The following is a 71,260-nucleotide window of genomic DNA, read 5'->3' on the forward strand; positions in this document are numbered from 1 at the left end:
AACATACAGGCCGGTTTGCTGTATCCTCGTTTCCAAAGGCCTTTGCTTTAATAACAGGCATAAATGCATTGCTTCTTTTTGGGTGCCTGTACGATGTCCAGTGTTTCACCTTCCATAACATCAAGTTTGACAGCTTCCATACTGTCAAGGAATGCACCAAAAGTGGTGCTGTGCAAGAAGGTGAGGGAGAGAATGAAGTGCAGTTTTGTATGTAACACGATCAACAGACTTTCATACTGCATGCAGTAGGAATAAAAGTAGTCGTTAGTGAGATGAAGTATAAATTTTACACTCCTGTAGTCAGTTACTTAACTGATCTTTCCAGAAACTTGGCAAAAGCAGCGTACTGTAGCTATGCATATATATTATACTTAATGATGGCCATTAAGCCTGCAGTCACAAGATTCAGTTTGCCTTTTGCTGCTAAATTTGTACTGCAGCCTCCCAGATTCTGCAATAGTTACTGACAAGGTACAAAATAATAGTCCCGTGAAATCATGACCCTGATTAGTAAAGGGGTAACTGCACCCCCTTCTTCAACTTCATTGGTCCCAGTGGGTTTATGCCAACAATAAATTTGGTTCATTCTTTGAAGATGAAAGGTGCTAGAACGTGCACTTTATTAAAACTACTATAAAGACTTGTTATTTTTGCTCATACACCTGCTGAGTGATGGTTTCCAGAAGCCTAATAGCAACCTCTGAACATGCACACTCACTTTACGTTCTGGCTTGGAGAATTCCTCTTAAAATTGTAGGCCACTTTTCCAGCTTTTGGTGTACAGCTTCTTGTATGCTTCAGGACTATAGTCAACCTTTCTATAACCCAGAGAGCTGTGTGGGAACATAGCTTTAATACAGCTTTATAGTAAGGCAGAAGTGATACAGCATCTTAATAGATGGAGATGATTCAGTGGACCAGGTTCAGAGTCAGATGCTGATCTTGACTCTTGAGCAGGCCGTGTACTAGTGGGTTTGGGTTCCAAAGTAGCAGTGCCAAATTCTGATCATCTTTGACCTTGATCAGAAATCTCCCACAACAATTCTAGCAACATTTTTTTTCCTCCCTGCATGATGACTTTCTTTACGTAGAAAAAATCCTGAAGAGCCTACAGGACCATTTTTTAACTTCTACCAAAAAATTTCCTTCTTCTCTTTCCCTTTGGTCCAGAATCTCTGAATCACTGTTTCCCAAAACACTGTCCGGAAACTCACATGAGCTTATTCTTTTGAGGCTGTTGACAGAAATGGTAGTGCTAGCAAAAGAGCAGCCCAGGTTCCTAGTACACACACAATGATATAAATCTACAGTCATAAGGCTTTTCTAAAAAAGATGCCATCTGCAGGTACGCACCTTTAAAAGTAGTACTCTTCCTACCAAAATCGTCTGCTTAGCGTTTTCGAGCTCTGTCTTACAGATACCAAGGGTATGATTTCTGAGAAGCACTCAAGAACCTTGAACAAAGGCTTTGTTCAAATTACTAACAGCAAGCCTGCCTCCCAAACTTTCCTCCCCATGTAACAGCTCTATTATTTGTTCCGATTTCTTTGAGAGTTAATCAGCCAACTGGCTTCTTAGGCTACATCTGCTAACCACATTCACAAGCCCATCTATGCCTAGAGAGCCTTTTCCTAAACAGGAAAATAAAATAAAATATTAAAAAAAAATAATTCAAGACTTAACACAAAGAGGAAATGAGTCAATGAAAAAATCTCTATTGTCTTGTGCCATATGTAGCAATTAACTAAGAGATGAGAAACAAACACTTTTACTTCAGTCACAAACACAAAGAAAACGAACTGGAATAATCAGTCACAAATCTCAGTTTGTGTTCTTGTACACCCAGAGCCTGGTGAATGGTATCAGTTTTCCTGGCATTTGACTGTCAGAAATCTCTGCCACAGTGACCTTTACAACCTGGATGATACTTTTGCAAGCATATATTTTAAAAGATTAATAAATGTTTATTAATGATCTGTCTTGCTTCCAATCAATCAGAGCAATAAAACCGTTCACGTCTATTGCTATTGCCTCTTGTTTGGCAGTCAGAAGTGACCACAGCCTGTACCTTCCACCACCTCTGCCCCTTCCTTAAGCTGTCAAGAGGTCAGAAGTTTTAGAGAAACCTATTGTTATGACAATCCTATTTCTTATAACTTATTTCCGAAATCTCCATTCCTGCCTAAGTTTCTGCTAAGAGCAGAAGAAAGCTCAGAAAAATCACACAGACAAGTCTTGCAAACTACCAGCATGAGGAGGCTTTGCTTGTAGCAAGTGTCCCTTGTAGCTGCATGCCTCACCTCCTTCAAAGGCTATGTTTGGAAAGGACACTCTTCTCTTTCCTACCAGAGGGGTTCCTTTGAAAACGCAGACTTGTATAGGGAATTCAGTAAATTAACACTTATCTCTCTTGTCTTGCCACTTCCTTCCACTCAGTTATTCTTTTTAACAGCTTGCCAACATGAAGATATTTTCATGAGACAGTAAACAAAAGGGTCTCGTGTACCTCAGCAGATTTCCTGAAGCAAGGTTTTTGGGTCTTGTGTTTTAAGACAGGAAAAGAGCTGATCCAGACCAAATCACGGCTCACAGTGACCATTACAAAGCAGAAGCAGGGCTGCTTCTGCTGGACAATTCAGCTGAACAGAAGTCAGTTCTATACTGCTAGAGAGATGAGGATAAGAAGTTTTATCTATTTCATTTTTTTAAAAAAAAGGCAAAAAAAAAGGAAGCATCTTCAGAAGCTGGTTTACCCCTTTCTTTAGTCCACCTGTTGAACTGAGCACATCGGACAATAATCCAGGTGGGAATGGACCCCAGGAGGACTCCAGTCCAACCCCCTGTGTGAGTCATGAGAGTAGACCAGGTTGTTTTTATTTTATATATTGTCACACACATACACACATGTAGTATACATACAGACTGAAGTTCTGTACACATACATACACATGTTCCCTTTCTGTCTTTCTCCTTAAATTCATTCCTGCTCTTCAATATGTAGGCCATGCTCACAGCTCCCACAGATATCAGTGGCAGTGTTTGTGTACATCTTTGGGCTAAACCTAGTTTATCTAGAACGTTTTAGGCATGCAGCTTAGCTTAATTTTTTAACAATATTTTACATTCAAGGTTTATTCACTCTACACAAACAACAATGATCCCAAACAAATGTAAGGAAAAGCACAGGGTTTTTTTTTGATTCTTGAACAAACATTTCTAAGATCTATATGACTATACAATGTCTCGTATTTTATAGAACATCCATTCTCTCATGAGCTGCACTTCAATGGCATAGTGGGGGGAAAGAAGGAATCCAGGTCTTCCTTCTTGAAAGTTAACTTTTACATACATACAGCTGAACTGCATCATAATCTCAGTGTTAATTCTTATGAGTGTAATGAATTTAAAAAGAAAAAAAAACTAATAAAGGCAACAGGCTTACAAAAATTAGTGTTTACCACATTCCTCTTACAAAATAGTTAAAGAATATAAGCCTTGTTTGGGAGATACAGAGATGTAATAGGTCCAACTCACATATCCATGATATTAACATAGCTTGCTTTGATTTTCTCTGTATTTTCCTCATATTAAAAATTAAAGCACAGAAAAATAATATCTACTGTAGTCTTACCTAAAACATTCATCCCACATTTAGTCCAGCTCTTCCCTTGTAACAGCACTCCAAAGTATGCCCTCTGTGCTCTCAGTTTATCTGCTCCCCAACTGCAGCTCATTAAGCTGCACACCTGCAGTGGCTTAACCTGGGCTTTACTCAGGTCTTAGCCCACCCCAGCATCAGTGAAATAATTTGCTCTCACACTGTCATTAAATGTTTTTTCATCAGGGTTTTCACAACTATGATACTGTCTGCCAACCTCCCTGATAAATCAAACCCCTAATATTCAGCAGGTGTCTGAAGAGCAGCTATTTACTATACCAAGCACACAGAGACATGTAACTATTTAGGAAAAAAAAAAGGTAATTTCCAGCTTAGGTGACGTGACTGACTGTTGCATTGAAACAGGTGCAACCAGTTATGGAACGGCACGTCACTCAGTACCAAGAGATGCAAGAACCATTTCAAGCTTTTTCTTTTCACTTAGCTTTAACACCATTTTAACTAAAAATGCTTATTATGGAGACAGCCTTTCCATATGAATATTGTGACTTTTAGATGCTGTCTGTATTTAAAGTTTCTGGGAAGCATACACTGTTGATGTACCTCCTGTATATGCAGAAATAGAGTAGATGTGAAGTTAGAGCTTCCCATCAGGGAAGGGGTACTTGGTAGGGAAAAAAGGCTTTGCTGTGGGTGTCTTTAGTATCATTAAGATTTCTAGAGATTCTCTGTTTTTCAATGGTTTCAGGGCCTGTTCTGTGGAAGTAAAGTAAACTTATGACCACAGATTAAACTCTACAGGCAGAGGTCCCCAGGGGGAACCCGTGGTGGAGATTTCCCACTTGTGATCCTCCATCCATTGGGCTGAATTTATCCCTGAAGTAACTCCACTGATGTTGTTAATATTACATGAGGGATCAATTTCCTTTATTTCATTTGTTTCATTTTTAAAGCTAAAGATGCCAGGCCAGCCACTCTAAAAGGGTAAATCACCTTATTTCCACTTTCCTCTGTGCAGCTACAGCAATTTAGAGCCGGCTAAGAACCTGTCCCTCTGTCTCTAATGGTGGGTTAGGTTTTACAGCCAACAGGGATGATTTTCTAGTGAAAGATGTTAACAATAGTCAACAAACATTCCCAACCAGTTTAGAGCATGATTCAGGTTACCTGTGTTGGGTTACTGGAAGTTGAAGGCATATAGAGCCCTCTCCAGCTTAAGGATATTAATATCGGTTGAGTAAAAGACGCAGGAGGCTGTGATGGCATGAGCATTGCCCATAGTGCTTGAGATACATCATCTCTGGGTTGGCTAATAATGATCAAAGGTGTCTCCCCTCCCAGATAGCTGGTAACTGTCTAAGGTTGTGTTAGAGGCTGTTTCAGGCAGGAAGTACACACTACTGCCCTTAAAGTCCTAAGAGCTATCATTTCTGAGTTAGCCAGATGCTGTGGCACAGTAAATTCAGAAGCTGTCACTCCTGTGATATGTTGCCCCTACTTCCCATCAAGTGCTACTGACCTTCATGCCCAGAGAACTGCTTTTGCAAAGCAGTACAGAGGTCCATGGCTTCCATGCTCTGTTTTACATTGGCCACATGATTTACGAGCAGAAATCTTGTAAAAATGGAATTTCAGCTGCATTTCCTCCACTGACAGGTTGGCAAGCATCTTCTAAATCACAATGCTAGTGCCAAAATCCCTGGCAGTGATCAACAGAATTTATCAAGCTTTGATAGCATCCAAAACCAAGTTCCATGTAATCTTGTTCTAATTTATTATTAATCGTCTATTAGAAAATGTCATTGAGCAAACAATATTTGGTGTAATGTCAAGTACACAAAGCAGCTGCAACACCTGCAAATAAATTAAATCTTGCGATAATCTAAACATACATATTTCTCACTGTATGTTGGGAAGAATGGGGAAAGTAACTTGATTATAAACCCACCACAAACCCCACGCACCACGTAATCAGTCTCATTTTATGCACTGACTTTCTTCACATCTGTGCAAATAAAGCCATTGTTAAAACGTACAAAGAGCTGTGGCATATAATACATGCAGCGATGAAACCATGAGTGCTGCTACGTGTTGAGTCTTTAAATAGAAGGTGGCACATCTGCTTTTGGCATAGGAGTGTAAATCAATCCAAGATGTTTATTAAAGAGTAACAACCTGTCCACGTGCTCTTTCCTCCATCCAGCCTTGGGTTTGTTCTTCCTTTGTTATTTTCCTGGCAGTTAAATACAGGCTCTGCACATTTTAAGTATGTGTTGTTTCTTCACGTACGGATAACATAACCTGTCACATAATATTTAACAAGTATGTGATGGGGAATGGTTTGGACAAAAACACAAGCCCAAATGAGGTGGGGAGGAAAGGGTAAGTACAAACAGCTACACCACAGTGACTGAAAGGTTTATTACTCTGGATAACACAACTATGTTTCCTAATGCTTTTCAAATGAATAAGACGACCTAGATTTGATTTCATGTTCTAGCTCTTGGCAATGAGTGAGCAAAATTTGCAACAGTGAAGGATGGTGAATATTTTCTTCCTCATCAATCAGAGGCACAAGCAAGCATTAAAGAACGGAGGAGTCAATACAGCTTGACTTTATATTTACAGAAGGTGTGTATACCTTCCACAACCAGGCCTGCCTAAGCAGGACTCGTTCGGAGCCTAAGTCTTTCAGCACTTACATGGGCTGACCAGCAGAAGAGACAACGGAATATTGGCACTGGTCAATTCTGGCACCGGAGGTCAGCCCTTTCTGGAGCTACTGCTGATGTGTTTGGTGCAGCCTGTAACGTGTTCCTCTCCCACTGACCGAGAAGCTCTGGGGCCTGCTGAATGAACAGCAGTCCAAGGACAACACCACCTTTTGTGGGCAGCCTCTTTCGTGGGCTAACTGCGTGAAGCAGCAGTTAGGAGACTGGAAGTGGGGAAGAAGGCAGTGCCTCTAGGCCTGAGGACATGCAGTGCTCCTTTCTCTTCCATCAAAGAATGCACAGGAATGCGTCCTACGTCCTACGATGCCGGGGGAGAGGGACTCCCCACAGCCAGGCAGGATGGAGCAGTGCATTCTGTGTCCCAGTGAAGGGTCTGCTTTTAACTGACTAGACTGACCTCCAAACATCTTCCTTAATTGCTCATTTCTTCTTTGTTAAAATGGTCAGGACATATTCAAAGGACAGATTCCATATGCGTGTGTTTCAGTGACAATGTTACCTATCAGCTCTGTCTAGAAAGTAGCAAAGATTGCTGTAAATTTGTTAATCGGGTCTCTTTCCATCTGTGGCTGAAACATAGCTGTATGAGAGACCCAGGATTCACTCCGCAACACAGAACATACCAGGACAAAATTTATACAGCAGTTGCCATTGCAGGCTAGACTTGTCTTGATCAGAGTTGTTACAGCATCCTGTTATAATATTTTAGCCAGGACAAAAATATTAATTAAATTTAATTAAATCAAAATACCTGGGTAGATCAGAAAAGTGAAAAAAGAAAAAAGGTCCATAATATTTTGTCCCATTTATTCCATATACTCTTAAGTTTATCCTTTTGTTTTGTTTTATTTTCTTTTCTTCCATATGCCTGATAATGGGACCCTGTGGAACTGAACCTTTAGCAAGTCGCTGGTGCCAGCTTTTTGCGGAGTGTCGGACAGGTCTCTTCATTTACATTTCATTTTGTTTCTCTATGGCTGACACATATTGTTATTTAAATGAATGCTTTTGAACTCAGATTTTTTTTAATGCAAATGTGTGCTGCTTCCCAATTGAATTGAAAACGTCAACACTTTTTTTCCCCTACGAAAAGTAGGATAAAGAGCAATATTCTCAGGGCTGAAGGTGGGCTGGGATGTTACTTTTCTGGGAATTTAAGCTAAAAAAGGAATACACACACAATGGCGAAGTATCAAAATATTGGCTAAATCTTCCTTCTACCCAAGATATGATTAAAGCAGTATTATACTTTGTAAGGAACAGCTGAGGGAGGGAAGGTGCCAATACACAGCAGGCTGGTCACACAGCCTCAAGGCATTCTGTGTAAGACAGTTAGAGGAGTACACACAGAAGTGCCAGACACTACATGCCTCCAGCAATTTTAAGGTGCTCTATCCCATCCTTCCTTTTGAAGGCCATGACTCGTTTTAGTTTGAAAGTAGGTGTCCTTTCATTCTTGTTTTAAATTTTTTGAAAGCCTTTTACCCGGAACCATAGACTGAACTTACAGAAGGTCTTATAGGGAAATAATGGGGAAGAAGGAGAAAAAGAACAAATCCCCAGTTCCCTTAAAAGTATATCGCATTCATGTCTTCAGGGTGGGGTTTGGTTTTTTTTTTAACCTATAATGTTTAGAAATGTACTTTTAAACAAAAGGTGAACGTGGAAGTTCTCCAGTAATCACATGCCTCCTGGAGCTTTCTGCTCATCAAATATTACAAGCGATGCAAAAATTACATCCCACACCCCCAGCATCAAAAGGGTCAGTAACACCTGAATTACTTCCATACTTGATCTCTGCCAGACCAAGAGGCGTGTGACAGGGAAGCATGTGGACTGTCTCACCCCCTTTCCCATTGGACAGGCATCAATCTCGCAGCAAAAAATGCCACAGTCTGTGCCCACTAGCACCCGTGCCAGCAATATTAGCAAACAGACCTCAGAGACTGAGCTGCCCTTTTAATCACAGAAGACGTTGTTTTCTTTCAGTGTCAGTAGTTGTTGTTGCAGCCCAGGCTTTCTACATGTTATTCCTGGACTATTGAAAACTTGAAGCGCTGCCTCCCCTGCAATACCAAATTTATGGATGAAGAGACAACTTCAGTCTGCCAGGTGATAATTTGGCATCCTATGTCAGTGTTAAATCCCTACAGCTGTAAATATTTATTGAAAATGAAATATACTCATATACTTCAGCTAGCACATTACCGTATGAATAAATCTAACCTTAAATAAATAATGTGCTCTCCATATTTTACTCAGTTTATAAAATTCTTGCTTCTTGCTCTGAGCATTCTTAGCTTAATACGGCTGTTCAGAAGTAGAGCAATTCGTGGTGTACCTTGACTTCTTTTATAGTGCAACGTTTTGCTTCTTGTATTTCACCTCTTACAGCTTTTGCAAAGTTTTGGTTTGATAGGACAAGAACAGTGAGGGCATTAGGACCAAGAGAAAGACGCACACATTGCTCTGTATTATGTCTGGCAAAGCGCTTCCTGACTGAGTGCCGTAGTTATGTGTGAAGCAAAGTCAGGGACCGACTAGTTCTCATCTGTTGATCACAGTTAACTTGAAGCCTCTGAACGGGGGAGAGCTGTCAGATCTGCTTTCAGAGATAAGGCGCTTCAATCCAGGCAGCAACTGGAAACTTTGAAGAAGCAGGATCTACTCTGGAAGGAAACTCTAAGAAATGGAATTTCTTTTTACTTAGAATTTAAAAAGGAAAAGATCAAAACTTTAGCTATTCTTTTCATTAGCTGAACAAGCGCTTTCCTAACTAAGCTGGGACTCTGTATGATAGAGGATCTACTTTATCTCACTGGATTCATGCTACCTTTTACTACAGTAAGTGCAATATTAATAGGAATGTTATATTTTGTCTGTAAATAGAGAGGAAAGCATGAAACGGCATCAGTGAAGTGTGAGGGGAGCAAAAAAATCCTCTTGGCAGACAGTGAAAACCAGGGCTTTGCTGCAACCCGAGGACCGGAGTCTGAGGAAGATCCAAGTGATATTTAACATGACCATCTGTATCATTTTGTCACCAACAGTATGTTCTTGAGGAAGAAGTGCAGATATGGATCACGTAAGCTGCAGTTTCTCTTGTTGTTGCTGATGCTGGGCTTTTTGCTACTGATGGTTACAATGCTGAATCCACCACCCAGCACCCAGAGCAAGGAAGGGACTTTCCAGCCTGTGGAGTTCAGCCCCCAGGAAGGGTATCAGATGGACTTTGTGGAGACCCAAGAGATGCTGGAGACCCAGGAGGAGAACCAGCAGTATTACCCTTTGGATGGGCTGTCACCTTTCATCTCCCTGCGGGAGGACGAGTTGATCGTGGCCGTTGTGTCGCCCACCGGCAAGAGGAACCACAGCAAGACCAGGAAGGGCTACCGTGTGGTGAAGCAGCAGAGCCGGCGGCCGGAGGCGAAGGTGGCGGGGGACCCGGAGTCCCAGCTCCTGCCCCTTCCCCCGCAGGCTGGGGAGGGGGCTGCTGCGGGGCCGCGGCCGCTCGGCCTGGAGACCCACGGCTTTAACGAGGCGCTCAGTGAGCGGCTGTCGCTGCGCAGGGAGCTGCCTGAGGTACGACACCCGTTGTAAGTAGAACAGCCTATTTCATCTCCGCGAGAAAACTGGTCTCCTTCCCCGTCGCCGTCCCCCCGTGAACCTCTCCCCCTCTAAACCCCGCGTCTTTCCTCTCAAACTCTCCGCTCCGGTTCAGCATAACGTTTTTCCCCCACGCGGCGCGAGGAACACCCCTCCGCCCCGCAGAGCCAGGTGTGCTGCCGGCCCCGGCCCCGGAGCCGGCGGGAGCGCGGCCCGCCCCAGCCGGGCCCTATGGGCGCCCCGCGGCTGCCCAGCCACGACCGCCCCCGCCCTAAGCCACAGCTCCCGCGGATCCCGAGACGGCGGCAGGTGCTGCCGGAGCCAGCAGAGCCTGCAGGAAACACCGACGGCGTTTTCAAGCCCTCGGGAGCCGACAGGCGGCAAACATGGAGGCTGCGGGAGGAGCGGGGCGTGGGGGGCAGCTGGGGCTTCCTGGGGGCGCCGGGTCGGAAAGGGGAGGACGAACGAGCGTACTGCGCCCCAGCTGACGGACGGCTGAGGTACGCTGGTCTCCGCGCACCCCGCACCCCGTCCCCGCGTCCTCCCCGCGGCTACGGGACGGCCGGGCCACGGCGGCCCGGCCCGTTACCACGACAACGCGGCGCGCGCGCGCGGGCGGGCGGGCGGCAGCGCCCCCTGCCGGTGGCCGCGGGCGGGTGCCGGGCGGCGGGGCCGCACCGAGCGCGTCTCGCGTTCCGAGCCCGGAGACTCGAGATCCGGCTACTCCAGCAGCCCGCGGGGAACGGTTTGTCTCACTGCTTAAAAAAGGGCCGCCCGGGGAAACGGAAGGGGATGTGGGGGGTATTTTTTTTTCTTGCCTCCTGTAATGAAAGCCATTGTAGCTTTCCCAGGACAGGCTGGAAAACGTTTTGAGTGAGACACAGAATATATAAAATAATTTTTCTAATGGTCATTTTCGCATGTTTGAAGTCAGCTGGTGGCTCTGATTTAAGGAAAGAGAAGTGAAACGGAGTGTTTTCTACACTTGCTGACTAGGTTCAGTGTTAATTTAGGTAATTCCATTGAATAATGACATGCTAATATTATTTCAGTTATTTTTCACCATGCTTCACTGGCAGCTTTTTGAACTATGTAAAGTTAAAAGGAGGAACGATGGCCTTGGTCTACTGCCTGTGGTGTCAGCCAAAAAACAGTTTTACTTTGGCAGCCGAAGGGCCATCCAGCAAGAGACAGGTTTCGTCTGTAAGATTTAAGCCACGGTCTCAGAGCTCTTGGATGGGTTTTCCCGTCGGACTAGTTAGAGCCTAAAGAGCTCTCAACACCACAGCTTACGGAGCATGGACTGAAACCGCAGATCTGAACATCTGAGGCTTCGCAGTTGTTCAGACCTAAATCCAGATCATAAACCTGCAGCAGAGATCTACCTCTAAGCCTGCCCTGTCCTTTACAGTGCAACACACAAACCACAACGATGTTTTTAGGCGTAATTTACTTTGGGGGCCTAGCTCACAACTATATCAGTCCAGTTTTATACCGGTGTAAAAGGAGAGAAAACCAGCAGTGAATGGGATTGTCTATTCCTCTATTGTGTTTGAACCATGTTGTTCCTAATAATGTCTATTAACTATTTAGTTAGAGACAAGCCAACCAGTTAGAGACATTTCGGTGAGTTAGCTCCATGGACTCAGTCTCTCTCATTTCACTGGAAATTGGATGGCAAATTCGTGGCACCAGAAGCTATGCCTACTAATTGTGAGGCACTCCCAGATACTGTAAAATAAGGCTGGCCAAACTTCACACTTACATTTATCAGTTTTACTCTTAAACCTGAGTACAAGATGTAAGGTAAGCGCTGTAGGATACACTTAGCTGCTGTTCCTTAGAAATTCACATAAAGAGGTCTGTTGTGCTTTGCATTGGAACGATGAGCAGCATAACTACAGTTTCTTTTTATGTGAGGCGTACAGAGCTCTGCTGGAAATAAGCTAGAGCCTGCAGGCTGAGCTGTGCCTTGACAGCCCAGAATCCAACTTCCTTACCTGGAAAGCGATACTTTAGGCCTCTCTCACCAGACCCCAGCTCCTAACATAACCCATATCTCTGCATACTTTTCCAGGTGAATGTTTTATGCTAATTTTCAGAAAGTTGGTGCATACAACTGCCTCTTCCAGCACTCCTGCTGATCCCCCAGTGAAACATACCCCAATGGATGAATCGGGTACCTCGTTTTGACCCATTAACTTTGAGTACCAGCTTTGAAACAGCCAGGGTTTCTGGGTGAAAAGGCGTAGTAACTTGTCCAGTTGTACTAGAAAGTTGTTCTTCCACATCAAGACTCATCATCTGAGATACTTTTGTCTCTCAGAGGGCTTATTGCTGCTATCAGTTGGTCCAGCTGCCGTTGACACCCTCTTGGAACAATGGACCCAAATCAAGCCTGCCATTGTGACTTTTATGATGAAGTTCTGCCTGAGAAAACGTCTATTTTCCTCTCTTGGGCTTGAGTGTCAAGCGTATCCAGGCAAACAGAAACTCACAAGCTGTCTAAAAAGGTTTTAAGTTTCATTGCAAAAGCATAGCTTCCACTTGAGTGCTGTTGGGAGCTGAATCTCAACAAGACATTTTCCTGAATGTGGGTGGGAGTCCCCGTCGGCAGTGCCTTTGCCATGTCAGAATTGCTCTCCTGTTCATTGCTGCTTGTGATGATTCCTCATTTTTCACAAATTGGGTTAAATCACTATGTCTCATATCAGTCACAGCTTTGACTTTTTGAAATGCCGATTTATGATGGACAGTCTATGAAACTGCTCCAAATTACAGGGGAGGTATTTCTGTATACCAATACCCTTTCACATTTTTCTGAAGATGAGAGTTCTATTGCAAGTCTTTGCCAATCTCCATGGCAACTAAACACTCGCCACCAAGGTTATGTATTCAAGTACAGTTATTTTCAATTCTTTTCCAATTAAGATTCCACAACAGCCTTATTTTCGTGCTATAACCACAGTACTAGCAACAAGACATTGTTGTATTATGATGCAAAATATAGATGCTTATAGCTGTACTGAAAGTTCCTGGTTGGAAGCTGCGTGGTAGCAAAAGGACTGCATCAGATCTTCACTTTTCTTAATCACCTCTAGATTCTTCTGCATGAAAATACAAACACTGCCTAGTCATGAGAGTACTCGTTTCTCCATCCTGCTAAGAATTGAAACAATTGTCCCATATGAAATTGTGAAATAACAGAATTGTTGATTGCAGAAAATTAGTAAACCATGGACAACATAGATTCATTACAATGTAAAACTCATCAAGAAAATTTGCCTTTGCATACAAAAAGATACTAATATGAAATATTATAAACTATGATACATTATTATAATAGTGCTCACTTTGAATTTATATTCCCAGAAATGTATCTATAGTGTTCATTTATTTGTATTTGTTATTAAATCATTCAGAGTACATATTTTTTTAAATGATAAGCAACTTTGTGTCTGGATAGTGTCTAGCATCATAGGGCCTCAGTCCATGAAGACACACATGAAGTAAAATGGTAATAAACATGGCAATATTAAAATGATATCACTTACATGAGCTTCTGCTGAGTAGCTAATTGTTTAACAACCACTATAAAATCTGTATGATGATTTGCTTGGCAATACAAAAATGCTGAAATAACAATGAGCCACATTCTGTCAATTCTATAATTCCTTGAAGAAGTTCTTGCTGCCAGAGATGAAATGGGTTAGGAAACTGAATGATTGCTCCTCAGGAAATGAAAAGATTTTAAAATGTCTTTTTTAATGTAAGTGAAGCAGATACATAGGTACGGTCTTTGCATCTCTACAACAGGCATTTGAAGGCCTTTTCTGGAAAATAACTCTTTCTGTCCTGAAGATTTAAGTGTAGCTTACAACTTCGCTCTAGGAAAAAAGTAACCAGCTGTACCAGTGTTTCCAGTGTCTCCTTCATTTGATCCTGTGCAGGTGCCTACAGCAAGAATATGACTCCAGTCTGCCTACTGCTAGTGTCATCATCTGCTTCCATGATGAAGCCTGGTCTACTCTGCTGAGAACCGTGCACAGCATTATGGACACAGCCCCAAAGGCCTCCCTCAAGGATATCATCCTAGTCGACGATCTCAGTCAGCAAGGTAGCCCCTATTTCTCTGTATGTGACCTCTTTTTTCCAAAGCTTCAGGAAAGAAATTATCCTCCTCCAAGAAGTGCATGAGGAGAGTAGAAGTCAAAGAGGACCCTCAGGAAGAGAGCTAAGCAGAGGCCTGAGCTGGCTGCCAGGTTTTGCTCTTCCATCCCTAGAATTCAGCTTAGCCTTTCAACTTTGAAATATGTTTCTTCTTTCCCCATTGTTTCCAGTCACTCTGAACTTTCTTACTTTAAAATAAGGTCACAGTATGCAAATCTTAGCCTTCCCAGTGGACCAGCTCTGCTGTAATAATTCCCAGACTTGGACTTCGGCTGAAGCGTAGAGCAGAAAACTCCACATTGCTAAATTAATCCAAAGTGCTTGGGAAAGCCAAACACCTGTAGTATCTCAGTCTCATCTGTGCCTTTTGTGAGATGATGAGAGCATCCACCTTTTGCTGAAAACAGGAGAGGAGGTTGTCAAATTTCCCACAGGAATAGCTTCACACCTAGTGAATCTCAGTTTCCATTAGTCTCTGCTTTTCTTTGACATTACGCTGCTGTGGAAATATTTGGAACATGGCCTACTTGGCCATGTAAAACAAATGCCCAAAAAACATTTTACCAGCAAGAAGTAGCATCTCCTGCTACCTGTTACTTTTCTGCATCAGTATGAATCAAAGCTAAAACATTTCACTGACCGTTCTGTTTCTGACAGGGCCCCTGAAGTCAGCTCTGAGTGAATATATCTCTAAACTGGATGGTGTAAAACTCATCCGGAGCAACAAAAGGCTTGGAGTCATCCGAGGTCGGATGCTAGGAGCTGCACGGGCAACCGGAGACGTGCTCATCTTCATGGATTCCCATTGCGAGTGTCAGAAGGGCTGGCTGGAACCCCTCCTCGCCAGGCTGTCCAGCAACCGGTAAATATCCCCGTGACCTGAGCTCCCTGCCTATGATAATTTCTGCTGAAAAAGAGGTACCTGGAAAGATTTGGGTATTTTTTTTATCCTCTCTTGGTTACATTCTTCCTTCTGGTCACATTATTTTTATTTTCTACCTTATCACCACATGCATCACTCTGATATGTGGGAAGCAGGGTAGGTCACACAGCTGATAACCCTCACTTCACACCCAGTATCACTGAACTGTCAAGAGTTTGTATCCAGTTAGAGCTACAAGAAGGCTTCCTGGTGATCTGAATTAAAAAGGTTGCAGTCTCAAGCTGTTTGCAAAGTGACAAACATCTGCCAGAGAAACTACTGCAAGACTCAATTATTTTTACTTTTTTAGCTGTCTCAGTGATGAAACCAAGGATAAAATGCTTTATCCTTCTGAGCCAGTTTGGCTACATACCAATGTCTCCTGTACCGTCTCAGTTCCACAGGAAAAATAGACTTTCTGGGCAGCATAGACAGTTCTAGTTTGTCATAGGTACTTTTACTGACATCAAGCTGACAGAAGAAGATACAGATTTTTATTTTCTGAGTCTTTCATGTTTAGGTTTGTGCTTGGGCCTGCTTTTTAATGTACAGCTGAGCTCATCTATGCAGTCCCCAAGTTCTTCAAAGAGCTTACATCACTGCCAACATTTCAAGAATTACATGACAATAAATACTTTATTAAAGAGACTTTTCTGACAGAAAAAATTGTACATTAACTTGTCTGTCATTACCCATAAACCACTTGGGGAAAAAGTAATAATTGCTAGAGGGGGTAAAAGAAAAAAAAATTATTTAAAACTCTTACCAGACTCATTAAATAGTCATACTAAAGACCTTCAAAGGCTGTTCCCAGGCACTGGAACAAGCTGCTTTTATGGCTGATTATGTTTGCTTATAAGAGAATTAATGTGGGTTTAGAAATTATTTCATCATTTGGATGAAAACTTTAACAATACTGAAAGCAAGAGTAATGCTGCCCTAGGATATCAGGAATATTCTTTTCTAAAAGGTCTTCCTTGGAAAAGCAGATTATTTTTTGTGTGCTGACTTATCAGATTCTTTATTATGAATATACTATACTTCATGACTCTTCTGCCTCGAGGTATAGTCTATTGTTGATGTTCATGCAAAACTCCTTTGTCTATCAATTGGCCAGTCCTTATTCAAGGCTGTATTGCTGAATAAAAGTTACAAAAAGTCTCAGAGGAGAGCTATAGTGAAGGGAAAATTACAATGGCAAGAGAGAAGTTAGGACCCCACCACAAGCATAGTGATTCTCTGTCAAAAATCATCCCTGCTGAGGGAAAGCAGAGCCACCAAGCCTACTATCACTCCGAGATTTCTGTAGCGCTGGCACCAGAGGGTGAGAAAGGGATTCTCTTCTTCTATAGGGCTGATATGCTCATTTATTCCTCCAGGAGGGCAGAATTTAACACTGAGTTAGCTAATAGCTAGTTGGATTAATAGAGCACAGGTGGGAGAGCGTTGGGATAATAGCATGCGCTAAGCCATCCCTTTCTGTATGCTGCATCAGTCGCTGTGTCTGACCCTGGAAGCTTTGTCAATGCTAGTGTGGAGGACCTGTGCCATTCTCCAGTGCAGAGGGAAGGCATGCTCTAAGGCATCTGGCAATCACTTTCCCTCGCTGTTCCTCTTTCCCCAGCTGAATAATGGTGATAATAACACTGACCCAATAAGGAAGTTAATTCATTATTTTTTCTAAATTGCTTGTAATGCTTCCATGGAGGTCGCTATGGAAATGTAAACCATTAGCATAGTCAACTTGGCTTCATTTAGCAGTTGAGGAGCTGTTAAATTGAATGATGTGCACTCCCTGAGACTACCCAAATGAGGAAAGTGGACTGAAAAAAAGCTTACAGTGACTGGTGGAATATCCATCTTTCCTCTTCTTAATGTCCCAATTGAGCTGCAACTCATGCTGGAGAGACAGGATGGGAGAACACTTAATCACCTAGAGTGAGTGAGTTGTTTGCTGGCAAGGAGAAATACAGCCTTTCCAAAGCTCAAACCTTTGCAGGAGCTTAACCGAGCTGGAGGGAGATTTTAACTTCGAAAATTGTGATTAAGCCTAATTTTGTAGACTCCTGATCAGATCTACCACTATTATTGTGACCTGTCTTAGAGCAACACCAAGAGATCCTTGCCCAAACCGAGACCTCACTGTTAGTTAAACATACTCACATAAAGGGAGATACACACAGTTCTTAGTACCCTGTAGTAATGACAGACAGGACAAACATGAGAAAAATTGTCCCAGTTTTACAGGTATGGAAATATTTGACAGATATTTGACGTGCTCTGAGTGATGACATTTCATCTCCCTGCGTGATGGTTTTATTCACTAACCCAATCAAAATTATTTTCCCCAAAAGTATGAAGTCTTTCTAAAATCATTACACATGCATTTATGGGCACCTTGAATGGGGCTAGTTCTGTGAACCATACCTAACAAATTGACTGGGAAGCTGTGCATCAGCTTAGTATATTGCCTAGAGAATGATTCAATGGTTTGTAAAGCATCCCTTGACATTTTGATTATTCGAGAATGAATACCGTAGGTACCTGGGCAACATTAGAAAATTAGATGAGATGCCCCGCAGATCATTTCATTTGACAACTGTTTGTGTTCCAGGCTAATTCCAGGTGAGTAGCATTGCGCATAGTAATGCAGCTGTGCCATTATTACAGTCGTCTTTCAAGGGGCTTGCCTTTTCCAGGAGACTGCAGGAGACAGCTGCTATTTAGTATTCGGTCCAAAGGCAGTGAAAGGCAGAGGGAGTGTATAATGAACTGTGCCATGAAGCCTGGAAACGGTTGTTCCTTCAACCTAAAACCAGTGACCATCATGCTGAGGCAGAAGGATTTTTTAAAAAAAGATTTAAAGTATGGTTCCCGAGAATACTGCCTGAAAGCAAGATGAGCCTTGATTACTTTCTTGACAAGAAAATCCACCTCTAAAAAAGGCATGGGCACTATAACTGTGGCAGAGGGGTAGCCTGCAAAAGTAGATTGCCCTCAGGACCTTTCCCCTGATCCTCATTGCAAGGGCTCTTTCCCTCTGTGCTGGTGTGCTGCCTATGCCATAGCTCAAATACTCGATACTCAAATACTACATTAGGAAATGGAAGCCTGTGATATTATTAAAATATATATTAAAAAAAAAAAGCCTATCTAGTTTCTAAAATTCAAAGTACCTCTACTTAGCTCCTTGATTCTAGGTCACTAATCTGTAACGAAAATGCTGCTGAACAGAATAAGAAATGAACATAGCAGTTAAAAAAGCATCTCATTCATTTTGCTCCCATTCAGAAGTGAATGGAAGCCTCTCCATGTAGATATAGGAAAAAAAAGAGTTCTACTTTCCTGGAAATTTCTGTGTGGTTCTAGTTTTATGGTAATATACTGGAGAGAGGGAAAATATTTTGCACTAAAGTTGAACAGCTTCTTCAGCTCTTTTCATTTGATTCTCCAATTCTCAGTGGCCCATACCCCAGCTTTTCAAGGTAGCAAATACATAAGCCATCTGTTTTCGGCCTTCTCACAGGCTTGGGGAAGCATGATGTTGTGCATCCAGAGCCCACACAACCCCAGAATCTGAGCATGCATTTCCATGCTACTGTCCTTGTTTTGACAACCTTCTGTATGCTTCAGATGTAACAGCCTGATTCCTGGGACTTCTCTTTTTGCCTGATCCTTTTATATCCTCCATTTGTCAAAAACACTCATTTCAAATTCCGTAAATTAATGTTCTGTATTTACATGGTATGCTATGTGAAGATATCCTGTCTCTTTACAATCTTTCACAGTTGAGCAGAATCAGCAGGTGACCTGTTTTAAAGAAGTTGAGGTAAAGAAACTGAAGATGAGACTCTAAAGCCAAAAGCAAACATTACTGCTAAAAGTAGGAGCAATGGTTCGTGGCACAGTGCCCTGACTGTCCAATGTAAAAAGGTATTGGTCAACTCCTACAGATTTTGGTACCCCACATACAATTTTGAATATTTTAACAAAAAAGACAGGTTCCAAAGATTTTTTTTTTAATAAAGCTTTTTCTTAGCATTCGACCTATCAGAGATTTTAATTATATGTTTAGTGCTTAGCATGTGAGTAGTCCGTCAGTTCAAGGAGACTGCTCATATGCCCTATGTTAGTCTGGTGCTGGTCTATAAGGCAATATTTAAGCAATCCTTTATACCGTAGCGTTACTATTGCTGATCACTGCGTTTTATCTTTTTCTTAATCCTACCTAATTTCAAATATTTTGCATTGCTATTTCCCAAAGACGTCAGCCAGCCAGCAAGGTGACTTCAGTGAAAATGCAGCATGCTGTGGAACCAGCTTGGGTTCTCAGTTACTTACTGAAGTTTTGACTATGTGCAGAGCCAGGGAACTTGGGCTGCCTGGCTTTCCTAGCTATCTAATTTTTGCAGGGAATGATCCACTCTGAAACTGGTGGAGGAAAATATATCATTTTCATGTTTGGGGTTTATTTTCCTCTTTATTTAAAGGGGAATTTAAACAGATTAAAATCTGTTCCCTTCCCAGCAAAACAAAATATAAATCAATAAAAAGCACTTTCAAAAAACAGTGTAGCTAAAACTTTGAAACAGATGTGTTAATTAACTCTTCCTCTCCTCATGTTACTTATTCTAAAAATAGAAAAGAACATACTGTCCATGGAGACTGTAAAGGGTCATGGGAAGACATTTTATTTGCAATTGTATTTGGTTGAGAAATCCCAAATGAGGAAATTGTTCTTGTTTGGGTTGCTCTTTTTCATGGAATTGTGACCTTTTGTAGTTCATGTGTGTTCCAAGCATTTGAAGTATTCACAAATTAGACAAATGGTTCAAAGCCTTGCTACTAGTTCTATTTGAGTTTCCTGTTTTTTCCTTTCCTTGGATTCCACCAAGTAAAATCAGCAGTAGTTTGCCAGTGTGTTTCATTTCAAAGTGCCGAGAAGCTGATGACTGTTTGCCAGTTACCCAGTTAAAACCAGAAAGAATAGCTAAGAACATCTTCCAACTTTCAATTACCTTCTGCTGCAAATTTGCATTTAGTACCACACAAACATCAAACCATCACTGAATATGCAGAAAACAGATCTTTTTAAAAAAAGCTTTGCTACCAAAAGATATGTAACGCACTGCTTGCTTAAAATTAAAATTGGATGTTGACCAGTTTTCACGCAAGATAAAGTTACTGGATTCCTCTTTTTTAGATCAGAAAGACACTCCCAATATTTAAAGTTTTAAGAAAGGTTGGTTTGAGCAGAGCTACACCAGTTTAAACTAGGAGAAGATTTAGCATTACACTTACATGCATACTCTTGAAAACTGTTCATTTTGGCATTCCAAAAGAGCTACTAGAGTAATAGCTCTAAAACACAGTTATCAGTGTATACTGTATAATTTTGTGAGAAAGGAGATTAGATTTTATTTTGTTCTGGTTTATTATCGAATTTAGCCAGGGTAGAATGTGACCTATCTGGTGAGTTATTTTCAGCTGTCTTAAACACTGTAATTTTCCATGTCATAATTTGCAGATAGTTTCGATAATTGCTTGGTTTCCAAACCATTAGAATCCATTGCATCACTGCAGGTATTTTTCTTGAACGGCATTGAAGAATCAATGCCCAATAGCAAGCGAAGCAAAAGCATGCATTAAAAATAAAGGATTAATTCAACAAGAACTGCTACTGTGGTGCTTACTCTTATGAGCAGTTGCACTGATGCTAGAAGCATTGTTGGAGTTGGGGTTTTATAGTGGCAACAAATTTAAGGCGGATCCAAAAAGGAGGACAGGTTTTAAATGGCTGGATATGAAAATGTAGGATAGTCTGAAATGTTTGGATCATCTGATCCAGAATACATTGAGTGTAACTCTGAGCATCTGCATTGTCTCTGAGCTATCCTGGATATGCACGTGGTCTAGTCTTCATGGTCAAGGTTTTTTGAATGGTTTAGTCTAATTGCTTCCTCTGACTTCTACTCAAATACACCCTCCTAATATTTCCCTCTTGACTCTGAAATTGTAAAATAAACAACCCTCGGGTCATTAGTTTCCCAGTCCTGTCTGGATGAGAATGGATGGACAAGTAGCAACACAGAGCATGCATTTCAGAAAGTAGTGACAAACTGAGGTAGAACTCCATCTACACTCCTAACCAGACAGTTGTCAGACATGCTCATACACTGGACAATGCAGCAGGCTGTAGCAATTACAAGTACAGTGACTTTTCATTTTTTGAAGCTTAGTCATATAAAATCCATTTAACTTGTTAGCTGGATTTTTCTCAGCCTATCAAAGAAGAAACTGCTTATATGAGTCCGTCAGGACATTACCTTTTTGTAACTTCTAGAAGCAGGTAGTTTACTTTTCATGCTGCTAGTGAGTAAAGATTAAATACAGCTTTCAGTAAAAAGTCTCCTGCTGGCTTGAGTTTGAGGTGGTTGCTCCTGCCCTGGATACAAAACTGTATCACAGTGGTATCATCAAGAGAATCAGTGGATGATATCAGCTTCATTATTTTTAGTATCATTTCTTTCCATTTCTTCTTGAGTCTTGTGGGAGAATGACAGCAAATCACTGCCTTAATGTATATGCCTACAAATGTTGCAGGTAACCCTAAAATTTTCTCATCTATTTATAAACCAAATGCTTGTTTCTAAGAGTGCCTATTATTACATATTACAAAGGCTGTTTTTACACCTGAATGGAGAAATATAATCACTTCTTTATTTTAAATCTTTCTGCCTTTAGCTCATCATAGGACAGTCTGCTCTTCTTAGGAAACAAAGGAGTAATTGAGTCATTTTAATGCTATCCTCTGCAAAGTTCATCCTCTGCAAAGTTCATCTTCATACAATTCACTGACAATCAGCAGTCTCTGTTTCTCTGTGGGCTTCTGAAATTCTCTACAGGAAATGGCAACTGTGATAAAACAAAATTTGGAGTTTCCCCCCACCCTGATACTGGAAAAAACATTACTCTAGTGATTGTAAAGGCAGAGAAGATGTGTCAAGATTACATTAACATCACCCAGAGCTACCATCTTCTTCAGCTGGTTCTGGTGTCTGCCATGGAAAAGTACAAAGGGCTCACTGGAGACTTCTGAGATGACATTTCTTCATTGATAATATTATGTTTTAAGCTTACTTCTCTCAAAATTGATCTCTGACCAACATATAAATCTTTAAGAGAGGAGATAAAAACATCTACTTTTTGCCCCAAAATTGACCATTTCTTTTCTTTGTCTTGGTTTTAACAGGAAGTTATTTTCTAGGGAAAGAGCTACTCCAAAATAATTTCCTATATGATACACTTACTCTAGAACAAGAGTGATTTTTTCCAGTGTACTTTAATCCCCTGTAAACGTTACTGATTTTTCTCCAGAGGACCTTCTCTCTATTGGCAAGCCCTTACACTGAGACCAGAGGCTATCTGTTTTGCATGACAGAGAAGAAATGGATAATGTTCTTCTTCAACACTTTTTCCCTGCAGACCCTAACGCCATTGCATTTATACCCTGAAAATTTCCAAATGGGATACATCATATACCTGGAAACAAGGAACATTGATGGCTCTTCTGAACTACCAGTTAATTCTGTGAAATACTGTGATGTTTGCCATGGGGAAATGTCTAATACCTCTTCTCAAACTAATTCAGATTTAACTCAAGTTAGAAATGAATTGGAGGATTGCTGCTTACAGTGCAATGGCTGTGTTCTCACTCTTAAAAGTAGATTCCACACTGTGACAGTGCATTTGCAAGAGCATTTTGAGCTTGTGATAAAAGTACAAACAGAAACTGGCTTATGAACTCAGTGATGAATGTTTTTGCAAAGCAACCAGCAGAACAACATAAGGATAAGTGAGCTTTTCATTGGCCTGAAGTGACAAACTCATTAAGTGTGTGGAACATCTACAGGAAAATCAAGGGATGGTAAAACATGTGAGGCCAAAATAACCTTTTGCTATAAACTTTGCATCTATGCAGAGCTTATAAGATAAGAGGTTGAGGCCCCTGTGTGAAACAGCTTTATAAGAATTCTGATGGTTAACTCATAGGAAAATCCTGAATAGCTTTAAACGTCAATGCAAGGTGCAGTTTATCAATAAGTTATTGATCTTTGAATTCCTCACTTCAGGCTCAGTATTCCCATGCAGTGAGCACCTGAGCTTCGTCAGCAGGGAAAATAAAGGCACTCAACATCCAGAGGAGTGCTTGTGCTTGACGGTGTCAAAAAGGAGAACCACTGTTTACTAACAGTGTAGTGAACTTAGTGTGTGCTTTGGCTTTGAAAATAAATTATAATCTCTTTTTCAGAAACAGTGTCATCTCCCCTGTCATAGATGTCATAGACTGGAAGACTTTTCAGTACTATCACTCTGTGGGCCTGCATCGAGGTGTTTTTGATTGGAAACTAGATTTTCATTGGGAACGAGTGCCAGAGCATGAAGAGAAGGTACGACAGTCTCCCATCAGCCCTATCAGGTAACAGTTTATCAGCCAATATGCCTCCACTCAGCTCAGCAGCAAAACTGTACAATTTGGGCCATCCTCCAGCTACCAGAAGAGAGACTTGCATATGCTCGGTTAAGGTTTTTGAAGGGATAGGTTTTTTATTTACACTGAGTTTGTTTGGCCTTTAGAAATCATTCTGACTAGATTGCAGTCATACTTTCAACATGACAAATATTTTCCACGCATTGAGACAACTAGTATACAACCTGGTCAGACAAGGTGTGGAGTTTTGTAGGGAAAGCAAAAGATGGATCATGCAGAGTTAAAAGACATGTCTTAATCATTATCTGTTCATCTGTTGTTTTGGGTGTACAGGTATGTAACATTTCCCACTATTCTGAGCTTTATTTAATAATTCAGCTCTTTGCTCCCTTGCCCAAGCAAATCCTAGAATTCAGTTCCAGTTGTTCTTTTTTTGGTTAGATAAACAATTCATTCAAGCTTATATGGAATTGTATTCGATCATTTTGCAATATTGTCTCTATGGAAATGGCAGGATTTTCACCCTTCACATAATTACCTGTCCAAAACTGAAGTTGTTCATTTCCAAACTGTTTTCTGCACAGGAGTCCTGTGGTAGCTGGTGCAGTGGTGGCCATGGATCGACATTACTTCCAAAACACTGGAGCTTATGATTCTGACATGACCATGTGGGGAGCAGAAAATCTGGAGCTATCTATAAGGGTAAGAACCTTAATTAAAACATCAAGCTCTGGTAGCTATTGAGCTTTTAAAGAGCCTAAAAGAAAAGGCAAGAAGCAATTTATAAAAGCAGTTAAGTGCAGAATGTCTTGGGGTATGGAGAATATCACTTTCCTTGCAGAAATCTATCCCCACACTCCATCTGTCAGGACTATACAAGACCATGCAGCAGCTGTGAGTTAGGTGCATTATGTCAGGAGAAGGAAGTTTAACTGGTAATCACTATGTGCCTGAGGACAGAGTCACTGGTTTTGGCACCTTCTGAAAGCTGCCTCTTCTTTTTTTTTTGGCATGTAACATGCATCAAAGGGAGAGTGGCTTTATTTCTTTGCCAACCTGTAGTTTTAATACCAAATTGTTTGTATCAAATTGTTTGCATTGATTTTTCCTGAATACAAAGAGTAACTGATATTTGTCTGAAAATTGCAGACACAAAGAATATAGAGTCTTTAATGTCCCAGGCAAAAGAAGGTGTGTCCACAGGCCTCTTCACTACACTGCACTATTTGTGCACAGAAAAACATAAAAGCGTATAAATAGCCATACTGGGTCAAATCAAAGATCTGTCTTGTCCAATAACTACTCTGTTTCTCTGTATTTGTGGGGAACAGTGTATGAAGAAGCATATAATAATGCTCTTGCTGTTTCCAGCAATGTGCAAATTCGGATTTCCTGAGGCGGAGTCTACAGTAAAGGAGCTTCTCCTTTTTAGATAAAGGTAATCTAAATCAAGTAATCTCTTTTTGTGCCTTCACCTGTGTTTCAGACCTGGCTCTGTGGTGGCTCTGTAGAAATTATTCCATGCTCCCGAGTTGGGCATGTCTATCGAAATCACTTCCCCCATGCCTTCTCCTATGAAGAGGCTGTTGTGAGGAACAAAATCCGAATAGCAGAGACCTGGCTGGGCTCTTTTAAAGAGAACTTCTACAAACACAACCCAGTGGCTTTCTTAATCAGCAAGGTAAAGACATCTGTAGTGATTTGTTTCTGAGGGAAGGAGTGTGTGCTGAGGTAGGTCAAAGGAGTGGAATGGGGGTGGAGGTGTCTGTGTGCAGTCAAACATTCAACGTGCATGGTACTGGGGATAGTGTTTTTAGGAAACCTTCCAGTGGGAGATCTGTCAGGTCGGGAAGGAAAGAGAGAAACTTGTGCCTAGGTGTTGTTTGCTGAAGTTATCAAATCTCTTAGAGTATGACTCTTTTTCCAAATGATTCCTTCTTCAGCTTGCCCAACAAGCTGTGATTTATTTTTCCGCCTACAGTACATGGAGGGTTGCAGTGCATCTGAAGTGGAAGCTAGTAGCATTATGTGCTCAGAGAGCCCTCCTAGAGGATTCATTCCTTGTCACTGAAGGTCTTCCTTATGTGATTCATGACGATATTCAGTAATATTCATGGGCACGTGGCAAACCGTGGTGTCTCTCCTACTGGAAGGGAACATGCCTGACAAAAAAGGTCATTTTTTTCCTGAACTGATAGATGTCCAAGAGCAACTGTCTGTAACTGAGAAAGTCAGATCTCAACATAGCCACTATTTACAAGTCACTTTTTCATTAGAAGCATCGCACAGACAGCGGTCCGACCTCCAAGGATTTGGATTCCCAGCAGCCTGTACACTAAGGCAGGCATCCAGCCAGGTGTGGGATGTAGCTCTGGCATGCAGCCACACTTGAACTGTCTGCAGGCTACACACCATCCAACCACTACAGAACGGCCACACTTGTTTTTAAGCCACTGTATAATCCATTGCAGATCAGGATCAGTCAAGGGACTGTATATCCCAGGTATTATAAAGCAGTGGATGTTTGTTTATTGGGAGTCATGCAGCTGTGGTTAATGTTGTTAATGTTGTTAAAAATGTGAAGTTGTTAATGTTGCTGCAACTCTCAGGAGTTCTCTGGCTCCAATACCTTTTCTTGTAATGACATCCTGTCCTACAAAGCAGTGGACAAACTTGTGAACAGTTGTGAATGAAGATGTGTCATTCATCTTCTTGTTCATTTAACAATGCCATGCTTTTAAGATGAAAAAGATTCACCGAAAATAATGAGGCAGAGCATGGGTAGGTGCTGTGCAAAGTTTCCCATTCAGTTTTGCTCTTGCATTGCAGTCCTGCATGCCTCAGTCATTGCAGTGCTGGCCATCATCTAAGAAAGCCAGATCCAGCAGGAGCTGCATTGTACTGGGAAGAGGAAAAGGGTTGTATGTCGGTGTGGCTTCTCTCGTCACCTAGTCTGACTTCCTTACGGTCCACAAGTGAATCTGCCTCTCCAGGCAGCCAGCTGTGCTAATTCTAGAGTCTGAGACTATCACATTTCATTTTTTATTCTATTCTGACTTTTTTTGAAAAGCTTCTCCCTCCTTGTCTGTGTTGTAGATTTGAACTCCCCTGGCCAGAAGTTCGTCAATTCACTCACAAGGATTACAGCCGTGTAATTGAAAGGAGGACACTAGGCCAGGCCTTTTAAGATGGGAAACTGCCCATCCTTAAAGATTAAAAAAAAAAAAAAAAAAAAAAAAAAGTCCTTAAACCATTTCATAATTTCCTGAAGGCCTTTCTTGTCAACTCAGAAGCACCGTGACCTTTTGCCTGAGAGTTTATTCTAGCTAGAATACTTTTAGTACTTCTAAGTATGATGCTCCTTCAAATGATCAATTTTACAATCTCTGTGCTCAGCATACCATTACATAAAAGGCCCTTTTTTCCCTTCCTTTCTTTCACAGCCAATATTTTCAGCATGTCGGTGCAGCGGGATGTTATTCAAAAGACAGGAGCAAGCAATGACATTATTGCCGCTCGCTGCAGATGGGCCCTGCGGGGATTTATTGCTCTGAGAGGGGGAGCGGAGCCGCCTATTGGCCTCCACAAAAATCTCCATGAGCCTTGACCACCGACAGTGCCCTCTGCAGAAAATAACGAGCGACCCCCGCTTAGATTGCTGTGTAAGTCCTCGGTTTATGGCCCAAATCACATCCCGCACAGGATGCCCATGGCATAAGTGTTAATGCAGATGCGTAAGGCTCTTCCCAGCAGTCTACTCTTTCAGACACCTTCTCTTTTTCTCCTTTTCTTATGTGGTTTATTTAATTTACAAGCACAGTTTCCTTTCAGATTGGTTTACAGAGATAATTGCTTTCTTTATATTATTTACACCATTGATTTGGCATCAAGTGACTAGAATGACAAAATGAGATTTACTGCCATCGCCTTCTTCAGCCAAAGCAGAGAAACATCGTTTTTTAGGGAAAGCATTTTACTCCTTTATTTCCCTTTTCTAAGAAAACCTCTTGGGGCCAGGTTTGTGTGGTGCTGAATTGCTGAACTTTGTTGCTGTCTTTACTGAATCTAAGACTGATGCCAAGCTGTGAGCTTCTCTTTAATGTGTTGCAATTGTTGAGCTTTGCCTGTGCAGCTTACAGGGGCTGGCAAACGGTGCCACATGGCATCATTGATCCCTGCCTTTAGAAGCTCATACCTCTCCCTTGATTTCCAAGGCCTTTTGTAAGTCAGTGTTTTCCAGGCACGTGGCAAAGTCCTTTTTTCTTTCTTACCGATGCAGAGAAATGACTGGACTGAGGAGAAGTTATTTACAGGCAATACTTTGCTTATGTTACCAATTACAATTTCTGACGTAGGAATCCAGACCAGTTTCCTAGAATCCAAAACTGCATTTTTAAAAAGTAGAAACATGAAGGAGATCTACTGCTGGCAAGAAAAAGGAGAGTGGTGAAGTGTTTTTAGTATTTGGGCACTGAGAAATTTAGAAAAGTGTTTTATGGTTTTGAAACTGAAGGATTAGACACTTAGCTGCTTAGAGGTTTTCAGAACCCCGATAGCCATCTTCAGTGCCAAATACCCTCAAATATTCGGACTGTCAGTCCTTTGCAGTGCAGATGCTCGTAGCTGCACCAAGGGTTGAAGGCATTTCCCTTTTTTCAGAACAGAGTTGTTACAAGGAAGGGTGAAAGTTGAGATTGTGTGTATATAATTCAAGAAAACATATAAATCATAGGAAAGGTTTTATGCTGCAAAACATATTAGTTTACTATATTTAGTAACTGTCAGATAATAATGTGATAGATTTTATTTTGGGCTAAATTCTGTCATCACTTGCATCTTCTGATCATTGAGGACTGACTATAACTGTGTAATTTGGGCTCTTAAAGGCCAGGAAATTGAATTTTAATCAGCAGGGCAAATTCTTTACTGAATGACAATCTAATACAATCCCATTGATTTCAGTGCAACAAGTATCAAACTCGGCCCTGCCTTATTTAATCAAAAAGATCACAAAGACTGACTTATCTTGCAGTGTAATAACTATTTTTAGAAGAAATGCTTATTTTCACAGTGTATACTACTGCCGAAACATTTACTTCTGTCACAATACCAGACTAAATGCTATTATAGCACAAAGTTGGAGGAAGGCTATAGCTGGTCCTCCTCCTTTGCGTACTCATGAGATAAATACATCATTATCTATAACATGCAGGATAGAAGAGGTAGTGGAAGTAATTCCTGTGTAGTCATTTTCATTTCTAGCATCTCTAAACAAATACACTAGTAACCTTGTTGCTCCGATGCTTTCTCCACGAAGGCAGAGAAGCCAGACTGCAGTGAGCGCCTTCAGCTACAGAAGAGACTGGGCTGTAGAAATTTCCAATGGTTTATATCAAATGTGTACCCCGAACTCTCCCAACCCGACGACACACCAAGATTCTCTGGCAAGGTAAGAGAAAACACACTATGAAGAATGATTAGTGGTTTTGCATTGTCTAAAGACCCTAGTATCACTTCCATGTGCTAAGTACTCAGGGAGCACACAGTAAGAGACTTGCTGCTTTGAAACGTTTCTTGTCCAAACGACAATGCAACAAGGGTGAGAGGAGAAATAAAAGGACAGCGGAGACAAACAGCTGGTCCAAATTCTCACATGAACGTTGAAAGCCAGCCAGGAGCTGAACCCAGGTTGTCTGACTCAATTCAGAGTCAGAGCTCAGAGTATCTTAACCTTACATCATTTAGGCACCACTAGTAAAGGAAAAGAGTAGCGTTGCCTCATGCAGATGGCTACTGCAACAGCAGCTGAGATACCTCCGTGCTGACCCATGTGCTTGAAGAGAAAAAAGCACTTCAGGCTTGCACTTCCCCCAAGGGCAGAGGTGGCAGCAATAGCAGTTCCTCCGTAGACTGTGTACAGGAGGTAATATTCCCAAGTTTTTTTTTAAAAAACGTAAGTTGATAATTATCATTCATTAAAATATGCATTTATTCCAGGCAGCCTTACTAGAAGGGATTTTCCCCCAACAAGGCAACAAGGTCCACGAATTGAGTCACACCCTGATATCTGTAGCCAGATTTTACTGTGTCCTTTTATTATTTCGTCTGTTCTTTATTATCAAAGTTTGCTTGAGAAGAGTATAAGAACTGAGTGTGGATCACAGGAATTGTCACATGTCTTTTTGTTCTGGAATATCTTTTTTTTTTCTGACCACAGTGTCCAGCTGAAGTGCAATTTTCCATTAGCATAAAAATTTTGACACTTTAACTATCACAATAGTTAAAAACAGAAGTGGGTATCTCTAAACCAAAACTCACTGGGTAACACTGATCTTTGGTGAGACTGCCTTTTGTATCAGATCAGTTTGCAAGAACAATATGCAAGATCTAGTCTGAAAGAAAATAATATTGCCTGAATTATGAGCAAAACCATACATCATAAAGCGATACAATCACAAAAAAGTTAGCTGAAGGATATTTTGTTTGTATCTGATGGTGCTTTATTTCAGTATAAACCTTTACTTACAGCTTTACAATACTGGTGTTGGCTTCTGTGCAGATTACAGACCTGGAAGAGCCATTGCAGAAGGCTCTATCGAACTCTCCCCTTGCAGTGACAGCCTCACCCAGGTACTGTATACTTAAATATATAGGCACTGTATCAGATCTAGGGAACCATCCAGAAGACAGTCACTCCAACATGTAAACGGCTGGATTGACATTAGTGGAGATATTGATGTGTTCAAAATTAGGCATGTGCTAAGGCAATGATGCCCACTCTCCTGCAGCTGAGTGCATTTGAAAAATGGCAATGCTCCATGTGTCACTGAGGCCAGACACCCACAGTTTGCTCCAGCAGACATCATTAAGTGCCTGTTTGGTAGTATATTTGGTAGTGTCTGGAGAACAGAAAGCCTGGGAGTAAAAAATACGTAACAATTCTAGAATAATAGGGACAGGTTTCCCCATTAGTGCCTAAAACTGCAGTTAAGTGCCTAAACTAAAGGAGGGAGGGAAGACAGGAGGGAAATTCATGTAGACTCCCAAACTGGCATTAGACTAGCAAGTTCATGCATTAAAGGAAGACAAACCAATACAGACCAACTGCAGATATTTTCTCTAAGTCCCATGCAAGTTTTGCTGCTCGCACTGAGCTCAGGGTGAGCTGCAGGCACAGTCTAACTGCAATCTGTGCAGACACTATCAGAAAACATCCTTCTGTTCAAATATGTATTAAACTAGAAAATTTCATTATAGGATGGGTTTACTTTATATTTAATTACAGTCCACAAAGCCTTTTCTTAGGTAAATAGTTATGTCAGCATTAGCTAGCAGAGGGGATTGCTTTGCAGGGTCAAGGCTGTTGGGTCTCAGTCACTCATGTTTGGGTTGCATCTTAATAAACATATATAGGAAATTATTTTTGGAATTAGCATTTAAAAAGGAATTGGGATGTCTTTCCATCATTGTTCAAACAAACCGTCCTTTTTTCAGCACTTTGAGTATAACAGCATGAAGGAAATCCGGCTTGGATCTGCTCCGCTGTTTTGCTTTGATGTCAGACACGGGAAGGTTATCCCTCAAAATTGTACAAAGGAGACAGACAACAGCCAGCAGCACTGGGATGTCCAGGAGGTCAGTAGTGACCCTGCCAGGAGGGGAGGGCAGCAGACAGTGACTGTGAGTGACTGACAGGATTCATGTGTTGGGAAGGGATGAGGTGTTTGAAGGGCAAGCTTCACTTCTGTACCATTTTCACCCAGGAAATTTAGGATGCCTCTTGCCCATTTACAGTGTCTATGTGAAATAAATTTGGTTTAAAAATACAAATAACAGGAATCCTACCTAAATTCTTATGTCCTGGTTTTAACTGTCTTACTGGCCTTATAGGAATAGAATCAGAATCAGTGGTTACGAAAATAAGAGCAGGGCAAATCCTTGCCCACTTCTTTTGGATAAAGGAAGGTTCTGGGAATCCTGAACCCTCCTAAACAAGAACCCTTTCGAGTTGGGGAAACTGTAAAATTCCTCTTGCACTGTAAGAAAAGAGCAAAGAGGAATTTGGTGTTATTCAGTGGACTTCACCCAACAGAACAGGAACTCCTCTACAAGATTGAAAAATGTCATGCTCTAGGTTAGCCTGGAAAAAGCAGTTTCTGTAGATGCAGAGATGCTGCAATCCTCAGGTACCATTCCTACTGTGATTTGTTTTGATTCCTAAGGGAAGCAAGCACTGGTCCTTTTGAAATTTTGTGGCCTGTAGTACTGTAGTTGATGCTGATGACAACCTGTACCCACAGGAAACAAATAGTGATGGAAAAGAGGTTTAGTGAATTCTGTGTCTCCCTCTCTTCTCAGCTTGGAAAGGAATTATGCATATTCACCATGCCCTGGGCTCAAAGCTAAACCTAGTCACTTTGTTTAGAGCAATACTTAAAACATTTTGAACAACCAGTCATTATTGTGATCTATTCTATGTAAAAAGTTTTGGAAACATGGCCTAGCTTTTACTGGAAATCCCTTATTTTTAATTTGTTCTTTTTTTCCCTTCTTCTCTCATCTTCTAGAATGGAGTGATTGTCCATGTCCTTTCTGGCAAATGCATAGAGGCCACGAAGAGTGAAGATGAGAAGGACTTGGTTTTGTGTGCATGTAACAAGAATGCAAATCAGGTGTGGCAATTTGAACGTTCCCATGTGCTACATCAGAGATGACTGACAGGTCTCTGTGGAGGTCAAGCTCCAAAATTCAACATTACTTCTGTTTGGAATTTCAGATACATTTCCTGCATGGACAAGAAAGATGTTTGTGTTTGCTGTAGCATGCAAGGAAGTTAGGAAGGTCTCTCCTTTGAAAGCCTGGCTCAAACAGTTGCCGCCAGTGCCTGGTTTATTCAGCTCTAGCTAAAATTTCTATTTATTCTGTGAAGCAGGGAATGAAGATACTGTGAGCATCAATAGATTATCAACTCTGCTATTGCAGAAGACAGTTAAATTTGCCCTTTGAATTAAACATGGAAAATTGGCTGCCAGACAGTTTGTCTTTAGATATTCTATGACTTCTGAGGATACAGGAAAATGAATGTTTGTGAAACTTTTGAAACTGTAAGAGGAAGCCAGCCAAACCAGGATAAGAGTTTAGCCTTGTTTTACAACGCACTCAACTCATATAAAACAAAGTAGGTTTTGTATGCATAAAAGTAGTAGATGTTTTCACATATAATAGCTAAAATTTTGTTTTCCAACTAGCCTGAGCCAAATTTCTACCTTCTATGAGATTGCACAGGGCATAAATTAGCACTTAATTAGGCACTAACTGCTCTAATTGAGTTGGAATACAAACAGTCCTCAGTGTTTGGCACACTCTTCCTTAAATCCTTCCACAGTCTAGTTTGGATGAGAAAACGAGAATGAATTATTAACAACTTTTTTTTAGTTTTAATGAAATTTAAGAACGACTCTTCAGGAAACTTTTGTGGAATATGGAAGAAGACTGAACTAGATTAGAATAACAACTTCTTATTTTGAAATAGAAAATGTCAGTGGCATCCATCTGCTCTTATAAAGCTATGGGATGAGCTCGTTATTATTCCAGTGACAAAAGTGCTGGCTGAAAAGAGCAAATGAAGGGAAACAACAGATTTCAACAGTGGCTACCTTGAAAGAAAATACTGATGCCTGCTTCCACTTGCTTGCTTCCTACTGCACTGAGTAAGTCTTTCACACTGTCAGTTTTAGCCAAGAAGATCTTTGATACTTGCTGTCGTGGGTCTCCAAGCTGATCCTCAAAAAACAGTAACATACAAAATTTTCTAAACAAGCGTCTTCTGCAGAGCGTGCATGCCCGCTGGCCTCCTGTCTTTCACGGAAGTGAATGGGAGCCCATGCCAGGTAATGAGAATGGTCTCACACCGTGTGCACTAGCAACGCCAACTTCTGTCAGTGTTCTGTTAGAACACTTGCAAATTTGGAGTTAAAACCAGTAGTGATGACACTTTCCAAGATCCTGCTAACACAGAAGAACAAAGATTTGGGAGTCTTCCCATATCAGCACCAGACCTGATTTGTAGTATAAATCAGTCATAGCCATATGTATTTATTAAAGGGGAAGGTCACCGTTAATGAAACGTAATTTGTTTCTGAGATTTTTTTCAAGGGACATAAAATTGGGGTTTTTTTTAAATGTACAGCACATTGTTTGAACTTTAGACAAAGGAAGGAATAATAGAATATTATTCTATTATTCCTTCTATAGGCTCAGAGCCTTCCAGTCACCTGCTCTTGGTAAATCATAATAAATTAGTTTGAAGCATATAAAATTGGTCACAACAGAAGATGCAAACAGCATTCTGTGTTGTATTGTCCAAAACATTTCCTAATGGGGTTCCTGTTTGCTTTGAGTGCTACAGATTCCACACCACGTTCAGGCCTCACTCCAATCACCCTAATTACCACTTACTTTATCTTTGATAGCATCTGAATCTAATACCGTTTGCTGCTGTGTCATTTAAAATTTCCTATGACATTCTTGAAAATGCTTCAACTTTCAGCTGAAAGATGGTAGCAACTTCTTGCAGAACACTAAGTGATCCCTGATCGTTTTTCAAATCTAGGGTGAGAAAAGATAATTTCTAAAATTGCATAAAAGCTGAGTGAAATGCTGTTTTAATGACATGTGATTCCTTTATTTTAAATTATAAAAGTATGCCAGATTTTTTAATTATGTATTATTTATTATATTTTGGACTCTACACTGGGAATATAATTCCTTCAGCATTTAGCTTAATGTTAAAAAAACTGTATACAAATATGATAATTGATCACAAGTGGGATGTATCACAAAGAAGAATGAAAATATTTTTGGTTTAGAGAGGAAATGTTTGGAATTAAACTTAAGAGATGTGAATATCCTCATCTTATACTGCTTTTTAACATAATGTTAAAAACCTAGAAAATAAGTTTTGCTGTAGATGTACGTACAATAGAAACACGTTACATAATACCTCTTCCAAGAGTAAAATGAAAATATATGGTTCAGTACCATTTAAAAAATAATTGTTATTATACTTGTTGCTTTTATTAACAGTGTAAATGTGTGTTTGGTATCCAAGGGAACTAAACTCCAGCTCACTGGCCAGAAGGGAACTGTAGTGTGGTCCAGGAGGTCTCTGTATGGGGACAGCCAGGGGATGTGGATCGTGGACCATACTGTGGAGCACACTCCTATCTAATATAAACATGACCTGTTGTTACGCAAAAAAGCAAAGGGAAAATATCTATCCCCTGTTTTTCCTAGTTGCCTTCCTGTATGCCGTTTAAATGGATTGGTCGATTGTACCAATGCTGTTTCCCCATTGTAGTCATTTACACTTTCCCCCTGTGGTTAGATCCATGAACTAGACCCTTCTCCTCATGTAGGTTGTACAAGGGGGTCAATAAAGGGTCTCTGCTAAGGGTGCTAGTGTGTTTTCCTTGAGTTTGCCTGTCTTTCACACAAAACTAGCAGACAGTGATGCTCTGAGTGTCAAAAAACATGGAATTATTTTTAGCTCTGTATTTAGACAAGAACAACATTTCAGGTTCCTATAATTCCCATTGACAGGAGAGAAACGTAAGAACAAAATGTTTCAGGCAAGAACAGAGTAGCAGTTTTAACTCTGAAGGCCTCCAAAGTAGAGCCTCGGGCAAGAGCAAAGGAATTCCAGCATAACACAAGTAAACATCTTGTAGTCTAAATCCACCTGTTTCTTTGAATTTGGCAACTCAGGCATAATGAATGCTTTGAGCCAAACCCATCCATGACACTGAGCTAAAAGGTCAGATTCAAGAACAGGTCACCTTTCAGTTAACAGCGCTTACTCAAGAGCCCGGTTTATTCCTTTTCCGGCTGACTGGAAATGGGAGAACATAAAAGCTTGAAGTATTATTGAACTTACTTTTAAACCTAGACCCAGTTGATGCAGTCAGTATGGTTGTAGTTTGGGGTTTGTCCTGTTAGATGAGGTGTCACCACTAGCAGCAGCATTTTTCTCCGTGTGTTAACCTGAAGTTTGAACAGGGAGAAGGTCAGAGCAACCTTTACGCTAAATCCTGTAGCACAGAACTGTTGAGGGCATCTCAGTCCACATGCAAGTGCCTCCAGGTCCTCCTTTAGAGACGTCGATTGAGCTGTGCTACTGTCTGGGTACTGAAATGCAATAGCTGTGGTGACAGATTTCCCTAGGAAGGAATTCTGGGCTATGCTGAGGCAACCCAGACAAGAACAGTAACAGCCCAGAGTTTCACAACAGCTGTAAGGTGACATGTGAGTGAGAGCTTTCATATTCTACCTTTGTATCTCGTTTTATCTCCAGCAGTTTGATTCAAATTACGATTGGAAGAGAGGAAAAAAGGAGTGTTTTGCAAATATTGGTAACTTCCTGGCTTATGTTTTTAAGCTATGCAAGCTGCACACTTCTGCCCTCAATAAAGTATATCAGTGCACAGTGAAATGTTGTATATTTTTATTCCTCTTCATTGTGATATGATTGACTAATGCCTCTTTTTCCTCAAGTTACAGAACAGCTGGTTTGCAAAGACCACTGTCGGAAAGCCTTCGGTGGCAATACCTCCATTTAGCTGTCACCTAATGGTCTTACACAAGTGTACAGGAGGACTCTGCCTCCACCAGCATCTTAGAGGGGGTTCCATTTTATAGTCCTTTGTCATAGTTTGTCGGTTTCAGTGGAAAGGTCTGAATAGGGACTACAGAAGTAGAGTCCCTGGAAAGCACGATCTCCGGCACACCCTTTAGACAGCTCACAGCTGTTTCTTCACCAAGTGGCTTGGAAGGATGTACTAGAAAAACAATCTGGCTACACGACGTGGGATAGCAGGCACAGCGTTTTTGCTGTCTTCCTAGCTGCAAATGGTGTTTTTCTGTAAAATAGCTATCCCACTTGGAGATGATTATGCATTAGACACGTGGGACGGGATTCACCTCTGTTAGCTGTAGCCACCTGAACAGCAGTCACAACTAAGCTACTGGTCTAGGCTTCTTCTACTGGTCAGCAGAAAACACTTCCAGAGGTAACATCTTTCTTTTCAAAGACAAGTATTTAAACCAGATGAGTGAATTGCCATCTAGAAGTGCTTGCTTTCTCTACTGATTAGAGAGGGAGTCTTAATGATTAATTTAGATGGCATGTGTAGCTTTTAAACTGGAGTTAGGTGGAAGGAACATCATCCAAAGAGCACTCATGCTAAAATCCCTTCCAGGAGCCCAAAGCCAGTGCCCAGCTCTTCTGATTGCCCCAGATTTGTCCTTAGGCACAGAGAAGACAGCCAAGAACGAAATCCCTTGCTACCATCTGCAGTTTCCTCAAATAAGTTTACATCCAACAGCACATTTTTTTCAAGATAGCTTCTTTGTTCACAAACTGAGAGACCCCACTGTGTAGGATGCTGTGTTATAGCATGGTCTGGTCCCAACGGAATAAGAATTTAAATTTTCAGAAAGTCTCTGGAATATTTTGAAGATTTTAACATTAATGATAAATCTTTTATATCATTCTGCTGAGTAGGCTAGAAAGAGCAGAATTTTGATGGTACTGAATAAATACAGGTATCAGGATCCTTTTCTTAGCTTGAACCTAAGTTACATGTGGATCAGCCTAAAGGCTGAATATATTATTCAGTTTCTAAGTAGCTACAGAATGACCTTTGTTAAAGTCCATAACCTTTGGTAATACTATCATGATGTTTATTTAGACTAGTGGTAATTTTGTGTTACAAATTGAGAAGATGGTGAAAATAATCATTTTTTAAAAAATATGCACTATATAAAAATCCTAAATATATTTTAAAATAATCTAAACTATTTTGTGCAATTATTCAAAAGATTGCTACCACAAATCTCCATTCTTTGCCATATATTTATTAGTCTCTCAGTCTTACAGACTGATAAAAAAAAATCTAATAATGGCACTTACAGTGTTATAGGCATAAATGAGATTTAAAAGATTACATCCTTTGGTATTATGTTTTTCACAGTATTTTTTCTAAACGTCTTAACTTAATATCCTATTAGGTGAAAACTGTTTTTCTTACAGTCTCTTTTTCATCATTTACTGTGACATTTACATGAAAAATTTAATCGCAGATATGAAAGAAACTCAACTGGTACTTTGATGCATCAGGAGTTCATCTCTCAAGATTTAGAACATCAGATATTTATATCCGAGTACAAGCTATTGGGAGGCTGCTTCAAACGCAGTGTATTCTGTCAGTCACTCTTTCAACATATGGTTTGGGATTACTGAACAAACCAAAAGCGGTCAAAAGCTGTAGCCAAACTGAAATGTTTAATGTGAAACAGAGCCGTAGAAAAGATAGATTGCATTAGTGTCGTCGTCTTCTTCTTTCTCTTTTATTAGCACACTTTGCCCACTTAGAAATCAAGCGCCAAGCAGTGAACAAAGAGACGGTTTCATAACCAGAATATTTCAAGTGGGCAGATGCATAAAACTCATCATGTCAATTAAAAATAAGCCTTGCAAGTAAAATTCTCATTGGCCAAGTCATCTATCTAAAACACTGGCTTTTTGTCTTCTTATCTAATTTGTGTATGTGTCATACCCATCAAAAACTCATCATCTGTGGTGCCAAGAGCTCCTTTCACTTACAAATCAGTCGACAAACCATAGAGCCTGGAAGACTGCTTAGTCTGACTGAGCAATGGATGCTTCCCGGGTTCGTGCAGCTCAGCTGATGGATCACCAGCTGCCGTATCGTGCTCCCAGACAGTGGCAAGAGCCACTTCTTCAGGGCTCTTTGCCGTTGATTCCTTTATTTGCAGAAGCAGAGGGAATGTTAATTTCCCAGCGTAACAAACCGCGGTCAGTCTGCGGTGTCTGCATAGATCCGCGCACGTACCGCCTCAGGAACGGAGCCTAGCTGCTGGTGCTAAGGAAATAACTTTTAGTTTTACATAAACAATGAGGGGTTTCGGCTCGAGTTCCTGCTGTGGGAACAACCTCCTGCGTGCAGCCCGTGACAGCACTCTTAAGATTCCCTAGTGCCAAGAACAACTCTTAAATCAGTGACGACAGGGAAGGGTGAAACAAAATAGGTCTTGACACTGAAAAATAACTTGATAAGCAAAATAAGGACAACGAGACTATCATTTGCTTATTACAAGAAAATGTCCGTCTTTGCTGAAAAATATAGCCTTTTGTACATTTTAATTCAACATTAGACATTGTAACATGATGCTTAAGTTTGGCAGAGAGTGGTAATTCCATTTTGCAGAATTTCCAAGGTTTCTGAGTTCAGTTTGGTTTCAGTGTGGAACAAGACCCAGTGTTTCCTTTCTCTCTGAAAGAGAGCTGGGATTCTCACTGGAGGCACGATGAGAGGGGTCCGCAGGCCGGGCTGCCCGCGGCAAGATGATGGGCTCCGCTTCCTTGTCAGCCCATCATAAGAAAGAACGTTTTCTTCTGGGATGTTGTGCTTTCAAGAAGCTGAAAAATTTTGATAAAGAATTGTTTTGTTGGAATTTTCTTTGCCAGCTCTTCTGAACATGTTTATAACAATTACGTGCTAGCAAAGACTGCAGACTCAGCAGAATGAGGAAAATCAACATTCAGTTTTTAACACAGAGAAAGAATAGAGAAAAGTGGCAAATGGGAAAAGCATAAATTAATTTCCATTTCCAAGTACATCCTTCCATTTCTTTTGACAGCACTGGAGCACAACCCAACGGGGCTGCAACAATATCAGCATCCTCAGGTTTATGTTGCGAATACTGGCTCCTACTGGAATGCCCAGCAAGGAAAGCTTTTCTCTACATTTTCATGCATCAGGCCATTTGCTCCTGCTTTGCTCTCCCCAGCACCTGGGGTGATTTTCATCTCTTCCTACGTGCAAAAGCAAGCTCTGAGGGGGAAAGGGACAAAGCAGGAGGCTGGGGATTAAGGACCCAGAACCAAGTCCTTGAAGCAGTTTCAGCTGGTGGTAGCTGCCCTGCTCTTTAGTATCTTGGCATTTGATTCTCTCTTGGTTTCCCTTAGCGTTTCACTTGTCAGGTTGATCTGAAGCAGCCTCGGAGCCTTCCTCCACAGCTCAACCTTCCCTGCTCTAACTTGGGTGGCATGACAAATTACCTGAGCATCACCCAAGTGAAGGAAAAGCCTGCCTCCCGCTCCTCTGGGATGTGGCAGGAATGCATGAAAATTGCTCTGGATCGGAGGCAAAGATAATCTTTTGGGTCCTCCAGTCTGTCTAGTGCTAACCCATGATGTCAGCCAAGACGGGAACCAGCACGGACCCACTGCAGGTTTCAGTGACTTGGGGCGCTCATGTTCACCTTGTGAGAATGCCCTAGTGTCAAATACATGACGACTTTGTGCCTCCTTTCCTTGTTATTTTTAGGACCTCTAGTGGCCGGAAAAAAAAGTGTTTGCAGAGAAAAATCATCTTGGAAAGTTCTTAACATGAAAGCAAGACATGAAATACCAGTATGGCCATGAACCACAGCCAGTAAGGAATTAAAGTCAAAATGCTATTTCTTTAATTAACATTCTGGATTTTCTCCAGGAAGAGTTATCTCATCTTTTTCCTGCTTATATGGGATACTGCAAAAGAATAAACTGAAATGGAGCTCTCTGTTTGTGGAGGAAAGTATGGCTTTGTGCTAACCAAAGAAAATTATGGTACACTGATTTTTAAAAAAAAGCTATCCTTTCTCCCCTCTAGCACCCCAAAAAACACCCTACTACTATTTTGAGCACAAGTTGTCCAAATCCAGGACTGTTACTGCATAACTCAATGAAAGACTAAAGTCTGCCAGGAAAATATCCAAGACATAAAATACATTCATAGCTACTGGTGATTGTTATTTTATGCCTGTCAGTAATCTTTTTAGCAAACAGGTAACCTCCATTATTGAGATTTCATTATGAGATCTCAAGGTGACTCTGCTGATGAAAGGTTTAACTCCTAATTTTCCGTTTCTCCGTAAGACTACTCTTGGTATGATGAACATTGGAAATGTACAGCAGGCTGTGAAACTCTGTCCCTCCAGATGACCCTCATTTTGACCCTTGACAACAAAAAACTGTTGGTTTTTGTCTCTAGACCTTAGCCAGATGATTCCAGCTGTGCTGGTACCATTAAAACCCTCACCCTGTGCAGATCTAGTTCTGTCAGGCCAGCGATTTCCTCCTCTGAACTGAGGAGAATATTAAGCTGCAAAAAGGGCAAGAGCAATTTATACCTGCTCCTATACTAGGTCTCATCAGTGCAATTATACTATTATGTTTAAAACACACCTGCAAAATAAATAGTAGAATGAGTAAAACCCCTAGATGTGGACAAAGTCTACATACAGCAAGGACATAAGAGAGTCGTATCATTTTTTCTTGGTTTTGGCACTAGAAAGACAATCCTAATGGGGAATACAGGAGAGCAAATAATAGCAGAAGAAGTGGCAGGACAGAGAAGGTTATTCCTCAGACTGTGAGAATGTGCAGGTGATCATTTGTTCTACTGAGACCAAAATTTCTCTTTTTCTGGCTGGACATGTCAGAAAAACACACAAACCTATACTTAAGGTTTCCTCCCTGCCCTATTTGAGAGGCTCATCTCACTTAGCTTTCTGGTTGCTTTCTGCTGGACTGGCTATAATGAAAAAAAAAGACGGAATTTCCACTAGTAAAATAACTATATTGTGAACTATGGACAGTCTTGGAATTGTCATTTCTTGGCAGTCAGGAGCAACGAAGTACAATATGCTACATCTGGGGGAAAATATCGGAAAGAGTCTGCATAGTAAAGATCTGGATAGTGCAAGAATGAGCAGAAGTAAACAGTTTTTCACATTAATAAAACACATTTGACAGGTTTAAAATATGACAGTCAACCTGGTAAAAAAGTAGAATATTAAAACTGAGTCGTTACAGATTTTCTGAAAAGAATCTTTCCTACCAGTCATCATCCCTCCAGGCATGGATGTAACCCTTCAAATCTCACTAAGGCATTTTGCTCCTCAGTTGGTGTTGCACAACTGGTCAGGAGCACTAAGAGTGTGTGGAACACAGTAGGCAGGTGTTCAGGTGCGTCCGATGGTGGGGCCGACGGCCTGACCTCAAGAAGCAAGTTATGGCAACTGAGGCAGATTCTAATCTGATACCTTACATCTGGGGGGTAATAGAGATTGTGGAGCTGCTGAACAAAATAAGTGAATAGAAAGAATCCAGCAGTAACATACAAAAAAGAGACACTGGACTCATTACTCACTGAGTAAAGTCCCCGGAAAAATTAAGTTTTGGGAGAAGCAAAACTACTCACAGATTGATGTTGAGTGCTAGCCCGCATGGAGGGATTATGCAGGGCGAGAAATACTGTGATATTTTGTATTGACTTTGTCAGAATTAAATCATTCATTTCATAAATTCTGAAATGTTTCAGTCAACACTTCTGGACTAAAGTGATTTCTATGCATTTAAAATTGCTTTCCCTCTCTCCTCCCTATTTTTCAGTTCAGCAAGAGATAAAGAAAAAACAAAACAGGAGCTGGAGCTGATCAAGAGCAGTCACAGAATTTGCCCTGTGGCATTTCAAATACAGCACTGGTCAGGGCAGCATCACGATCTTAGAAATCAGAGTTTTGTCTGTGGTTGTGCCTCACCCTGAGCCCTAACAGCCTCAGACATGAAAGACAACAAAATGCACTTGCCCAGTCTGATCCTTTGGCTGACACGGTGAAGCAGCAATTGAGTCTGAAATATTTATGATAGTCATGAAGGGCAGAAAACCCAGAAATTTACTATTTACTGCACATGTCCTTTATTCTCTCTTCATGGGTAATTCACTTAAATTCTGCCCTTCTGTGGGGTGAAGTGGATCTGAAGTAACATCTCCCTAGCAGCCCAAGTTACTCCAGATTGCCACAGCTGTGCTGGATGGCAGGATCTGCCTCAAAGCATTTTGTATTAGCTGTGTCTCGCAGGGCTCTGTGCCTAGGGCTCAGAGCATCCCCTGCCAGTTTAATCTTCACAAGCTCTTGTCCTTGCAAGGCAACCTGCAAGTGTGTTTACAGATCTAGCTCAATAATTTCTTATTCCTCAGGTTGATTAACCTGTCAGAAATGAATCTCTTCTCCAGACCTCTATTTTTGCAGGTGCTCCTGGTATAAACGCCTCAACCGTACAAAGACGAACTAGACAAAATGTGCAGACGCTTTATTTGGCATGGAAAGAAACCAAGGACACGGCCCTGCTACGGTTGCAAAAATAAAAAAAGAGTTTGGGGAACTTGGCCTTCCTCGATGGAAACTCGACATTTGGGTGGCCCCGCTGCAGTCTGTGTGGGGCTGGCAGTCATTGTCTCTGAATGAAGAGGCTGGCTTAACCTGGATCGCTATCAAATCCTCCCTCCGTGAGCCCGTGCATTTGGCAAAGGTACTGACAGAATTCTCTGGCTGAGAAAGCGCAATCAAATCCTGTTAGGAGTAGTATCTCAAGAAGGGGGTCTATTAGTTTAAAACACTGAGAAAGTTTGACTGCGATTGTTTGGCGTTTTCTCCAGCTGCTGATTTATTTGAATTCTCCTTCAGTTATGAAAATCCCAGACTTGAAAAAAAATATCAAAGCGGGGGGAAAAAAAAAAAAGCATTTGCAAGATCAGAGTGTTTTGTAGGGACCAGACTAAATTCTTCCAGTATCTATCTTCTATACATCTTCCCTCACTTGCTGTATGCACACGGGATAACGACGCAGTCCTAACCACCAGGTCACTTGCTAGGTTCACCAAGCAAGAAATAAATTCTGAGATTAGCGCCTGGAACAAACAGCTGAGGTGGGAAAAATCCCTCTCTCTCACAAGCAGGAGGAGGTGGACCCCGTATCAGCGCATCCCTCCAAACTGCCCCACTACCATGTGCTCTCAGTGTGCATACAGAGGAAATCCTCATAGGAAAGGTGTAGCTATCAGCCCTCTCTCCTGCTCACCCTTGCTTCCACAGCAAAACCGCATCTCTAGATTGCTAAGCAGCTTGCAGTGGTGTAGGGGCCACAGAAACACAATTTGATGCCCAAGGCAGGATGCCAGCTTGATGTGCCATCACCTGCTCTCCCTTGGGCCTTGTGTCAAGAGATATTAAAAATAGAGTCTTGGTTCCAGTTAATAGCAGTGCTGGAACTTCATGAACCATCCCTGGCAGGGAGCATGTTCTGCTGCTTGCCATGTCCTTTTCACAGTCCTACAAGGAGGAGTTGCATTTGCCCATAAGTGTCCTACCGTCTCAATGGGAAACGGATTAAGTTCCCAACTCCACAGCTTTTACTTGCCCAAGGAAAGCTCCTAGGCTCTGACCCCAGGCTGTTTGCAAAGCCTGTCAAAAACCATTTGTGTATGGAGATAGCAGCAGTGAATATCACAGTTAAAGCTAAAAGGCAATTCTATGCCAAGCTCATTCTAGGTCACTAACTTCCTAAGGGCATTCTTCCAAGAAATAGCTTTATCTTGAGTAGTTCAGCAAGAGGAGAGAGAATGTGAGTTAAAATTAACCCCTTCTTCAAGAGAAAAAGCAAAAAAGCATGAGTTCTTCACTCTGTCATGTTCATCACTCATGATTTATGCAGGATAGTACTTTTCTTTTCCCCTCAGGCCAGTATTAGAAAATAAAGTTACAAGGAAATAGTAGGTTTGAATGCAAAAAAAATTTCTTTGCCCTTTCCAAAAGGGCGCAATTTTATATGTGCATCTTTGGCAGTATCCACGCTCCTTTTAGAAAACCAAATACAGTGTATTTATATTTAAAAGAAGTCTTACATTGAAACACACCACCAACTCCAGTCAAAGGCTTCACTGCCTGGAAAACTCAGCTACCCATCAGGAAAGCCACTGCAGCAAAGACAAAGAAATGCAAGAGGCACACTGATGTGTCTTTGAAGAAAGAGATGAAGCCATGCAAAAAGTGCAATATGGCTAATTAAAAAGAACATGGAAGGGAAGTAACAAATTACAAAACTAAACAAATAAAGCCAGCTAAATGATGGGAAGAGAGGAACATTAACCAGTCTGGGACAGTCCTACCAGAATGCAACGAGCTGACACACCTTCATCAGCTGCCGTTAAGAAGTTGTGGTAGAACAACTACCCCAACAGGGAGGGACCAACAGAAAGACCACCTGGGCTGATGATACCTGACTCAGATCACCTTGTCTCCTTCTAAAAGATGCCTAGGCCATGAGCGAGTAGGAGAAAGACATGGTTACTCTGAGGCTTAGATTCTAAAGGGCTTTTTCCTTAATTAAACACTAGTTCTAAGCCAATGTCAACCTAGTGCTCAGCAAGTCTCAAAAAAAAAGCACATCAAACATTGACATTTTTTTTCAGAGAACAGAACAGAGAACGAATATCACCATGCCAGTGTGCGCATGATGCACCTATGTCTAGAACTGTGCACAGTTCTTATCTCCCTTCCTCTCAAAAATGGTGCAGGACAGCTGGGCAAGGTTCAGAGAAGGGCAACAGAGACAATCACAGGTATGGAGCAGCTCCTGTGTGGAGAGTGGCTGACTAGACAAGGACTTGACAGGCTGGAATAAAAAGGAACTGAGGGGAAATAAAAAAAAATTCTTAACAGTCATCAGTAGGATACAGGAGAGAGCAGCGAATTGTCTCTTCCTATAAAAAAGTGTCTTCAAATGAACTAGGGAGCAATGGGTTCAAAACAAACAAAAAGAGATGTCTGTCTTCACAAAGTGTATTTAAAATGTGTAATTCCTTGTCATGGGATGCAGTGGATTTTAAGCTGTGATGTGGATTCAAAAGTGATAAGACAAATTAATGGAAATATATATTTATCTATGTTACTAAACACAAATGCATCAATCTCAAGAAGTCCATGAGTTACGAATCGTGTGGTAGGGTGTTCTAAGGAAGTACCCTCAAATGCTTGCCCTGGTCACTATTAGATTCTTTATCAGCTGCAGGGCAGTGCTGGGGATGGGATGGGACAAAGACGACCCTTGGACAGCCCTGGGACAACCAATGCTGCTCTGATGCACCTGCCTGTTTTGCTACCACAATTCATCTCAGTCTCTAGACAGCAGCGTTCTTTACTGGCTCTGAAATGGCACTCTGACAGATGGTTTGTCTGTACGTCTGGCTCCGGACTGTTTTCGTATCTAAACTGAAAGTCTGGTTCTCCTTATCAAGCTTTGGGATGTACACCAGGTGGTCCACTGGTAACACCTGTGCAGTGCACTGGGGGTCACAGAAGCCTCTGTCCAAAGTATTCTACCATAATGAGAGAAAAGGTAGGATAATGTAGGGTTCATATTTTATCTTTTTTCTATATTTAATTAAATGAAATGTCAATCATAAAATCTGTCACAAGCTACAAAATCAGTTCTAATCTCTGTTATGGAGTGATACAAAATTATAAATTCATGCTGCAGCATACCTAACTCAGTTGGAGCTCATCAGTCTCACTGTTGTCTAAAAGAGAAAATAAATACCAGAAGATGTTTGCATTGGCTTTGCATAGGTACACGATTTCCACAGAAAGAAGCAGCAACAGGCCTATGATAAGAAATTAGAATTGTTAAGCAGTATCTGTTGCAATATGTTAAAAAAATCCAAAATATCTCCCTTGAAAAATGTAATTTTTTCATAGGGAGTATGGAATAGTTGTTCTTCCTAAGGTTACAGCAGAAACTTCTATTTTGTGTAGAATTACTGTAGAACTACCCACAAAAGATCACGCTCAGAAATATTGCAGCTATTTAGTGTTCTGATGGACTACAAGAACTTTTACTTGAGATAAAGAACATGTCAAAAAGTTGCTTTCTGACTTGTCCAGAAGGACTACAACTGAGACCAAAGTAAAAATATTTGCCACGGAGCAGAAAGCCTGAAGAGGGCACTGAAAGAGTGACTTATGCGCGAGTGTATTGCCAGCTCCTGTTGATTTTACCCTAAATCTTGTGATAGCTGGATCTTTCCCTTAAGCAACAGCTTCAGCATTCAACCAGGATGATAAAGATCCTAGCTTTGACTTAAAAATAAAAAATCTCCACCACAAAACAAAAGAGAATCTCAGTAGCAAAACGAAAATATGATCCCTAAAAGCTTCAATTTGAAAGAATAAATTTAAACTACTTTTTTAATACTACAATTTTAAGACAAACCTAGGATATTCAAAGGCCCAACTCAAATTTTGAAAGCTTGGTTTCAGAAGCATCAATGAGCTGACTGAAAATCTGTGAGGGAACTGACTCTGAGAAGAAGGGTTTTACAAGGGTGTGTAGTGATAGGACAAGGGGCAACGGATTTAAACTGAAAGAGGGCAGATTTAGGTTAGATATAAGAAAGAAATTCTTTACATTGAGGGTGGTGAGGTACTGGAACAGGTTGCCCAGAGAAGTTGTGGATGCCCCATCCCTGGAGGTGTTCAAGGCCAGGTTGGATGAGGCTTTGGGCAACCTGATGTAGTGGAGGATTTCCCTGCCCATGGCAGGGGGGTTGGAACTAGATGATCTTTGAGGTCCCTTCCAACCCTAACCATTCTATGATTCTATGATTCTAAGAAAAAAGAACACTGAAAGTTACACCGTATTGACCACACAACTGAAAACATGGAAAAGAGTAAAAAGAAAAGATACTTAGTTAGCAATATACATATGTGGCAAATATTAATGAATTAATTACTACTCCGTGAACGCAAATTAAACTACTTTTCCACCAGAAGGAAGAGAGCACGCAGAAGATCATAATGCTCATGAGTTAGTCTAGTTGCTTCCTTTGAAAACATTTCACAACAATGACCCATTATTTGGCTGTCACAAAAGTTTACTTCTCAATTACACAGCTGCCAATACCAGTATCACACTTATTTTGAATAGATCACCGCATACCGGCAGAGCTCCTCCCTTCTCTTTGCAATGACAAAGAACACCAAGAACGAGGCGGAACACGGAATGCAAAGAGCAAGGGCTCACAGGGCTATTCCTGCCTCAGAGCACAGTGGTGGACACTGTGATCAATCTTTTGGCTAAAAAAGTCTCCACACAGGTAGAGCTCTAAAGAACATTCTGAGAGGCTCACTTTCTGCTTGACCTGGTTAAAGGCTACATTTGCACGTTGCGGCACATAACCTAACACAGAAAATACTAATTTGTTGTTCCGTTAGGGGTTTTTTTAGAGAGATAATTCTTACAGTAGCTATGGTGACTGCCTGTCTGGCTGGACGACAGCACTGCCGGGTGGGCCAGCTCTGCTGCTGACCTTCGTGCACCACCCAGCCTTGGGAGCCATCTTCTCTTGGCCGTTGTGCTCAGCAGCAGGGCAAGTGTCACGGCAATGATGTTCCACAACATGACAGGAAGCCTGTGTTGGACTGGTGAGCTGCCAAGAATTCTGAAGAGGTGACCTGGTATGCAAACAGATCGAAATGGTGATGGCAAGGGGTGGGAACGAGTGATGACAGGTCGCTTAAGCCTTTACCCTCTTGGTTAGTCCCTTCTGACCCACTTCCTCCCTGACAGCCGGTGGCATTGACAGCTGCTTTCCAACTTGGCACAGCTTCTTGTCCGTTGTTGCCTCTGCCATTTAAAAGGTTTGACCAGTTACAGGGCTGATGAGCCCAGTATCTTCACGGTTACTCAGGATCCTCTGGATCCTCCCCATCCCCTCCATGCCACAGCTACTATGGAAAGACATTGAGAAATGAGCATTTTAAGTTATCATGAAGCAGAATCAAAGCTATGTCCTAATTAAATACAAAGAGAAAGCAATCCACAAGAAACTGTGCTAGGAGAAGATCATGGCAAACATTCATTACTATGCTAAATATCTTGTTAAATCCTATTTGTAAAAACATTTCAAGAAGTTTTCAGTGTAACAAATACCTACCCCTACAGTTAGCCTGATCTGAATATTAAACTAGAATAGGAGAGACAGAAATGGGATATGTGGAAACTGTTTTGCTTAGTGACAATACAGAGTTATCAGTTCACTTTCTTAACTGAAATTTTGAAGGTTCTTTGAAATTAATCAGCAACTGCTTCTCGGTAGAAAGACCTGGTAATCTAGGTAACGTTCTTTATTAAACTGATGTTCTGCAAAGGAGGTAATTTTTTTTGACTGGTGCTGAGAATTGAAATTTAAAACTGTGATGCAGGGAAGAAATGCCAAGGCATTTACATCAGAGTCCTTCAGCACATTACAACTTCCCCGACATACAGACAAATAGAACGAGTGCAACAGCTGAAATTGGTGGCCCAATGATCTCAGCTCTTGGGAGGTCCAGGGTCTCTGTCATTGGCTTCTGGAGCAACTACTCAAAACTAATCATGTATGCCACTGATATACAGGCATAATGAGTCGGAAGTACATGACCTTCTCAGCAAGCTTCTTTGAAATGCAAACACGAATCTGACTGCTTGCAGAAGCAGCAGTTTAATGAGGAGCAAAGTATCTTCCATTTCTTCCCATAAAATTGTGACAACAGAGTGTATTGTTTGTTTTCAATATTACAGGGGAGTTTAGTGGTGTTTAACAGCATTAAGTGTTAGCAATTTCAGAGCTTGAATACCTGAATTTGATCAAGATCAAACTGATTTGAACAAGATCCACCCTTTCTAATCTCTCGCAAATATGACTTACTCCATTAACGCTCACATGATGCTGTTTTCATCACACTGGACTCCTCTGTGCCGAGTCAAGGACCTAATCAAATACACAATCAATCACTCTCCTTGTCAGACACAAACAGCAAGCAAAAGACTTCTTTGTGTCCAACACAACTGCCTTGTTACGATACAAGTGAACCACTGGTTTCTAAGAATATGTAACACACAAATAACGCATAAGGGGCCTGCACGCTGCACAAGAGCCTGTGGTGCTGTGAAGAAACCTTGTGATCGAATTCCAGAAGAAGAACATTTCTCATGGGTTACTCAGATTGCCCTGACTGGTGTTTTGGAATTACACAGTGTGGAATTTTAAAAAGCTGTCTGCAATCACTGGAGTCAAAAGCTTCTTACAAGTTAACAAAACACAAAAGTTGGCAACTGCTTAGCTTTAGCATCACTGAGCTTTCATGAAGGATGAACTCTGCTGCTACAGAACTCCACTCCTCTCTGCAGAAGAAGGGAAAGTAACAAACCAGCAATGGTTTTTACACACCTCTCTCTGATTGCCAAAAGGCAACAAAAGAGGGACAAATGACATCCATCCTTGTTTTGTCTCCAGCAACTACTCTTGAAATCCTCAGACACTGCGAGGAGACTGAGTTGGAAGCAATTATGCGGGCAAATGTGGCTGCATCCCTTTCTAACAAAGTCAGCCACAACACTTTACTGTTGTTATGCTGTAAACACGTTCCAGAAAAGCAAACGTAATGCATACGTCATCAATGCTTTGACATACACTATGTAACCAAATAGTTTTAACGTGCATATAAATTGCATTATACTACTTGGATCCTATTCATACTCGGCAAGAATATGCTTGTCATGAAACCTTAACCACTGACAGTCCCAAACTGATGTAATAAAGTAACTAATTTTGCTCAAGTTACCATTAAAAAAGCTATTACACATACTTTAGATGAGCAAGGAACACTACATAGAATCACTTCAAAGCCTGTATTAGCACACGCCAAGTAAAATTGAATTGATAAACACTTTTCACATCCATGTACGAATTCAACCAGATGGAATATAAATCATTTTCTATGCTGGTTTCATAAAAGTCTTTATGGCAGTGTCTTGCCTTCATTATAAAATGAAATATGGTCAAATTACTTCTGTAAAACCTGTGCATCTTTAGAGATGCTACACCTGGCAATTTACTTTGGCGTCATTACTTCTGAGTATACATTCCCTGGTCTTCTACTTAGTTTCATGTAAAAGACTTGTGGAAAAATTCTTAAAATATTTATGCAGTATAAACTTGAACAGAGGCTTAAATAAGGTCCCTGTAAATTTGCTTTACAGCATTTACTGATGGACAACTAACCCGAAGAAATTCCAGTATCATCACCACAGCAGCAGCAAGTCAACAACTCTAGAAATCACTGTGGCTGGTGCACAAACAGAATAAGCAATGTCTCATTATAGCCACTGGTGCAGTTTTAAATATCTTTATTTAAATAGTCAAAATAAATATTGGATAAGATATAGCTAGCCAAAGTACCACAGCTTTGTTTTTTTTTGAAGCACAGATCTCAAAGTAACATGAGTGCCACCTTCTGGTTTATGCATGAAAACACTCTGGGTTGTGCATTTGCATTCAAAACTTCTAACTGAAGGGTGTAGGTTTTTTTCTTTTATTTTTAAAAATAATTAGAATGTTCATCTTCAACATTCACAGAACGTTGTAATAACAAAAACAGTTAAACGCAAGAATTCAGTAAGACTTGCTTATCTTTAGTGCCTGGAGCCTTCTTCCCCAAATTTAACTTCACAGATGTCAAATCCTACTACAACACATGAATGCCCATAATTCAAATAAATATTTAAATGCAGTGGCTTGTAGCGAAGAAGTAGTCTTGGAATCAATGTACTTTGGACTATAGTCTTCCAACTCTTTTCTACCCTAATTAATAAAAAAAGAATTTTTTAAGTGAAATACGGGCATCTCCTATCCAGGAAGTGACAGAACCTAACAAAGGAAGACTGAGAAATTCAGCAAATGTACTACTACAAATGGTACAAAGAACTACACCCCATTTTATATTTGTTGCAACAGTCAAATGACAAAATTGTTGAGAAAATATGGTTAAATTTCAATCCCCTTCAAGTTCAAAACCACTTACACATTACTAGCTTTGCAGGGGTAAAAAAAGTTTGACTTCTTTTGTTTCATTCCACACAACACCCACAAAAGTCATCATTATTATGTCAGAGAGCCATTTTATAACAGCTACCAAAGCTGCTTCAAAGCAACTGCAATTTAAGAAACAAATTTGCCCCAACTCAGGTGTTGCCCCCACTGTAGCTATGAATAGAACTGCACCTTCTTTGTGCTTATAGTAAAGTAAAAACAATTCACCAACAGCGTTGGTTCTAGGCCTCTTATTTTCCCCCATATTCAGTATAGGCTGAAAGTATGTGAGCCCACATCCTAGGTGATAGCACACTCAAAGCTGTAATTCTATATGGCATCATACCCTATGAACTTCTAGATTTTGTCTCCCAATGTTTCAGCTCTCTATTCCATTCAACACTGGTATATGCCTACACGTTTTCTGCTTTTCTCCATAGGCTAATAAGCCACTGCTAGATAAATGTCGTAATTTCATGGCTCTGCGCACTACTTCTGTATATTGACTTGCTGTCAATTAGGATCATAATCCTCAAGTCTTTTAGAACACATACGGCAACTTATATATTTTTTAAAATGTATAACCTTTTTGAATGAAACACATTCATGTGTTGACATCCCAGCAAATTCTCATTCAGATTATGAAGACAGTCAGTTATTGCACTTGTATCTCACAGCAGCGAGCACTTCCAGGAGAAGGACCGTGTCTCTTTCCGCAGTTGCCGTCCCCACACTTTCTTACTCTAAAGCAGCAACAGTTCATGATGATCATCAGCACTTAATCAATTCCTTGTTTGTCAAAGGTTCTGCAACGACTTCATCACGCATGAACTGCTCCTAAAGACAGCAAGTAGAGTCTTAGTTGATTTTCATAATTTTTGGATATCTTTCCCCTCAAAAACCACCAGACAACCATTTTGTTTTCTAGCCTGGGTATAACTGCTATGAATCTATCTCCCAAAAGATGAAAGGCATAACATGTCTATTAAATAAGAAATACTACTAGGCTAGCTGTTAGGGCTGCTAGAGTCACAAACAGATCTTAACATCATCGAGATTGTTTTGCCTGTATTCCACCTCACACTCACCCAGCAGGCACATGTTAAAGCCCAAACACTGAAGAAGCTGCGCACCAGAAAAGCTGAGATAAGACAGGAGTCTTAGCCACCAACAAAGGGACCGCTGACTCCCCAACAACCCCATCCGACGCTTATTGGTGACCTTTAAAAGCTGCCATCGCGCCTTCCTCAGCGACCGGCGAACCGACACTCGACTTGGCCGGCCTGCCGCCGGGGGAAGCAGGCCGCAACCGCGCCCGACAGCCCTCTCCCCGCACCCACCTGGTCGTAAATGACACGCAGGATCAGGGAGCAGCTGGGGCAGGTGGCCACGTCCTCGCCGTTCTCCAGGTCCTCCTGCAACAGCCCCCGACAAAGCAGTCACCGACCCGCCGCCTGTCCGACCCACAGACACCCGCGGCTTAACGCTGTTCCCCGCCGGCTCCGCTCCCTCCCCTCCCCTCCTGCTGCCTCGGCCCAGCCGCCATTACCCGCGTGATGAGGAAGCGGTCCCCGCAGGGGCACGGGTAGCTGTAGGTCTCAGTCTCCTCATCGTACTCGAAGTCTTCGATCTCCACCTCATCGTGGAACACTGACATGGCGCTGGGGGGGACAAAGGGGACGGCGCGGAAGGGGCGGAGCGGCGCACGCGCCTCAGCCGCGCGCGCGCCCCGTTGCGTGACGGGACGGGGGCGCGGCCGGGGCGCATCTCGTCACGTGATGCGGTTCCGGGTAGGGGCGCTGTTGCGGGCGGGGGGCGGGCTGCGCGCGGCGCGGGGAGGAAGCGCGAGGCGATGTGAGACGGGGCCGCGGGGGTCTCCCCCATTTCCCCCCTCCTCAGCAGCGGGAGCCGCCCCACCCTCCCCCTCCTCCTCCTCTCTCCCCCCCTCTCTCCCCTCCCTCCCCCCCCCCCCCCCCGTCGGTTGGAAGCGGTGCTCGGGCCCAGGACCCGTCCCGGACCTCCTTCCTGCCCGCCTGACGGGCGCGGAGCGGTGATCCCTGATGGCTGAGGCGGGCCGCAGAGCACTGCCGCGACCGTGTCCTTCCCCGCCTCCCGGGCCGAGGCGGGCGGGCGGCGGATGCCGCCGCCGCCTCCTTAGTGCTGCCCCGCGTCAGTCAAGCGCGGCGTCTCCCGTCCTTCCCCCAGAAACCCGCCTCCGCCCGCGCTCCTTAGTGCTAGGTCAGGCGGGAAGGCTTTTATCGGTAATGGCTTCTGCGGGAGGGACAGTTCATCTAAAGAGGTATCATAGGCATCTATGCACTTGCTTTTGGTGAAAGATTTCCTGCCCTGCTCGCTTAAATATTCCTGCGTCCCCCTCAGCACTCTCTTGCATTAACTTGGGTAGTAATTTGCTCTTCAGTGTGGCACAGGTTAACTAAAAGTAACTCTCTTGAGATACTGATGTAGGATTGAGGAAAAGAAGAAATGCAGTTGTAGATCTCAAGCAATATTAAACCAGGGTCAGTGGGTCAGAGGGTAAGGAGAATGAATGAATTGCTTGGATTTAATTTTAGGTGAGGAGAGGATGGAGTCACATAACAAAAGATGCACTCATTTCTCTCTGCAGAGCAAAGGAATAAAGGGATTTGGAGTGGCTATATCTGTAAGGTATATATCTATGTTGGGTAAGAAGAGAAGTAAAAAAAAAGGCAGAGCATACCACCAGACAAGATCTTGGAGAGCAGGAAATTGCCAAGGAGCTGCATGAGCCAAGAAAGTTCAAAAGAGGACAGATGGAGGAGAGGCTGTTTGCGTTTTGTAAAGGCATGACTCACACTTGTATATGGTGGAGGAGAACCAGGACTCATTAAAAGAGATTTTGGAATTTATTAGTTACAGAGTAAAGATTACAATTTATTTTTATTATGATTTTCAGGGTTGGAAAGTGATTGATGATAGTGTAAATGCAATGAGTAGCTTGAACTACTGTTCAAGAGTTATTTTTAATTTAGGGTAGAGTCTCAGTCTTAAAATAGTCTGTATCAATAGGATCTTTCAGCCCTGACTTCAAATTTATAGGTGCTACAATAAAATAAGGCTGACACTTATTTTGTTTACAGTGTTACGTGTTGATAGTGAATTGGTTGATGGGTTGGTGTTTTACATTTCCATATGTAGAACAGAACACACTTGCTTCCTAAAGTGGTAGCAGTGAAAATGAGAAGGAGGATGGCTTTCAGTGATTGCCAACCTTAGCAGCAGAGTTAAAGTGAATACATAAAATACACAATCCAGAATATTTGTATCGGATTTTAAGGTTAGGCCACTTATTTTACCAGCAGATGTCGCTGTGTTTAGTAGCAATTAATTATGGAAAGGGTTTTGAAGGATGTGAGGTGATTTAAAAAAAAAAAAATGAAAAAAGAGTAATTAAATCTTCATTCTCAGTCTTTGGCCTCTGAAGCAAAGCATTGAACTTCATGTGGTTCATTGTGATGTTGTGGTGATTTAATTAGTCACAGCTATTGGCATAAACAGCTTACGTAAGAATGTCCTCTTTCACACTTCCTTCATTTTTACTTTGAATTAGTTAATGTGGTAGAGTGAAAAGCTTAAAAACATGAATCAAAAAGCAGTTGAATGCAATTGAATGCTTAGATGGGTATAACCAAGATCTGCTATCTAAGAGACTCCAGATCATAAAATGATCTCGTGAATTTGAGTAACTCAATGAATCAAACTCAGGGTTTACAGACTGGACATGCTGATGGAATGTGAGTTCCTCATTAGATGTGTACTTTGTCTTGCTAAAATAATTCAAGAATGTTAATACTTTTGTTATTGATAGCTTCTCCACATTTGCATGTAGAAAGTGCTAAGGTATTTTGTTTAAATATAGTATTCTGTATATGCTATGACAAGAAAATGTTAATTTTGCTCACTGGTGGTAGAAGAGTTTAAAATAATTCCGCTTTGAAAAGTTGCAGGTTGCTGTGGAATTAAATGCTGAAAAGTTATTAAAAATTATGGACAGTTAAAAGCGGCACAAAGTATTTCTTAAGCTTGAAAGTGGGCGTTTTGAGTAGTTACAGTAAACGTATTCCATTTCTGAGCAGCCTAATTTATGAAATCTCTGACTCCCATTTGTACAAGACGACAAACAGGACAAATTACTAAGTGACCAGCCAATGCAGCTGTTAGTGAAAGCCTAGAGAGTATAGTCCTGATTAGTTAAACAAGCTGGATCGTTTCCATTTCAAAGGATTCAAAATGAAAAACAAAAGCACTTTGAAAATAAATTACATGCTTTAAAAGAACGCAAGAAAAGAAATTTAAATGGAAGTAAAAGATTAAGAATGCTTTAAGGTAGCAATGGACTGCATCGTAGAAATAATATGATAATTTGATATGTGATAATATGATAGAGAACTGTGCTAATCCATTTTAGGGAAAACAAAGGCAGATTTACAAGCAAGAGAAATATAGAATCCTCATAGAATGGTTTGAGTTGGAAGGGATTTTATGCTCATCTAGTTCCAAGTCACCTGCCATGGGCAGGACACCTTCCACTAGATCAGGTTGCTGAAAGCCCCATCCAACCTGGCCTTGAACACTTCCAGCGATGGGGCATCCACAGCTTCTCTGGGCAACCTGTTCCAGTGCTTCGCCACCCTCAGAGTGAAGAATTTCTTCCTTGGATCCAATAAAAATCTCCCCTCTTTCAGTTTAAAGCCATTGCCCCTTGTCCTATCACCACACACCCTTGTAAAATGTTCCTCTCCAGCTTTCTTGTAGGCCCCTTTTAAGTACTGGAAGGCTGCTAGAAGGTCTCCCCAGAGCCTTCTCTTCTCCAGGCTGAACAGCCCTAACTCTTTCAGCCTGTCTTCACAGGAGAGATGCTTTGTGGCCCTCCACTGGAGGAGGTCTCCCTCTTGGCTTACCATGAACCTGTTCCTACACTTAGCAAGTGAAGGGTATTTCTGACTTATTTTGAAACTGTGTTTCCACTGTAGTGCATGTAAGTGTCTTCTACTTGCTTAACTGTTTAGAGATGTAAGTATTATGGAGGATATATGGAAGTTTGAGGGATTTACGTGTTTTTAAATGAACCTGAAAACAATGTTTATAAAATTTTCCAACCAGAACACTTTCTTTACCAGTAGAAAAGGACTGTGTATTCAGTGTTTGTCTGATCTTCTTTGAAACATAGAAATTGTTTGAACATTTAGAGTCATGGATATGTTGGCTGAAAAGCACTTCTGAGGGTCATCTAGTCAAAGCTCCTGCTTGGAGCAGGAACGTTGCTAGCACTGGATTAAGCGAGTCCCAGGTGTAGACCTTTGTACTTCCTTAAGTTCATGAGGTTTCTGCTTTTCAGTCCTGCAGTTTCTCAGTGTCCCTTTGAAGTGAAGCTCTACCATTCAGCCTGTCAGCCATCCCTCTAATTTAGTATCATCCACAAGTTTGCTGATGGTACATTCTGCCTCATCATGCTGATTATTGGTAAATTTATTGAACTATATCAGCCCCAATATCAACCCCAGGGTACTCTTACTGTGACTAGCCAGCAACTGAAGCAACTTGAAGCCATCAAGCCTTCAGGTGTGTCTGCCCAGCCACACCAACAGTCCATCTGGCCTCAGCTTCCTAATGTGTATGCTATGGGAGATGATGCCAAAAGCCACAGGAAAGTCAAAGTATATTGTATCCACTGCTGTTCCCTTAGCTATGTGACCACATATTTAATCACAGTAGATGTTCAGATTTTTCAAACATAATTTGTCCTTGGTAAATCTGTGTTGAATCTCCCTGATTACTTTCTTAGCTTTCACACAGGTAAGGGGACAAGCTCTGAGCATTTTTGCAGACTGAGTGGACATAGGTACTGCTTCTTGCCTCTCTTAAAAATGACCATGCTTTTTTTCCCAGTTCATTGGAGACTTTCTCTGATAACTGTTTTTGATAGCTAATAGACAGTTGCCTCACAAGCATGTCAGCTGTGTCTCTTTAGCAACTTTGAGTGTATCCCATCTGGCTCTGTGCACTTGAATACATCCAGCTTCTCTGAGCAGTTGCTGGCCCACTCCTTCTTAGGCCTCTCCTTCCCGAATGCTCCTGGTACAAACAAAGGTCTGGGTGCGGACTTTGCCTGTGAAGACTGAGGCATAGAAAAAGCTGAGTACTTCAGCCTTTTCCATATCATCTGTGACCAGGTTGTCTTCCCCTTCAATCAAAGGCTGCAGGTTTTCACTTCTTTATGATATTTTCATGCTTCTAAAATTCCTTATTGGCATCCTATATGTCTATTGCTAGTTTTAGCTCCAGCTGAGCTTTGGTCTTTCTGATTTTATGGAAACAAAGGGTGAAAACAAGCTATGTCAAACAGTGGGTATTTTGTTTAACAAATATTTATATGGATTTTTCAGGAGCTGGTGATTCTGAAGACAGCCTAATCATGATGGCTCATGCTACTATTTATGTGGGTTTTACTGTTCCTCGCTTACTGAGAAGTGCTAGCAGAACTTTTCCCACTCATTCAGCATCGGTGGTGTTGAGGCACTCTGCTTTTTGTTATTGCACTGTGAACGGGTAGGTTACCCACATACAAAAACTTTCCTTTTTTCTTTTTTTTTTTATTTTAAATGTCATGGTAACACTGTCAAAATGAAGCTGACAAATTATTACAGACCTATAAATACTTATTTAACTCCCAATTATGTATTTGTGTTTAATTCTTACTTAGATTTATGTCATCTGTAGTCTGGATTATACTGGTAAATTGTTATGTTAATAGAAATTCCTATCAGTAAGGGACAGTAGCACAGCTGTGAAAATGACAATTATCTTTGTTTGCTTTTTTGTTACAGCACAATAAAATCAAAAAGGAAAATGGATCATCTAGAGAGGACAGCAAATAATTTTCGCCATGAGGTTAGTGTTCTGTTCTTTAGGATGTAAGTAAATCTTTTTTTGGTATGAAGAAATTGGATAATTGTATTTGATTCTTAGGTTTCGTTTTGTCTTCTACTGGAGTCAGTTTTACTTCTTTTTCTCCTCATTTTCCATATTTAATACTGTTGTAAAATAAGTGTATTTTGTGGTCAATGGGATATAAAAATTGTTGGCGACATGTGATGCTGTTTACTTTATGTTGGACAAGAAATTTAATAGAATCCTGGTCCACTGTGGGTTATGGTAAGTAATGAAATCACACCGATACCCATCACCTCTACACAAGCTTCTCAGATTTTTATGGATTTCTACAGTTCTGGTTCAAATTTGAGATTAAAAAAATGTGGAAAATTACCTTTTATAACAAAGGAGGTAAGATAAAAAGTGTAGACATTTTGAAGGGAGAGATGATAGTGGTAAAAAGGATCTTAGTTTGTATCTCTTAAAAAATTCGTAAGTACAAGGAAGATAAAGCATTGTTCTCCATCAAAATATGGAAATGCTTATTCTGAATTTGGTTTGTGCAGTAAATACTCTTTTTCGTTATGTTCAGAGGTGAACATTCTCTCGTACTTCATACAGGTATTTCCTTTCTGTAATTGGCTGAAGTAGAACTTTGGAAATTTGAAATACTGGGAGAATACGACTTCAGTTCTCAAACACGTTTCACTGGTGAAACAATTCTGCATTTTTCTTAGACTTTTCAGGAGAAGTAGGGCACTTTTTTTGTTTGAAAAATCCCATCTTTAATTCCCAGGAGCAGGGAAACAGTGCCCAATTTTTCTTCATTGTATAGTTAGCTTCTCTGTCTTGAGTAGCCGTTCGTGGCAGGCCAGTCCTGCGTGCGTCGCGCAGCAGGACAAACTATGTTCTCAAACACAGGATGTTAATGTGCACGTGCGTACGTAATTAAGTCCTTCTCTGCCAGGTTTTTTCTGACTATGAGTCACAGGACAAATGAATTCTTCTTGAAAGGAAGCTGGGTGAAAGGAGGGGATGTATAGGCAACCCCCAAAACTGAAGATCCAGCACTTGTGACATAGGCTGTAGGTGGATGAGGCAAGTGCAGAGCTGTCGGGGTGTGAGGCAGCTTTGGAACCGTGTGTCTCAGAGCTGCGCCTCAGCTACACCTCATGTCAGCTCTTACCGGAGTACAGACCAGCATTGCTTGTGGACATCCAGCTGCTCAGATCCTATTTATGCCAAACTAACTCAGCACATGGACAGAACAAGTGGCACGTTCTGGTTTGCTTCTGACATGAAAAAAATGATTGCGCTTTTGAGTTTTGGGACCATGTTTTTTTTACCTTGGATATTTCTGATTGCTTGACTTGCTTACTTTTTCTGCTGAACATAAACGCTGAGAAGCTGGAAAATACATGGAAAATGAATCCTTACGAGGTGTTGGAAACTCTGAGGTGGTATAGGGAACTGTGTAAGGTCTGAGGAAGCTCAGTTCTGCTACCACAAATTCTTTGCATATCAGAGGTTTATGCTGTTTCTTTTTTTAATGCTTGATTTATTCTCTGTTGATTTATTTCTGACCACTTTAAAATCAGTTTATTTTAAACCCTTTGCTTGGTTTTAAATTCCTTATAATCAGCAGTTGGCTTCCCTCAGTCTGTATTGCCTTATTTGGCTGTTTCAGCCCTGTGAAAAGATGAAAGAATCATAGGTCTGTGTTGCGTTAGTGTGCGTGCTACTCAATACCGCCTGTTGAAGGGCAGCAAGTGAAGGACCAGGGCAAGAAAAAGTGCCTGACGCTTTCTTGAAATAGAGCGGCAAAGTCTGGAGCCGTGTGTCTTCCTCCCTGTGACTGCAGCCTTGATCTGGGTCAGCTGGATGCTCTTGTGATGGTCCAAAAACAACCTGTTTGTATGTCTTTGATCACCCTGACTCAAATTCAATGTTTGAAATAACGTTATACAGATTAAGAATTAAATTTCCAGTGCTCTGTCAGATGTATCAGCCAAAGAAAAATTAAGGAGTGTACTGAAGAGTGAAGAAGGGAATGAGGAAGATCTGAACTTAATGTCCGTTTCCTGCACTTAAGGTTTCTCCATCAGAACAACCATTTAAGCCATGTATCTGACATTTCTCTTGTTAACTTAGAGTGATTGCATTCACCATTTAATATAGTCTGCTAAAGTGGAAAAGAAACGTATGCTACTTTATTTTAGATTGGCAAATGTCCTGCTGTTTAATGGGACAGTGGACGTGTCCAAATGTTGCTTTATGAATAGATTCATAGATTTCTAGGTTGGAAAAGACCTTAGAGATCATCGAGTCCAACCATCCCTAATCCCCTTTAAACCATATCCTCAAGTAGATCATCCACCCTATTCTTAAGCACATCCAGGGATGGGGACTCAACCACCTCCCTGGGCAGCTTATTCCAGTGGCTGACAACCCTTTCAGAGAAGAAATACTTCCTAACATCCAACCTGAATCTCCCCTGACTAAGCTTATACCCATTTCCTCTTGTTCTATCACCCATCACTAATGTAAAGAGCCCTTCCCCCACCTCCCCACCATCTTTTCTCAAGTATTTGTAGGCCGTAATCAGGTCTCCCCTCAGCCTCCTCTTCTCCAGGCTAAACAGCCCCAACTCCCTCAGCCGCTCCCCCCCATAAGTTTTATTTTCCAGCCCCTTGACGAGTTTAGTTGCCCTTCTTTGGACTCGCTCCAGGAGCTCAATATCTCTCTTACAGCGAGGGGCCCAAAACTGGACACAATATTCCAGGTGCAGCCTCACCAGTGCCGAGTACAGGGGCAGGATCACTTCCCTGCTCCTGCTGGTCACACTATTCTTGATACACGCCAGTATCCCATTGGCCTTTTTGGCCACCTGGGCACACTGCTGGCTCATACCAAGCCGGTAGTCAACCAAACCCCCAGGTCCTTCTCCGCCAGGCAGCTCTCCAGCCACTCTTCCCCGAGCCTATAGTGATGCTTGGGGTTTTTATACTCCAAGTGAAGGACTCTGCACTTGGCCTTATTAAAGCTCATGCTTTAAATTAATTTTCTGCCATATGTTTTAAATTAGAGCATAGTTGCTTAAAGTTTTGTTTTGTTTTGTTTTGTCTGTTTGATCTTACACAAATGAGAAATGGTAGAAATGGTACAGTTGTGGTGGTACTATTAGTATTTCCTAGTGTGGTAATGACATCAGCGTTTTTAATCGAATAAAATCTGTATATTTGCCTGTGTAGAAAATATTTAGGGCATTACTTTCTTTGTAGAGAAAAAAGGTTAATAATTATAACTCAAAAGTACCTGAAGAGGAAGTGCAGGGAGGGGAGGGGATGAGAATCCATCTTGTACTGATAGGCATCAAAGAGTTTAAGTGGGGAGCTCTTCCCCAATGGTCCTGTTGCAAAGTCTGCTTTTCATTTAGACGAGCATTATTTTTCTTATTTTTTTTTAATCTCTTTAAAAGCGATATCAACTATGGCTCTTACATCCCTTCCCATCTGGTTGCCAAACAAAATCTCTTCCGATAACTAGCAATGAATGCAGTTTCCCTGTGTTCGGAGATCACAATCGTGGTCAAATGGATATGTGCATAAACGCAGTAACACAAGGCTTAGTGGTTTTCTTGCATTAATGTGTTATGCATTGGTGCATAATCTTTCAGTAATTCATTTAATTACTTAAATAGAACTAGATCCAGAATTCTTCCTGGGACTTCAGTAGCAGCTGATCTTTTAAAAGTTTCCTTTGTCAGTCTTTGTATCAGAGATCTTTTTACTTGGTGCTGGCAAGATACAGGAGTGTTTGCACTCTATAGACGTCAAAAGAATCTGAAAAGTGGTAAAAAGCAATTTCTTCTCTTTATCGTTATGCTCTGTTCAACTCAAATAAAATAAGTTTCTATATAGTCTTAGAATAACCCTGACAAAAGTGACAGACTTGGTGAACTGCAAGTAGAAAACCATTTCTCCATTCAGTGACTATGGAAGTCAATCAATTTTTGTTTCTCTGCCCCAGTGAAAGATTATTGGTGCTTTAGGTAATGAAATGCTGCAGATAACAGGCAAAGTGATAGATCTCTCATACACACATTCTCAAGTACTTTTGCTGCAAATGATATCTACTTAATGCAATGGCTTATTTTCCTTTTGTTAGGTAATTTCACAAGCAAAAGTATGTGGAATCACCAATGAATCAGAGACAGTCAAAAGACTTCGTTTGGCTGTCGCAAATAGAGGTTTTACTTTCAAAGCAGGACAGTGGTAAGATTTTCATGCTTGACTTCCTTCCTTGTTAAGTTAAAAATGCTCCCACTCAATCACTTTTTTTTTCTCTTAGAAATTAATTTAGAACTATAAGTAGTTGCTTTTGGCAATGGTCATTTAAATGTTCTTAAACTTTTTATTGGCTTAGGCCATCTGAAAGTGCTTTTGCTGGAATCAAAGTATAGCTGCTAGGGTATTAACAGCATATGTTACTCATGTAGTGTTAATATGCTGGCTTTTAAATTTAGAACCAGAACACAAGATGTTGATTGCAATAATTTGTTTGTGGAGTAATTTGCTGCAGTTCTTGCACATGTGCAGTGACTCATATTAAATTCTTGCTTGCCAGTACTTGGAAAGTGCATTTACCCTCCAAAAATGTTTTAGCAATTATCATCCTAAAAAATGAAAGCTTTAATTATAATTACTCTTTTTTCATTTTCTTCTTCCTTGAAAGTATTCTAATGCTATTGTAAGTGATACAACAACTTTTCTACACTTGTAGCTATAAACTGTAGTTGCATTTTGTGATGAGCAGTACAAAACACCAGGCCACAATTTCCTGATTAAAAATCCTAACTTGTTAGAATTTGTCATAGGAAGATGTTACAGCCAAAGATTGTCACTAAAATGTATATATTTTTTGAAAGTGTTCTAATTACCAAGTTTTTCAGAAGCAAAGTGAACAGGTTTGCAAGCATGCTGGCAGTTATTGCTCTTTATGTGACTTGAAGAGCCTTATTGCTGTTACCTGTTTTGATTTCCTAAAACATGCATGGAGGTATATGCATGTTATAAATACTTCGAAGAAGCAACTGTATGGTTTTAATGTTTCTGATCTCTTCCTCCAGCAATTGCTAACGGTTTTTCTTTTCCTAATGATTTGGCTTAGGTAGCCTTTAGAAGGAGGGAAATAAAAAAAAACACATAAGATATCTGGATTATATCTTTTTGCGCCTCTCCTTGTTGTGGGTTTATAGAGGTTTGTGGTTGGTTTTGGTTTTGTTTTTTCCTTACAACTAGTCTTTTTGCTTAATCTGTCACGGAAGGCGTTTCTTCAGGAGTCCTCTTATCCTTCCTATACACAGCTAAGATGAGACAAGCCATCAGAAATAGAGGCTAGTCCACTATAATATAGTATACTATGCACCGAAATCTCTCATAATTACATACTTGAGAAGAAATACTAACATAGAAAGAAACATATATATGCCTACATTAGTACTTCAGAAGAGTAAAAACTACATTTGATATAGGTTTTACAGCAATGTTTGGTTTTGTATGTATGTTTCCTCCCCACTAGATATGAATAATGTTTCCCTTACATGTCAAGCAGAACATTTTGACTTGAATGTAAGTTGTTACGTTACAGCACAAATGTTATTTCTCTTTTTTTTTTTTGTTTTGGTTAATGTAAGTAGTAAGATTGTTTTCCACCAGAGGGTGGTAAAGAGCTTTAGTAGCATCTTGAGGTGTTCTTTCCTAAAAAAAAAATGCTGCAATACAAGAGTCGTCCTTTCTAGTCTTTTAGATCCCTACTGCCAGGGCTGAGCTCCGTGGTCAGTGAGGCTGCAGAAGCTGAGGACAGTGAAATAAGCCTTCTCAACTCTTTCTAGTTGCTGACCTTTCATTTGCAGTCAGATGATACCTTTATTCGTCATCAAGTTTATTAGCATAAAGTTAAAAATTGTATCACTGTAGTAGTATATTTATCGCACTTTGTGCATTCTTCAAGAGAAAGGGAGGATATTTTTCATTGAAGAGTGAAGCTTTGCAAGGAGTAAGGAGGCAAATTTTTTTTTTTAAAAAAGTAGTGAACTATTCAAAGTGCTTCTCTCCTCCCTCAAGAATTTTTGATCTCCGTGAAGAATACAGCCTTGCTGCTTAAAGAAAATATCTGTGCAGTGGAAGCCAGTCTCTATTCCTTGTTGCGTTCTCGTTTAACTAATACTGAGCTGGCCTAACTCAGCCTTGAATTGAATAATGATTTTCTAGTACCTGGCATTGCTTACCAGTGTGTTTTTTTCCTAAGTGGAGCAGCACAATTAGTTTTAAACATTATTTTTTTTTTCTGAAATTCAGGGATTTTATTATGTACTGTAGAAAATCAAAGTATTTAAAGATTTATGCAACACAGAGGAGTTTAAATGTTAGATCATAAACCAACTTCTAACTTTTTCTGATGCTATTTGGAGTATCAAAGCCTTACTTTTATTAAAATGAATTATAGCTCATGTGTAGTAATGGCTTGCCTTCCATACTCTCTAATTGCTGATGTTGCAAAAGCTTCGCCATATGTTAGTTTCTAATCTGTAGGAACTCATGCGTGGTTTACTTTAACTTTAAAAAAAAAAAAAAGTGTTAATTTATTCCAGTCCAATTTTCTCTCAACTAGAAAAAGGTATCTGCCATCAGAGGGCACTGCAGTTTGGCAGGTAAAGCAATTCTGCTTCTAGTAACTGATTTTTCACATGAGAAAATTTTTACAGACTGTGGTTTTGCTTTAGATATTTCATCTTCCTAAGAATTCAGTATTTAATCAAAAGTCATTTCCCTAAAATTAGTTTCCCAATCTTCTTGTGTTTGAAAATTGAAGAGCCCATCAAAGGGAAGGAAAAGAGATTTAAGCCACTCTGTCAGACCATATTGTGGTTTTGTTTTAATACGCAAATAATTGATTTAAACATTTAGAATTCTAGTCTGTTTGTGGCATCTAATGCTAAAAGCAGAACGTTTAAAAACCTGCTAGTTAAACAAAGGTGATGACAAGTTTCTAGATAAAAATAATTCCAAGGAAATGGCATTGCTCAAGATTAAGTCCTTTTTTGGAAAAGTTATGTTATGGAAATTAAGATGTCTTTGTAAAGGAAGGATAATTGAAACAAAGGCAGCCATTTTATTTTGGTTATTGTTTTCCATGTTTGGGGTTGTTGGCTTTTATTTAAGCTTTTATTTCTGGTCTATTTTTAGGGTTGATTTCTTTATTCCTGGAGTGTCTGTAGTTGGGGGATTCTCAGTATGTTCAAGCCCCGGCCTGTTGAAACGAGAAGGAGAGTTAGAGCTGGCAGTAAAGCATACTGATCATCCTCCTGCCCACTGGATTCACACCAAGGTGATTGAGATTAACTGCTGATTGTGAGATTTGGCTTTTTTATTTCCTTCTTTTTTGGGGGAGTGGAGTGGGTGGTGTGTGTGATTTCAGACCACTTTTTGCTATTGATGGCAAAACTGTTCACTTGTTCAACCATTTTTAATACACCATAAATCTTAAACCCTTTTGTTCAGAAAGGAACTGAAATTGGGGTATTTATGTGGTAATAAGGTTATTGTGATCTTTTGACTCCACTTGTGCTTGGTGGACTTGCAGTGATATTGTAGTTAGTTGTGTATAAAGGCTCTCACTCCTTTGGAATTTTTGAACTGAAAAATCTTGAAAAACCTCTATTCTGACCTGTGCCCCTGAGAACAGGCTGTGTTACACGTTACAAAGTTGTATCTGATAACTTGCCATCATTCCTGGCTGCTTCTACAAATGCCAACTGAGAATCATTGTCAGATAAATATAAATACAGATGATTAAGGAGGAGCAAAGGGAGATATTTAGATCGGTTTTTCTGAAATGATAAAACAGAATAGTTCAGAATTTCTACAGTATTCTTTTAATTATGCAGTGGTTTTGTAATGACATAACGCAAGACTTGATTTTTGCTCTATTAAAAGTAAAGTCTGACACTTTGGCCTCTTGCACTGTTTTGTTCAGTCTTTTACCCCATCGAGTTGTAGTCAGAAGAGTCCTGATCCTGCTGCTGATCACATTTCATAGATGATCTGTCCTATCAACTTTTGTTCTTTTCACAACCCCCGGTGATCTGTCCTGTTTACTATTCTCTGTCTGGCATTTGTATTTCTTAAATGTGGCTGCAAGGTTTACCTAGATTCTTCTAGGTTTACAAATATTGCAGTTTTATTCAGTGGCCAACAGAGTTACCATGAAGATTGATGCAAATTTACTGGAATTAAGAATATGCAAAATGGTATTAATCTAGTAGTTAGCATGTGACCATCCACAGTATTATAACTGGTGTGTCATATCAAGTTATCTCCACTGGGAGATAAACAAAACAACATTTTTGAGGTGTTATGTAGAAATTGTAGTGTGTGTGCCAGCAGACCCCATAATACCTCAGAGGACTGTCTGGTTTTTGGTATTGCTCTTCAGAGAATATAAAAGCCTAACTTCATAATTTCTGGTCTCTGGAGGCTCTTTTAGGATTTTTGATGTTGTAAATCAGTTTGCTGTTGCAGTTTTCTGGTTGAATTTATAGAAAAATCTTTAGTTAGAGGGTAAGCTAGGTCAAACTCGATTCTGTGGAGAAACCTCCAGGGTGTATATATGGACTCTTCTAGCTAAACAAAAATCCATGTTTTTCCTTAGGAAAGAAGAAGAAAAAAACTAGCAACCTAGAATTTGAAAAGGTTGTATATATGTTGAAAAAGCTCTGGTACTTAATTGTTTAAAAGTTACTTCTAAAGGAAGTTGGTATCTCAGGGTAAAAGTTAATACTCATTTACTCTGTTTTTTTCAGAGTTTTTTTTTAATACTACTGTATATAAAATCATAAATTTTAGCACAGAGTACTTTATAGCTTTAGGAAAATACAGCCTTTTGTTTAGAAAAATGCACATGTAATGATTCCTTCATTTCTCTACCTAAGCCGTTTCAATGCTGTATTTACAAACTAGGCTAAAGGACAACACTTCCTCACAGAATTACTCCAGAATTTATTGTTTTTTCTTGAGTGCTGACTTACTGCTAAAGCACTGAAATACGCGGGAGACTGCTGGTTAAGAGAGTCTTCCTGTGTCCTGTGTCCCATCTTGATGAGCTATAGCTGGTTAAGGAGGCAGATTAGACAAGAATGAGATTGTTTCTCCCCAAAAATGCTTATTTTCACAAAGGCTACTGCATTCTGTGTCCTTCTGCCACGTGGATCTGGACTGGATTCATGCTTCTCTGTCGTGGGTTAGGCCGCTAACTCTGTCCCAGCTGAAACCAGGACATTCTCTAAAACAGTAAAACCTGGTGGGAAGGCCTGGTGGTGTACATTGAAAAGGGAGAGGGAAATTAGTTTCAGATAATAAATGCTGATTGTCTTACACTATAGTTGAGAGATAATACTTTATGCAATAATTAAGGCAAGGAATCTTTTGCTGTTGGTTGTGCTCACTACTTCAGGAACCTCTGTGCCCTGTGCAGTGCCTGTGTCAAAGGGCCTCCTCCTTCCTCTCGGTGGGAATGTTACCTGTTCAGAGCTTTGCTTACTTTACAGTTGTTGTTAATGGAAATGCTTTTGTTTCAATTACTGTTTCCTGATACCAAAAAGATTTTTTTAAGGAAGTGCTTGTATTCTGTAAGTGATTAACTGCTAATTTTTCAACAGTTCTTGTAGTTTTTTTTTCCCCTCTCCTTTCCCACCTTCCTTGGTTTCCCTTTCCTCTTTATGGTATTTTTTAAACTCTATATATGATCTGAGTTCTGCTTTTTAGAACCATAGAATTGCTCCTGTTTGTCCTGTTAGCTTGCAGTGATGTGGCAGAACTTGCCTGACTTCTCTGTACTGTGCTTTCACTCTCGTACAGGGATGCAGTGCTCGTTTACCAAGAAGATGCTGACCCAGATGTTTTATTTGTTGTAGTTTTAGTTCTCTGTGTATCAAAAAAACCCATGCTTTGGCAAATTTTTCTTAAGAAATAATTCGTTACATACAAGTGAAGAGGAAGAGGAAAGGTTTTCCCCCGAATTTTCTTCTTCTATAACTCAGAAGTTGCAAATGCAGAAGTGGTTCTGCAAGAAATATTCTTGTGGGTACTTGCTTCGCTTCTGGGTGGTTTTTTATTTTTAAGGAAGGAGGATGGAAAAACCTACGTCTAATGCAACTCATTCTGATTTCCTTCTGTGACGTCATAGCAAGGCCTTTTTGACATGAGACTGGGTTTGGGTAAAAGGATCATCTCACATGTTAACCTCGGGTTTTCACAACCACATACTGCTGTTGAAACACTCCTGCATGAATCATTTGTCTTTCAGCTCTTATGGGGGTGGTAAGGAAAGTCACCATCCTGCCTTAGCAGAACACTGAAACCTCTGAACATAGAATTTGATCCCTAGAGACACTGAAACAGAGTACTTCAGATAGCTGGAAACTCTGCATTTATTTTGAAGTACTTAGATTTCCCTTACTGGTCAATAAAAATAAAAAATCACAGCCCAGCAAGTCTTGTGACTGTGGTGCAAAAATAATATTTCAACTTTTGCTTTTAGTTTTGAAATTAAATATCTTCTTTTCCATCCTAGTGTACTCTTGACTCAGAAGTGGCTCTGCGAGTGGGAGGTGATTTCTTCTTTGATCCTCAGCCTGGTGACTCTCCGGTAAACCTAGTGCTGATAGCAGGGGGTGTTGGAATTAACCCATTGTTTTCTATACTGCTGCATATAGCAGATCTTCATGGATACCAAGAAGGTAAAGGAAATGAATACAAAATGGGAACAGTGAAGCTGTACTACAGTGCAAAAAATACAAGCGAACTCTTATTTAAGGTAAATAAAAAGTTTTTTTAAAAATTGATCTCAGATATTAATCTGTTAGTGTGTGTGTCATTCTGTTGCCAAATTACAGAGAGCCCCTCTGTGTAAGACACTGTACAAAGAGACAAAAGTCACTTCCTGCCTGAAATCCCACGAGTGTTTTTTTAATTATGCTAGCGTTCAAATTAAGGATGTCATTGGACATACCTGGTCTCATTGGCTTCACTGATAAATCAGTTAACCCTGAATGTCTGTGTTTTACTATAATCTCATATCAGCATCATAGTATATGAAAGATTATATATACTATAATATATATGTGTAAATGCAGACTAATACATGCATAATGCTATATGCTATAATAACTATAACCACATCATCTCAGAAGAGATTATATTGAATTTAAAGACTGGCAAGAGCAATTATATCCAAAGGAAATACTTTCTGAAATAATAGGGGAGTTTTATGGGTAATGCATTGGTTATTATTGGGTACTAGTGTATGAAGGAAGGATTTATAAGCATTTCTTGTAAAATTGCTTGCAATAATACTTCATCAACATTTACTTAGTGGTTAAAGATCAGTTGTCACACTCAGCCTTTAAGAGTCACTGATAACATTTTAGGGTCGAATTAGCACAGCTTCTGTCAAGAAGCATCCCTAATGATTTAGGTTTCTTTGAAGTATTGAAAGCTTTTACTTGTAAGATAAAGGTGAAAATTTACAATGATTCCAGAAATTGTGTTGGAATCCATCACTAGCTTTTCTTCTGTTCTACAATATGTTTGCTTTCTTTGAAAAGTCATTTGCTTGTTGCTAGAAGCAGAAAATAAACTGGAACCTATCTACTCTTCTGTTTGGCCAACTACTCATCTCCCAGTCTGTTCTAAGTGTGCACGTTTTGTTCCAGTGCAGGAGCTAGCGTTTCCCGAGTTCCACTTCAGCAGTGTTAAGACAGCAGAGCTTTTGCATTAGAGCTTCTGGGACAGAAGAGAACACAATGATATATTGCAGTGCTTAAATGTATCTTTCCCTTCATTCTTCACATGTCCCTCAAATCCAGAACACGTGTATGAAAATTCTTTACGTCTGTGCAGAGGATTGAGGAAGTGGGATTACTAGAGTCTTTGTGGTGTTGTGAGATACATCTGTACAAATCTTCACGAGAAACCGCTTGGTTGTCGCTAACGTTTTGGAGGACCTGGTCCCTGAAGAAGCAGCTGTTTATAGCGTTGCCTTTTGTCCCCCTCAGCCTGATGCAACTGGGTTAATAATTGTCTTGGATGTGCTCTCATTTCACAGGCAGATGCGCTGCTTTTGAAAAGCTTATTATTTAAAATGGTAGAAGCATATAGTGTTAGAATTACAAATGATAGCATACTGACTTTGCTACTCCAAGATGCCAGTTAGCTGGGATTTCCTGATTTCACGAGGCCTGAATGTGACCCTCATTTCCTTATTGTGGCTGGGACATTGGGGATAGGTCTTTTCCCTTAGGTCCGCATCGCTCAGCTGTCTGCTTCATTTTGTACAGTAGCTTGCAAGGCTGCAAAGAGCCTGCTGAGCTGCCGAAATCCTCCTTCCTCAGTCAGAGAGAGCCTGCCTCCGGCCCTGGGGCACTGGAAAATAGTGCTTTGGGCGGTTCATGCCACACGTGTGATACCTGCCACTTTCTGTCCGGTGTCGCTGAATTGCAGCGTGACCGGTTACAAGTAAGCGCTGTGAATGACCGTAGGATTATTTAAGCAGGTTAAATCACACCTTGGGAGGCAGGATTTCTGGCTTGGTCCTAGGACTTCAACTCAACAGGACATGATCAGTTTCGAAAGTGCTATCAAATTGTATGTGGTTCCATATGAAGGGGACGGAAGTTTAGAGTCACATCCAGAACAGTGAAAACAGGCCAGTATTAGAGGTACTAGTGGAACACTGTACAGCCGTGTCTATCAGTGTGGCTCTTCATTCCATGTCTTTTTAGGGAATCAGAAACAGGTTTGTCTATTGAGTAGAATCTGTCTGATTGGAGGGGGGTGTTTGCAGACTGTTCAGTGTAGTAACTAGTTAGTAAGCAAACACATTTAAAAATGAACTGATTTACCTATTCACAGAGTACAAATTACTTTTATTTCA

The 71,260-nt window shown here is 40.8% G+C and overlaps 3 protein-coding genes across 7 annotated transcripts in view; 2 read left to right on the top strand and 1 right to left on the bottom strand.

Moving 5' to 3' along the window:
• The first annotated feature begins 8,437 nt into the window (after nt 1-8,437).
• GALNT15 (polypeptide N-acetylgalactosaminyltransferase 15) lies at nt 8,438-32,254 on the top strand. Of its 3 annotated transcripts, none has more exons than XM_086614745.1 (11): nt 8,438-8,463; nt 9,402-9,947; nt 13,908-14,074; nt 14,785-14,989; nt 23,361-23,528; nt 24,125-24,242; nt 25,027-25,221; nt 28,858-28,989; nt 30,069-30,170; nt 31,035-31,175; nt 32,108-32,254. In XM_086614745.1, exons 1-11 carry the CDS (start codon nt 8,438-8,440, stop codon nt 32,252-32,254), a joined length of 1,947 nt encoding a protein of 648 aa, XP_086470871.1. The 3 variants fall into 3 exon arrangements, with proteins under 3 accessions (XP_086470871.1, XP_086470873.1, XP_086470872.1); XM_086614747.1 differs by lacking the exon at nt 8,438-8,463 and adding an exon at nt 8,490-8,506; XM_086614746.1 differs by lacking the exon at nt 8,438-8,463 and adding an exon at nt 30,604-30,606 and having other exon boundaries at nt 9,403-9,947.
• Nucleotides 32,255-50,661: 18,407 nt separating this feature from the next.
• Nucleotides 50,662-53,038, bottom strand: DPH3 (diphthamide biosynthesis 3). Of its 2 annotated transcripts, XM_009992013.2 has the most exons (3): nt 52,905-53,038; nt 52,696-52,770; nt 50,662-52,192 (listed from the first exon to the last, which is right to left on the bottom strand). In XM_009992013.2, the coding sequence occupies exons 1-3, from the start codon at nt 53,010-53,012 to the stop codon at nt 52,127-52,129; spliced, it is 249 nt and encodes an 82-aa protein (XP_009990315.1). In that variant the 5' UTR covers nt 53,013-53,038; the 3' UTR covers nt 50,662-52,126. The 2 variants fall into 2 exon arrangements, with proteins under 2 accessions (XP_009990315.1, XP_009990316.1); XM_009992014.2 differs by lacking the exon at nt 52,696-52,770.
• A 76-nt stretch (nt 53,039-53,114) lies between these two features.
• Nucleotides 53,115-71,260, top strand: part of OXNAD1 (oxidoreductase NAD binding domain containing 1) — a 19,993-nt gene continuing 1,847 nt past the window's right edge. Inside the window, exons 1-6 of one of the 2 annotated variants that reach the window (XM_086614969.1) lie at nt 53,115-53,145; nt 57,781-57,943; nt 58,222-58,285; nt 62,435-62,541; nt 65,515-65,656; nt 68,900-69,142. In XM_086614969.1, the coding sequence (XP_086471095.1) occupies nt 57,810-57,943; nt 58,222-58,285; nt 62,435-62,541; nt 65,515-65,656; nt 68,900-69,142 (690 nt within the window). In that variant the 5' untranslated portion in view covers nt 53,115-53,145; nt 57,781-57,809. Of the gene's footprint in view, nt 53,146-54,903; nt 55,129-57,780; nt 57,944-58,221; nt 58,286-62,434; nt 62,542-65,514; nt 65,657-68,899; nt 69,143-71,260 lie in introns of those variants that run through there. The other variant, XM_086614968.1, reaches the window with a different exon arrangement.

Source organism: Tauraco erythrolophus, chromosome 7, assembly GCF_009769465.1.
Source record: "Tauraco erythrolophus isolate bTauEry1 chromosome 7, bTauEry1.pri, whole genome shotgun sequence".
Taxonomy (NCBI): domain Eukaryota; kingdom Metazoa; phylum Chordata; class Aves; order Musophagiformes; family Musophagidae; genus Tauraco; species Tauraco erythrolophus.

What these genes read in the sequence shown, in the direction of transcription:
- DPH3 (XM_009992013.2), bottom strand. Translation starts at nt 53,012, where the DNA reads ATGTCAGTGTTCCACGATGAGGTGGAGATCGAAGACTTCGAGTACGAT. An exon ending in ACCGCTTCCTCATCACGCGG is followed by an intron (nt 52,771 to 52,904) that starts GTAATGGCGGCT and finishes GGGCTGTTGCAG; the next exon opens with GAGGACCTGGAGAACGGCGA. An exon ending in TGCGTGTCATTTACGACCAG is followed by an intron (nt 52,193 to 52,695) that starts GTGGGTGCGGGG and finishes TGCTGTCTTTAG; the next exon opens with GAGCAGTTCATGCGTGATGA.
- GALNT15 (XM_086614745.1), top strand. Translation starts at nt 8,438, where the DNA reads ATGAAGAGACAACTTCAGTCTGCCAG. An exon ending in TCTCCCATCAGCCCTATCAG is followed by an intron (nt 23,529 to 24,124) that starts GTAACAGTTTAT and finishes TTTTCTGCACAG; the next exon opens with GAGTCCTGTGGTAGCTGGTG. An exon ending in GCAGTGACAGCCTCACCCAG is followed by an intron (nt 30,171 to 31,034) that starts GTACTGTATACT and finishes TCCTTTTTTCAG; the next exon opens with CACTTTGAGTATAACAGCAT.